The sequence below is a fragment of the Polyodon spathula genome, chromosome 6 (assembly GCF_017654505.1).
Source record: "Polyodon spathula isolate WHYD16114869_AA chromosome 6, ASM1765450v1, whole genome shotgun sequence".
Taxonomy (NCBI): Eukaryota; Metazoa; Chordata; class Actinopteri; order Acipenseriformes; family Polyodontidae; genus Polyodon; species Polyodon spathula.
The window spans coordinates 47,518,240-47,590,328 of record NC_054539.1 but is presented as its reverse complement, the minus strand read 5'-3'; the positions used below and the strand labels follow the sequence as shown (position 1 = coordinate 47,590,328).

General features: G+C 36.5%; 3 protein-coding genes across 9 annotated transcripts; 2 read left to right on the top strand and 1 right to left on the bottom strand.

The window, feature by feature from the left end:
• Positions 1 to 8,244: 8,244 nt before the first annotated feature.
• LOC121317257 (malate dehydrogenase, cytoplasmic-like) lies at positions 8,245 to 18,464 on the top strand. The gene is made up of 9 exons (XM_041252984.1): positions 8,245 to 8,403; positions 9,729 to 9,827; positions 10,322 to 10,418; positions 11,491 to 11,666; positions 12,139 to 12,261; positions 15,569 to 15,745; positions 16,589 to 16,702; positions 17,541 to 17,630; positions 18,141 to 18,464. The coding sequence occupies exons 1-9, from the start codon at positions 8,260 to 8,262 to the stop codon at positions 18,258 to 18,260; spliced, it is 1,140 nt and encodes a 379-aa protein (XP_041108918.1). The 5' UTR covers positions 8,245 to 8,259; the 3' UTR covers positions 18,261 to 18,464.
• An 8,291-nt stretch (positions 18,465 to 26,755) lies between these two features.
• LOC121317255 (UTP--glucose-1-phosphate uridylyltransferase) lies at positions 26,756 to 47,578 on the top strand. Of its 5 annotated transcripts, none has more exons than XM_041252979.1 (10): positions 26,756 to 26,956; positions 29,807 to 29,934; positions 31,304 to 31,412; positions 39,683 to 39,868; positions 42,085 to 42,218; positions 42,634 to 42,931; positions 43,239 to 43,436; positions 43,704 to 43,946; positions 45,548 to 45,652; positions 47,118 to 47,578. In XM_041252979.1, the coding sequence occupies exons 2-10, from the start codon at positions 29,924 to 29,926 to the stop codon at positions 47,223 to 47,225; spliced, it is 1,392 nt and encodes a 463-aa protein (XP_041108913.1). In that variant the 5' UTR covers positions 26,756 to 26,956; positions 29,807 to 29,923; the 3' UTR covers positions 47,226 to 47,578. The 5 variants fall into 5 exon arrangements, with proteins under 5 accessions (XP_041108913.1, XP_041108915.1, XP_041108916.1 ...); XM_041252981.1 differs by lacking the exon at positions 26,756 to 26,956 and adding an exon at positions 27,459 to 27,704; XM_041252982.1 differs by lacking the exon at positions 26,756 to 26,956 and adding an exon at positions 27,759 to 27,954 and having other exon boundaries at positions 29,807 to 29,951.
• An 836-nt stretch (positions 47,579 to 48,414) lies between these two features.
• On the bottom strand, positions 48,415 to 71,149 carry LOC121317254 (vacuolar protein sorting-associated protein 54-like). 3 transcript variants are annotated; one of them, XM_041252975.1, is made up of 25 exons: positions 71,058 to 71,149; positions 69,457 to 69,495; positions 67,167 to 67,256; positions 66,907 to 67,075; positions 65,339 to 65,580; positions 64,949 to 65,033; positions 64,523 to 64,557; positions 64,272 to 64,403; positions 63,054 to 63,439; positions 62,075 to 62,201; positions 61,316 to 61,423; positions 60,273 to 60,328; positions 59,767 to 59,863; positions 59,192 to 59,532; positions 57,772 to 57,901; positions 56,133 to 56,314; positions 55,609 to 55,721; positions 55,319 to 55,382; positions 54,591 to 54,696; positions 52,905 to 52,992; positions 51,273 to 51,394; positions 50,903 to 50,983; positions 50,581 to 50,688; positions 50,402 to 50,496; positions 48,415 to 49,643 (listed from the first exon to the last, which is right to left on the bottom strand). In XM_041252975.1, the coding sequence occupies exons 3-25, from the start codon at positions 67,191 to 67,193 to the stop codon at positions 49,538 to 49,540; spliced, it is 3,000 nt and encodes a 999-aa protein (XP_041108909.1). In that variant the 5' UTR covers positions 67,194 to 67,256; positions 69,457 to 69,495; positions 71,058 to 71,149; the 3' UTR covers positions 48,415 to 49,537. The 3 variants fall into 3 exon arrangements, with proteins under 3 accessions (XP_041108909.1, XP_041108910.1, XP_041108911.1); XM_041252976.1 differs by lacking the exon at positions 67,167 to 67,256; XM_041252977.1 differs by lacking the exons at positions 65,339 to 65,580; positions 66,907 to 67,075; positions 67,167 to 67,256; positions 69,457 to 69,495; positions 71,058 to 71,149 and having other exon boundaries at positions 64,272 to 64,329; positions 64,949 to 64,989.
• Positions 71,150 to 72,089: the final 940 nt, after the last annotated feature.

Genomic DNA, 72,089 nt, shown 5'->3' with positions numbered 1-72,089 from the left:
CACAGGTTCTGCCTCCCTTATGCATTTGCCACATGAATTTACTAATGTCATTTCCAGTTGGACCTTGGCGAATTTAAACTCCTCGGTTACAGCAGAGATTGGTAGCTGCAGTATTCCTTTACCATAAAGTCCCACTGCTGAGGCAGCGTGGAACTCCCAACCATTTCCTGAACTGAATAAAGCTTCCAGCTTTTCATCTGTTGTCAAAGAAACCACGTACACAGTCAGTGGCCACAGCAGCTTTGGCAGTAGACCGAGAGTTTCAGTTTGTGCGGAAAAGCGCTGCTGTCTATGCTCTTCAACCCTTCCACTGATTTAAAGAAAAAAAGTATTTTTTCACTGGCTTCTCAGACACTGTTGGTATTGCCTCACCACTAATGTAGAAACTTTACTTTTAATTATAGAGATGCTCCTTGATTTAGTGGGCTTGAATTGCATTCATGCCCATTCGATGTTATTGATTAGTTTGCCCAATAACTGATTAGGTTACTGTTGTAGCCATGATTGTCATGTCACCCATGAGTGTTCAAATTGGTGGTAGTCGCATTCCAGAAGCCAAGCGCTCTCCTCCCATTACCCATTTTGATGCCCTAATAATTACTTCCATTGCAATGGTAAAAGCCGGTGGAGAAATGGTACATCCTGTCATTATTCCAACTTCTAGGCATTGCCATGTAGTGCTGAATTCTGAAGTTTAAAAATTGCAAAGCCCCAAAATAGGCTTTCACTAAATTTGTTATTGTCATCAGTATGCTGAAAAAAATCAAATGCTGCCCAAAGCTCATGTGGCACAGAACCATATGCATTAGCCAAATCCAGGAATGTCACATGGAGCTGATTGAATTTGTTGCCAGATTACACTGATGTGTTCTAAGCATCCTGGGAAACCTGGAATGTCTGTTTTTTGTACTGAAGTGTCAATGAAGCAGTTTTTTAACAGGTAGGTTGACAATCTCTGAGCAATAATGCTGAAGAAAATTTTGCCTTCTACGTTTAATAGGGAAATAGGGCGAAACTGACTGATGCTTGTGGAATCTATTTCTTTTTATATAAAGACTGCACCTGCTTGGCGCTATGCTCTTGGTGCAACCTGTTTCCCATGCCACTTTCATCAATTTCCACAGGATTCGTAGAACTCCAGAAGCACTCTTGTATACTCTGTACAGAACTACATTAGGCCGCGGAGATAATGACGCCCTTGCTTTTTCACAGCTTGCTTTACTTCTTTCTACTTAGGTGCACTGTCCTCCATTTGGTATTCTGGTGGATTGATAGGTGGGATTTCTGAAGGACTTGACATAGGCTCCTGCCTTTTTTAATCTGTATGTGTTTCCTCCAAATATCTCTCCAGATCAATGATTTTAGTGTGCTATTTTTCTCACTGGTGAATAACTTCTTTACAAATTTGAATGGATCTTCATAAAAGATAGTTGTCACATGCTCCTTCTGTTTGTATCATTTCCGTAGGCACTCATCTGTGCAATGTTGCAAGCTTATCTTTTATTACCCTTTGTAACAGATTTAGTCCCTCCTTCTGATCTCCTGCTGCCATCTAGACTTTCTAGGAGTAGTTTGTACTTTTTCCTTTTTTCAACTCCAAACCTGTTGCTACCATATGCGTAGATGATGTTCCCAAATTTATCCAGCTTCTTTTCAACTGTTCCACTTAACCAATGCAAAACAGAGATCCATGCAGTTTTCTCACATGCTCTTGGCCATTTAACTCCAGGCTTGTGCCCGTTGAGGATCTTTTCTCTCTTATGCTGGTTTGTCTGACCGGGTTCGCAAGGATCATTAGGTTGATCACTAGTTGTATCCATGTACATGTATGACAGGGGTGCTGATATCCTGCGAACTGTGGTTTGCTTCCTGTCTCTGCATTTCATTCGACTGACTTCGTAAGAAGTACTGATCAATGTGAGGCCCTTGTCCCATCTCCCTCAAGAATTTCATTCTCCCTTGATGAGTCTTCAAAATCCTGACCATTGTCGCCTTGCTCCAGCTGCAGACACAAGTCTGGAGTTCCATGTCTTTGCTAACTGCAGATCTTGAACTAGTCTTTTGTGAAGTACTCTCCATTCTCATATCCACTTCCGTTCGTAAGTCGTTAACCGTGTTATCCAACGTTGAGTCATCTTCTGCCCCCACTCTAGCAGATTCTAGGGGTGTTTTTCTCTTTAATTTCTTAGAATCCTTGGGCGGATGTCTCCAGCATCCTGTTTACCTTTTGAAAACACAGCTGGATACTGCCAACAAGGGTAGCTAGATGCACTGATTTATTTCCACCCGCAGAGGGCACTGTTGTCTATGGCTAGTACCGGCAACGGTAAACAAGACCATGGTTATACCAGTCCAGGTACACAGTCCAATGTAGGTGCTTTGGAAGTAATAAATCACAAAGGACAAGGCGAAAAAAAAGGGAAAATAAAACAGTAATAAAACTACAAAATAAAGGCTCTGCACTCAGCAGCATCACCCCGACCATCGCTATCCGCATGGCCCGGGTCTCCATCCTACGCTACAGTGTTCCCTCCACCTATACTTGTTTCGGGGTCTGCCCAAGGATTCCCTGATTTCTGCAATCTTTCCTCTTCCAATGGGTTGTTTAGTTATTTAGTTTGTTTGTGTTTCGCCAGCCGTGCTCGGTCCGGCAATCCCAGCTTCCGCCAGCTGGCTCATTTCGCCTTAGAGGGCAGCCCGAGAGAACACAGAGCATAATCTTTATAGGACCAGCAATCCCCCAAGATCTGCCTCTCAGCTACTGGGAGAGAGGGAGAGTCACACACCCTCTCCGTGTCACTCCCATGACCGACAGCCGAATATTGTAAGGCTGCTGCCCTCTTCCTGCAGCACTATGAATGCGCTCGGAGAGTCAGCTCAGGTCTCCCCTGTTACAGTATATATGTTTTTTATGTATTTTTATCTTTACATTTTTAAAAAAAAAGTGCTTTTGGATTTATTTTAATGAAAGACGCTATACAAAATAAATAAATATATTAGGCTTCCCAGCCAAAGACTGGGAAGCCTATTAAGAGTGTGGTATTTTTATTTATTTATTTATTTATTTATTTTTCTTCCCAAAACTTTAAACTGCTGTTGCTTCGAAGCTGTGTGACTGATCAAGTTCTGACTTGGCAGGTAACAAGCTGGATACATTGGTTGTCTGATGCTGAAAAACTTTTGCTACTGCTTCCTTGCAATTGACGCTGTGACGCATTTTTTGATAAAACATTTCAAAATCTTCTTCTTGGGAACCGGTGAAGCAATTGATCTGAAACTTGGCATATATCAGCATCCAAACCCGCTTCAAGTTTGCGAAGCAGAAGTTGAAGTGATACATTTTAATGTAAAAATGGCTGCCACAAATCTTATCGAAACGCGCCCCTAAAAACAAACTGCTGCTGTTTGAAAACCGTTTGTCCAACAAACTCCAAACTTGATAGTTATCGTCCCAGTAACAATCGGATACAAATATGTGAAAACAGTGATGTTTTATAAAACAAGATAGCTGCCAGTTATACGTTTTACTTGAAATTTAAACCTGCGTCAGTTGACAATTTACTTGACTAACTCCAAACTTCACAAGCATCATTCTTGACAGTGTAGCAATTCAACTGACTTTTAAAAAAACGGTGTTGACCTGAAACCAAAATAGCTGTTTGATGCATTTCTAATTGCTTAAGTGTTTGGTACTGGTACTGGGGCTTGGAAGCCATAAAGTGTCTGGCAGTTCTAATTCTTATTATTTTAAAAGAAAACCCCTCGGCAATGTACGTGCACTGACGTAGAGTCCCGCACGGGTCCGACTTTTATGACTCGCTTCTGACCCAGACCCACTACTACAGGACCCGACTCGCTTTAAGACCTGCAACCCGACCCGAACCCACAAGTTTTAGTCCTTTACCTACTGCCTGCGTCAACTGACTCTCTCACGCTTTCACATTCACACAGATATCTCTACCATTCTACACAGACTGAGTTTGCACAATAGACTATACAGCGTGGTAGCTTTCTCTAGTGGTCTGGCTATATTTTAACATTGTAGCATATTTACTATCTCTACTTACTTTACTACACAATACATGTCTATTCCTTTCGTGCCACCAGTTGAAAGGGAGCTACAACTGTGCATTTGCAGAGATGAGGTACCAGTTTTGTGGCTGTCGTTCAAAAAACCATGATGAAAGGTTTTACAAGCAATGGATTCAGTCACATGTTTATTTTCATTCGCTATGATTCGAACATAATTCCACACTTTTGATATAACTCTCAAACTACATGATATAAACCCTGTGCTATCTTTTGTTTCACCACGTTCACAAACTTTAACATCACCAAGCAGACGTGATAAAAAGATCTTTGCGACGTATCAAACAAGCGAGAACAACCCTACTAGTCAGCTGACTCCTCCCTAATCGCCTCCTGCTTTAGTTCTGGAGATACCGGTACATTTACCTTCGAATACGTTATTTGGGAAAGGGTTTCAGGCGAGTATGCTGAAAGGACAGAACGTTTTTGGTGATTAAAAAATATATATATTTTTTTGACCAGCTCCCAAATCACCGGTCCGTCGCCGCAGGTACCCGACTCGATACAGGACTCTACCACCGACTTACGCACTGCCTGAATTTGTGTATTGTGGATGTATGTAGCAGCATAATATGGTATATATTTGTACATTCAGAAGTAACAAATGAAACATAAGATTAGGAAGTCCAACATTATTTGTTTATTTATTTTATGTATAGATATACATATATAGGACTATTTCTATAATAGATAATATAATAGTTAGGACCTATTATAGAAATAGTCCAGTAAGCACATGAGCGTGTACCAAGAGTGAGAGAAACAGGTTTAGAAATAACAGAAGCAGCGTTAGGGCCTTGGAAAGAGGAAAGCATGGCAGCTCTACCAGTTGACAAAGGAGAGCTGCAGTGTTTGGTGTGTGTGTGTAGAATAGAGACAGAAGCACCAGTGTCAATCAAAAATGTGCCCTGCTGGTCTCCAATGGCAGCACTGACAACCAGTTGGTTCCACTCATCCCGCCGAAGCACCACACTCGTAGTAGTTCGATCTGGGGCGGATTATAATCTCATTCCTGCTCTGGAATGCTCCAATCATCAGTTATACTCCTAAGGAATAGTCTGGACAAGAGTATCCGAGATATGATCAAGCATCAGATAAATAACCCAAACAAAGAATAATGACTAAGATTACATTTATTTTAATGAGTAGGTTGCAAGAATCATCGAAGTGTAAATGTTTCTGATCCCAGATTGAATGTATGATGATACTGTCTTTTAGAGTGTTTTTAGGGATGTGAAATTACTGCTGTCTGTTTCTGGTCATCTTGACAGGACAGTGGTTGTTTCCTGCTTACTGCCTGTTGTGTGTGCAGTGTATGTGTTAGCTCAGCTCTTTTTGCTTTGCACTGTGTGTGATACACTTGTTCTTTGTTATCAGCAGCCGGTGAGCTTTAAGCTCCCTGTGCTTCCTTTAGTTGTTCCTGCAGCTCTCTGATTTTCTTGTCATGCAGTGTAGTCTGTGCCAGGACTGAGCTATTATAATACACAATGTGCCCTGCGTCTCATACATTTGCCATTCTAACATTTGAACAAGCCTCTGCAACTTCTTGTCCTCACTCTCATTTTGTTTTTTGTTTAGCATTCTTCTACTCGCCTATCACTGTCTCGACCTTTCTGCTCCCTCCTATCTCTAGACCGTTATTTCTCCCTACACCCCCTCTCACCCCCCAGCAGATTAGCTGCACCCCCTCCGCTCCCCCGCTTCCAGAGCCCCCTCCTTCTCCACCCTTTCCCCTCATCTGTAAACCTCACCACTCTCAACTATACTGGACTATATAGCACCCAATTGTACCAGCACTTGCATCAGCTTGTACTTGCACTGAATTGCTCTATACACTGCCATATTCCACTACTGCTCTTAATTATAACTTAATTGTGTATTTGACTTTACTTTTATAGGTACCCATATTCATGTTTTTTGTAATTGCTCTTATTTGAAATCATTCTCATCCATTCATCGTACTTTTATACTCATATTGGACTGTACTTGTATAAGCAAATCATTTTAATATAAGTTAACTGCTCTTAACCTGCTCTTACATGTAATGTTCTACTTTACAATCTGATACTTTTTAAGTTGGTAGTTTGTACTGTGATATTTTGTAACAATTGTAAGTTACCCTGGTTAAGGGCTATGAAAAAAAAAAAGTCTGCTAAGAAATAAATAAATAATAAAATGCTGTTGACACAGGAGCAGGCAGCGACAATGGAGTTTGTGGTCCACATGCACAGGCAGGATACAGTAAACATTAATCCGGTGGCCTTGTAGCAAAACTACTTTGTCTCGTGTTTTTTTTTTTTTTTTATGCACACTACAGAGTTGAACTCATTTGGGTCTTCTTTCGGGTTTTCGGTAAACGTTGCCTACTATAATCTTCGTAGGTCACTTACTCCAATTACACAAGTCCTTAAAGCTGGATCTAACGTGTGTGTGTGTATGTAAGTATGTATGTATGTATGTATGCGTGTATACATACACACACACACACACACACACACACACACACACAATCACTGATATTAAATAGATTACTTTAAGCACGTATTTTACATCACGGATGGCATGCTTTATAAATGCAAAGTGTCTTTTGGGTGACCGTAGGGTCTACCGTGTTTCACTCTCCTGACTCCAAAAACATTCTCCCCTCTCCTGGGCGGGGCTTGCAAACTCAATGAGATCCCCTGAGGAGGGGGAATCCTCAATCCTGATTGGTACAGTCTCCTATTATTTTCGCGGCTCTTCTGCTGACTGCCACACTAGGGCAAAGTTCAACAGATGCTAAGGCGCCAAACATTGTATTTTTGGGTTTGTAGTCCTGCCAGCACAGTCAATAATAATAACACCGTGACCTCCAATTTTAACAGGGCCTACATAATAATCATCACCATTAAACATTAAAGAGCTGCTATGCAATCCTTTGCATTTCATAAAGAACCATGTGGATCCTTCAGGCTTCCTCTGCTATCCCTGTTTAATTTAGGTTCTATATATAGATTTCTTATGGATTTATAAACTTTAGTAAGCATTCCATTGAGAAAAAACATGAAGAAAATGTGGTCTTGTGGTATGTTGTGGATTGATGACTATAATGAAGATGAACTAAAGAATGTCCTTAACCAGTTTTCGTCCTCTAAATTTGCTACGTCATAGTTTATTATACGGCCACACCCTGTTTTTTTCCTCTCAAGAGCTTTTTTCCTTACAATAGAACTGTAGTGATTCAAAAGGGGTTATTTTTTAATGTTCCGATGCCATCTTTGAATGTAAACATCAATCTCTCTTTCCTACTTTCACCTGAAAGAGATACATTTGAGGTCTCGAAAGCTTGTGATTCATTATTGTTTAGTTAGTCCAATAAAAGGTATCACATCTTCGCTTCATCTATCATCTCTGGACTGGTACGGCTACCGTATTTTAAAATTGTATCTTTAAAATTACAGCTTACATATTAGGGTAAATCAACAGTCTGAAACCATGCATTTAGATTTAAACAGCAATCTGCTGAAAGCAGTTTTCTGAATTTATCAGTTTAAAACAAATACTGCTCAAGTTTTGAAAGATATCTGCATGTCTTACGTTGCTTTTTGATTTGTATCAGAACAAAATCATTACTGATACTGACAGACTCGACTTCATCAGGGGACTGCTGGAGTGGCACGCACGATTGGCTGTCCGTCACTTGGCAACCACAAAAGCTTCATTGGCTCCCCTCCTTCAAGAAAAACTGGCGTCACAGCAAGAACAGGCGTTTGTTATTTTCTTCCGGTTGGACGGTTGACTCCAACAGTAGTTGGCACAACATAACCTGATTTCTGTAATGTTAGTTTTGTCCTGGAATTCAAAACCCGATTTTACAACTTTGACTAAGATGCTGAACAAATGATTTGTTGCTATATGTCTTTGCATGTTTGCAGTTAATTGAATAGAAACAAAATGTTATGTATTTCTTGCACTTTTAAAAATAACATGCGCCACACTGTGGTTGTATTTTAAGATGCATACACAGAGGTCAACAGTATCGTTTTAAAGTTAAGTTTCACTGCGGTAGACGTGGCTGCAGGACATAGGTGCTTGACAGTGGTGCATCTTGGAAGGTGTATTCCGTTTTCTGCGTCTTCAATACAATGACTAGACTATATCTGAGATGCAAACTAATAATCCCAGGCTTCAATGCGAACGGGAGCAGCGCAGGCGCAGTTGTACACAACCGGTACTCGTGACCATAAATTTTCTTGCAGTAGAGGTGACATTCAGTTGTACGTCAAACGGGAGAGTCGTTATTGGAGATCGCCAGAACAAGGAACATATAAAATGGTAAACGACTCAAGCCATACTTCAATGCACATTTAAATGCTATAACTGAATATACAGGTGTCTTTTATATATGCATTAAAAAGTGTATCATTAATGTGCATTTGAATGCTATCATGGAATTCAAGACGACTGCTTGTTACTTTTAAGTGCAGAGCCTAGTTTAAATGATATAAGTCTTTTATATTAATAGATAATATATGTCTATTAAGATTTAAAGCCATTGTCCTGTGGCGTTACATTTGTAGATAAATTTAATTTACGTTAACTTGCGTAATTATATTTTGGAAACCGCATACTGTGCAAGCATTCATCTGATCATAATTTCAAGGTTGTAATTCTGGCTTTTACAAGTATGCTGTCTTCTAGCCTAATTTTAATTATACAAAGCCAGAACAAACAACAACGTGTTTAGCTGTTATTTTTTTAAAATGGCTACATACTTCACGTTGTTCCGGTTTAAATTTACGCCACACGCATTTAATATTGTTGCAGGTGGCGGTTAAAGTTGTAATTTATTTATTCTGTTTTAATCTATTTCTTTAGACAGGAATTTAGCAATTGCAAGCAAACGTGTTGATCCGTTCAAAAAATGACACACCATATGTTCTCTTGAATACACTATGTAACACAATTTTTGTTCCTGGCTAGTAAGTGTTATTTCCTAATTGCTTATGCCTCAAAAGTATAGACGTGGCTAATATTCCCCACAAACTTTGCTTTTGTGACCAGGACAGTGATATTTCAAAATATCACTATTTCCAATAGGAAAATGAGCAAATGTGTGTCTTTTCGTTCACATAAAGTCAGAAAAAAACAACATATGAATCCAAATTAACATGTATTTATACTAAAGTAATACAAAGATGACCACAAAATATTTAGAAGTGAGTAGTTTTTCGAGATTTACAATTATACTGTATTTGCATGCACCTTGGGGATATCTAGCATGTAGGCCTACCCTATTTTGATTCTACTGTACCACCTACAAGTAATGTTAACCATAGCACAGACAGCAAAGCCTGTCTTAAACTGTATTGATAAAATAGACATTTTGTAGGTGAAATTTTTGCGTTAGGCAGTACATTGCACTATTGTCGGGATGGTTAAAATAAAACCATTTTAGTTAAGCTGCAATTTGCTTTCAGCACCTCACCAAAATGACCACATGTGCATATAGAAACTTCAGTGGTGAAAAGCTGTTAATGTTCCTCTGACAAATTGTTTGCTGCTTCTAACGGACAACCGGAAAATCTATGCATTCACCTTGCTATTATTTTCCAGATGCTTTATTTGTTCAGGCACTAATATCTACTTCATTGTTGCAGTCTGACCCCATTCGTGTTCTTGTGACTGGAGCTGCGGGCCAGATTGCCTACTCCCTGCTTTACAACATCGCCAAGGGAGATGTGTTCGGCAAAGATCAGGTATAAATTGTGCTCCTCTAATACATACTCATGTTTGAACTTTTACTGCATTGCATGCTAGTGATGTATGTAAGCACGAATCTGGTAACTCACACAAGCTATGTTTTGTCGGAATGCTCTACAACTTTAAAGTAATGTGCTCTGTCATTTTCTTGTGATAGACCGCTGAAAACAAGCATGTGAAGGTTAAATGTCTCCCTTGCAGCAGTCTTTTCCATTGCAAACCGATGATGGCTTAGAGACATACAAACACAACTCCTCCTGAGGAAAACTAGCTCTGCTTTGTACTGGTATTTAAAATGGTTAAACTGAAGCACAGCTTCTGCTTGTAGGGTGTAAATTGATTCTCTCTGAATTAAGGGACATTTTGCTAGGCCTTTATACAACCCAGTGCAAATGTCTGGCTGACTGCAACCAGAAGTTAATTGCTAGCTGTTGCTAGGTATGTTATCGTGGAGTGGATTTGGATTTTTAATTTTAAAGTCTTTGTTTAGCCCCTTGTTCTTGTTCTGCTTGACATCACTCCAATGCTGCCAGTCCTGGATGGTGTGGTGATGGAACTGCAGGACTGCGCTCTCCCACTTCTCAGAGGTACAGAGAACAATACATTCTTTATTGCTGTTTAATAATAGCTTGTAACAATGTCCCTGTTCTGCCAAACTGCTTAAATGCCTCTTGAAAGAACAATGGCAGATGCAACAAAGGAAAAGTAGGTCATTGCCATAAGTTATAAGGATTAGGTCTACATTGGCACACTGGACTTCAGTGTGCAATATTAACTAAGCTAAGTTAAAATGTTTCTACTGGTGTTTTTGTGCAGTTTCATTTGTTAAAGTGCTGATGCTGTAATTGCAGGTCAGAATACACTGATAATTTGCTGTACTGACTGCACTGCGTTAGTGCTTCGAAGGGAGTTGTCAATGAGGCGTGTGTAAACAAAGCACTGTGATTGGTCACTGTCCTGACCTAGATGAGAACTGTTTTGAGGTTCCCCTGTGCAATTGAGAATAGCAAGTGCGCAAGGTATGACTTGGATCAATTCATTTATACAAAGGCATGGCACAAGTTCAAGGTGATAACAGTATTCATTACTGAGTTAAATGCTGAGCATGTACTATGCAGCCTAGTGAATTAAGCAATATTTCTGAACAACTTTGACAGCAAAGGTAGCTTTCTCTTATCACACTGGTATGTGGTTAGGAACACACATCCAGCCAACCCTCTATCATGCTGTCTTGGTGGAGAGTTGCGGCATATGTGTTGATTACAGTGGGTTTTATAATTCCTGAGTATTCAGTTGTGCCAGACAGCCCCTAGTACTGCATCTGCATAAGGGAATTCAGCAGAACGCTTGTTGCGTATAGAGAGGCATTGCAGTAGTCCTACTCCACAGCAATAAGCAAGGTTAACTTTACATTGTCAAAGGTCTGTCTATCCTCAGTACTATACTGTATGGTGTGTACTGTATGTAAGTATTTAGTTCATAAGACCGCATAGCATGTACTTTTACATTTAATTGCTGTCTTTTTAAGGAAAGAAACCCCCCCCATCTCCAAAGTAGTAAAGTGTATGGTGGTTTTATACTTGAACAATAAGGGTCTGCTTGTTCAGTAGAGGCTCTGCTTCCCCTCCTAGTCTAAAATGAAATTGTTTCCATTCACAGAGGTCATTCCAACCGACAAGGAGGAGGTAGCTTTCAAGGACCTTGATGCAGCAATTCTGGTTGGCTCCATGCCAAGGAAGGAAGGCATGGAGAGGAAGGACTTGCTGAAAGCCAATGTGAAGATTTTTAAGTCCCAGGGTGCTGCTCTGGACAAGTATGCAAAGAAGACTGTCAAGGTGATTTCAGATTAAGGAGGCTGCAATGAAAAGGGACTGATCTGTTCACTGCCATGGGAATGTTTGTGGCTGCTTGTTTTGCATTGAGTAGGGGGGACATTTTCCCAGGGTGGGAATGCATTTGACAAGGAACAATGATATACTGGAAGAGGTTCAAAGTCAGTGTCGCTCTTTTTGGTTTTACAGAACCACTGCTCCATTTGTGTTGCATATACCTAGAGAAGGGCTTATTCAGCTATGGTGAGCCTTCAGTTGAGTCCTTTTTGAGCAATGTTCCTTAAGTGGAACTTTCATCCACAGAAGAAAAAAAGGGTGTGTTTTCAAGCACTCTGCAGCTGAAGTGTTAATACAACCACCAGAACACCTCTTCAAATAGGTGCCCTTTGTGCCAAAGGCAAGTTCTAACCACTTCTTCCCCACTGGTTAAGTACTCTTGCATTTAAGATTTAACTCTCCCATCTTTCTTTTCCAGGTCCTGGTTGTAGGAAACCCAGCCAACACCAACTGCTTGATTGCTTCTAAGTCCGCACCCTCAATTCCTAAAGAGAACTTCTCCTGCCTGACCCGACTGGACCACAACAGGGCAAGATCACAGGTAGGGGAGCTCAGCCAACTGTGTTTGTGGTTGGCATTGAACTCTGGTTGAAGGTCCGATGTACACCAGCTACATTTACTCCTTATCTATTTTTTTCTCTTCAAAGCAAGTCTTGCAAGGATTGAATAACCCTTTGAAGTTTGCAGATGAGTTGCGTTATGGAAGCTGAACTCTTCCTGAAAAGTCTTAACTGGAGGTGCTTTTATGAGCTGCCTGTCAGTTTGGAAAAAGCCAGCCCTGTGGTCATTCTAATGCAGCCCAGATAACCACTGATACAGGGATAACTGTTTACCAAGGCTGTGTTGTAATTCAAACCCAATCCCCTGTTTATAATAATATACATTTAGAAGAGATATGAAAATTCCTGAATTACTATCATTTCACAGGTCTTTAGTTTTCCTACATACAAGATGCATGCATTATGGTAATCACTTAAACAGAACACTAACATAATTTCCAGACTTTTACAGTGCTGCCCTAATGTATTCTACTCATAGAAGGAATGTAGATGCATTGAAAATGTGTGTTTTTTTTTGTTTTTTGTTTTTTTTTATATATACAGAGATTCACACATTTGGAGGGAGCAGAGTTGCTTAAATGAGTTACAAGAGGGTTTCTCCCAGAAGCCTTTGGTGCTTTGGCTGTCCCCAGTAACCACTCTGGTTTTCCTATTGCTCGCATGTTTCTGTGCGTTCAGGGGAACCTTTGAAGTAGGATGCAGGAATGTGGTGGCATTGGATATCTGGAAGGTGCAAGGCCGTTGGTAGCTTTAAAATAAAAATGTTCAGGGCTCTAAATTGGCAACAAAAAGAACAAGGTCAAAATGGCTTTCAGTTGAATACATTTGTAGAGGGCACCAAAGCCACTAAACCTAAGTCAAGGCCAGAGTATAGATGTTGAGTAGTTTTGCTTCAGATTCATATATACAGGTAATTACTGGCCAAAGAGAGAAATATTAACTTAATGATAACCATTTATTTAGAAAATACATTTTTTTTTGTCAACCAGCAGCCTAGACAAGGCTCCAGACTAGGGTAGCAGAATGTCCAAAACCTTCGAGGCAAAGACTACAAACCCACCGGACACTGAGTTGGGAGGGAAAACACGTGTGAGCATTATTGTGGGTTGTAAAGAGGATACCTTAGACACAGCGCTGTTTTAAAACAATTTCTTTGTTTGTTTATTGGAAAAATTTAATTATACTGTGTTTTGAGATGGGCTTATTTTTTTTTGGGGGGGGGGGGGGTTCAGTAAATATTTTTACTAATTTGGGGAAGTGCTTTTTTAATTTATTTTTTAAATCTTAGTTCACATTAATAATGGAATTTACCAAAAAAAACATACAAGTGCAATCACATGTTCTTTTAACTTTTCACAGAAAAAAGTTAATTAAATCAGGTTTACTATTAACATGTTTCTCAGTTGTTGTGATCTGAGATACACAAAGGCTTTAAAGGTATCAATTAAATTCTTAAAGGAGAATATAAAAGTTGGAATAAGAGAAATCAGAAGCCTCAATTGTAGAATTGAAACATAATAGGATTATATAATAGAAAACTTTTTAAACAAGGTCATTAACTGTTATTCTGAGGTGGTAACAACTTTTTTTTTTTTTTTTGTATATATAAAAATGGTATCGGGGATAATCTAAAGTTAATATGACATTGAATAAAATTATAACATTTTCTAAGTCTAAGTCTAAATTGCTATTGCACAGCAAATAAACTAGCTGCTCGTGGGAATTATATATGTGAAATACTATAGTTAAGTTTTGATGGAAAGACTATATAAAGGTATAAAGCATTTAACCATTTCACCCTCTGACTTGGAGGTGGCATTAATAATAAAGCAAAAGTTTACCAAAGTATGAATGAAGAAATTTCACAGTAGAAAGCTTGTATTGCCACTGAAACTGTATTGCTGCGATCATGCATTTGCAAGTACACAGCATGCAGAGTAAAAAATGACATCATTCATTGTTTATGTAAGTACACCCAAACAGAGCAGAGCATAGTATTGACGAGAGCAATCTGAGCCTGATAACCACGGTGCAGGGGCGTGCCGGCCAAATCCTTTGCAGCAGTGTGATTTTTTTTATTTATTTATTTATTTTTTTAATTCACCAAATGTTTAGTTGTATTCTCAGCAGTGTATTTCCCAACTTAGTCCCAAAGATTTTGTTGTTCTTTCACTTTCTTAAAATGGTCAGTTTTCTCTGCAACAGCTGACCCTGCTTCAGTACAAAACTCGTGCTATATTTGCTGTTCAGTATGGTAATGTCTTAAAATACCGTGCTTGCTGCTTTGGCTGAAGTCAATATATATTATCAGCTTGTCATGTAACTGATTTAATTGTGCAGCAACTTCCACTCGGACTCCTGAAGGTAAACAATGTAACCAAATATGTCTGGGATATATGCAGTTGCTAAAGAAGATGCAGCAAATGATAAAAATCTGTTCGTTAACTCAAACTTTTATTGAGACACCCTACCATTTCAGTGGCAAGACAGCTTTGGTTTATTGGAGTTCACAAAGAGAGCGTTTTTCAGCTTGATTCAGTAACCTTTTCACTTTTTTTTTTTGGCCTTATGCTGCGTTTTCAGCCCTTCGTTATAATTCTATATTTTAATTTCAGGGCATTGTGTTAATGGCACGTCTGCAACACAGACCTTACATGTGTTTTATTTTTTGTTGAATGCAACGTTTCATTTGAAGCAGTTTTTACACCACAGTACATGTTAGGTCACCATCACAACTGCTGCATGAACCTGGGGTTACCGTATTCTGCAGGTGTTAATGCAGCACCTCTGGACTTTCAGGTATTTCTGTACGATCAGATTGTTACCGTCTCTCACACTTGAGTTTAGAACATGTGGCATGCTTTTTTTTTTTTTTTTTTTTTTTTTTTTTTTAATTAATTATCATAATGTCTGTGAATAGACATACATTATGAGGGGCTTTGTGGCAATTGATCAGGGCACCAATGGCAATTCTTGCATGGCTGGTGTTAATTTCAAGCCCTGCCATTGAAAAGTCAAATATACATAACTAGATTTATTTGGGTTTTTGTTGTATAGGAAAAATATACTTACACAAGTCTTGTATTTCATAATAGGTAAGATTTAATGGAATTGTTTAGCCGTTTACTTTCAGAGCCTGAAAGGAAACTTGGCAGGACAAGCTGTGCTTGAATAAATGCTCTCCAATTATGTTCTAGAATTTTTTTTTTTTTTTTTTAAAGTCCACATACTTTGACAGTTAAACAAGCTGCATGGTGCCAAACGATTCACTGTGGCTGTCTTGTACAGGTGGCGATACGAGTGGGGGTTCCAGCAGACAATGTTAAGGATGTGATTATCTGGGGCAACCATTCCTCCACCCAGTACCCTGATGTCCACCATGCCAAGGTCAAAGTGCAGGACAAGGAGGTTGGCGCCTATGAAGCTGTGAAGGATGACAGTTGGCTCAAGGGAGACTTCATCAGTGTGAGTAGAATTCTCTGCCAGTCCCCCCCCCACACACACACACACACACTTAACCCTAGTAAAACATGTTAAGATTGGCTTAAGCCTTATAATGTTGGGCAAAAGTAGGAAAGATTTATCTAGCAAGGATTAATTCCGCTTGTTTTTTTTGCAAGCAGGTAAGTCCAAAAAATGCTGTTGCTGCAACTGTTTAACGTACCTGTAATTTCTTTTCATTATCATCCTGACAATGTTTACACTTTAAAGTCTGTTTTTGAAGCTCTTTTCAAAATGGCCGCTCTAGTGCACTGATAGTGTAAGGATTATTGCCCACATTGTCATACGGGTAACACAGCAATAACGATCCATGATGTGGTATGGAACAGAAAAGCCAGAGCACTTACGTTGTGTGTTTTTTTTAAATCTTTTCCTGCAGTGCACTAGAGAGGTCATTTTGAAAAAAAGCTCTGAAACCGGCTAAAGTTTTTGTGTAAAATATTGTCAGGATGTCCATGAAGAGAAATTATCTTATTTAAACAGTTGTAGCAACACGTGGGGACGTGAGACGCTATTTTTTTGGAACCCCGCTTCTTAGTTGGAGCACATATATTGATACTCCTGGTCAATGCTTGTGTGTTACACTGCCAACTATTGGAGTATTTTAATAGGTTATGTGTCGCTCAGTAAGGTTAGTGTATTCTAACTGAAGTGTAGCTTTGATTCCAGTTCAGATTTTCTCCTTGGGTTTTGATTAACTTTCAATCTGTAGCCTTTTTGTTGCTGCTGCTCTGCCTGATATTTGGCCTTGGCACAGGCAGGTTTCAAACCCTGCTGTAAATCCTGTGGTTTTGCTTTCATTCCCAGACTGTGCAGCAGCGCGGAGCTGCAGTCATCAAGGCTCGTAAGCTGTCCAGCGCAATGTCTGCTGCCAAGGCTATCTCTGACCACATGAGAGACATCTGGTTCGGTACTCCTGAGGTGAACACTTTTTTTCATTCTTTAGGAAGAACAATTTATTTACAAATTACTTGCACCATTGCACTTCCTCCATGCTCCATGAAACCACATATCTCAAATGTTTTATATCCAAAGAACCCCCCCCCCCCAGTAAGATTCATTTACCCCTATTATCTCAATTATTTTCAGACTTGTCATTTTTAACTGGAGTACATTTAGATGAAAAAGTCTTTTTATAGGGCCCCCTCCAATACTTCCTGTTTTTCCAGTGAATGCTTCCTGACTGATGTCCTGAAGCTGAATATGCACTTTTGTGACACCAGTGCTAAAATGTACTTAATGTTTGAATATTGCTGTGACACTGGTAAAACTATATCCCAAAGTAAACTTGGCCTTTTAAAAGTGTGCATTTTTTTTGTATTTGAGTTAAGAATGTTTGTAATGTTGTTGAAGCTGACACCCTGGGATCCTTCAAGAAGCTGCTTGATGAGATTTTGGGATCAATAAGCTACTAACAACCAAACGAGCAAGATGGGCCGAATGGCCTCCTCTCGTTTGTAAACTTTCTTATGTTCTTAAATACGTGGAGTCTAATAAAATCCTCTTCTGTTTTAAAGAATTTAAACTTGTCTTTGGTATCCTTGTGTAAACTGTCATCAAATATATAAATGTAAGACTGAACCTTGTTTGACTATTGAACCAAGTGCACTATACTGCAGTAAACTTAACTGTACCGTTTACTTTTGGTGGTAAGACATTCACAACGAAGCACTAGCTAGGGATATAATAAGTGAAACTAACATACAGTTGTGTAATTAGGCTGTACATTGCTATATCTTGTGTGTTCTTCTATTCCCAGGGTGAATTCATCTCTATGGGCGTTATCTCTGATGGAAACTCCTATGAGATTCCCAGTGATCTGATCTACTCATTCCCTGTTGTAATCAAGGTAAGCCTTCAGAAATGCTTTCATTTGAGATATTGACACTCTTCTATATTGTCCCCGGTCGTGTGTGTCTCTCCCCCCCCCCCCCCCCCCCATCAGATGGTTGCACTACTGTATCCTTCACTGTCTTTTAATGTTTGGATTGTCTTTTTTTTTTTTTTATTTCAATAGAATATTATGCATTATTTCTACCACCATTTCATAGGGAGGGGGGAGGGGGAGAACAGTTTTTTGGTTTGTGGCAAAACCAACCAGAACATTTTAATTAACCAGCCTGAATGTAATCTAGATAAAGCACAGTCAGAGTGCTTGGCAAGCTGTTGGTTTCATGCATTATTTAAGTAGTACAGCTAGAGTACTAGATCCCATGGTAAATTAGATCAATAGTAATTATGACTGGCAAAATTGCATTGCAACAGAGTATCTCCATTTGACATTCTATTGAATAAATTGTATTTGGAGAAGACCACTTTATTCTTTCACTGTTCTAATTATTGCTATTTCGTGTTCTAGAATAAAACCTGGAAGATTGTTGATGGCCTAGAGATCAATGACTTTTCTCGTGGGAAAATGGATGCCACTGCCAAGGAGCTTGTTGAGGAGAGAGATGCTGCACTGGAGTTCATTGCTTGACTAGACCATGATGACCAAGAAACAGTACAGCGCTTAAAAGCAGAGAAACTTCCATGCCGTCTCTAAATCCAGATGTGTTTTATATATGTCATATGCGACACCTCAAAGGTTTTGTTCGGAACCACATGGAATGTAATTTATGAAGCACCTTTTTGATTCTTGTTGTAACGGTTATATAAAGTACAATAAAACCACAAACCATAACAATACTCTATTCATTTCTCTTGTACAGTAAGTGCATTTCTGGAAAAATCTCTTAATTTAATTGCTTGTCTACAGAACATGCGTCTGAAATTTAATTTGTCCTTTTTGAAGAATATATTATACAGTTAGGAACTGGGATTGGAAGGATTTGATTTTTATTGGTAAACATCTACTTCACTGAACGCACAGAACCCGATATATAATACAATATATATATTTTGTTGTTATTCTTTAAATAGAAATTTACAAATAGGCAAAGTAAGAAATGTTTCTTGAACCTTATTGTGTATGAAGCATGTTTTAATGAGTGATGCATAAAGCACATATTTACAGCGCTACTAAAAGTTCTGTCTCCAGCGTCGGCAGACTGGAGCTGCAGGTAATTTACGCAGCATTAATTACGTTGGGGTTAAAGTTGAGGCAGAGCATAGCAATTAAGTTTGTGATGGGTGGCTCAACGGCACTGTACAGTAAGAGAGGCAAAGTTTGTTTTATTTCAGTAATGACTCAGAACATTGCCGTGAATACCCTGACCTCGAATTTAAAAAGGTGGAAAGGGAGACTAGGAAATTTTGCGCTGTAAAGTTTGTGTAAGGCCAATCAATCGTGCTAAACATTTGACAGGAAATGGAAAAGTCAAGCAACGGTAACCCAACCTTTGGATGCTTGTTCTGGAAGAATGAGACAAAGAAAGAAAGCTGTGGTGCCCTCATAGTGCTTTGAGCCCATTCTTATTACTACAGTGTGTTTTTATTAAGTATCCTCGTCGGGGGAGCCTGTATCTGTTTTTCAGCCCACCTATTGCAGCTAACCTCTGAAATCATTTAGGCTGGCAACTCCAGATATTCAGTGATGTAAAAACCTTGGCCTGATGGTGAATTACTGTAAAGACGGCTGTCATATTGAGGTCCCTTTGCTTTCTGTAATTCTCTAGGTCAAGTACAATTGTTGGTGTCAACAAGAGAATTTAAATGTCCTTGCCATTTTTTTGCACAGTTGTGTCAAAGCTATGCATCTCAGAACAAATGTGTTGCTGTAGATGAAATTGAACCTACTATTGCTACCAAACTGAGGTCTTTTGACTTTTCATGTTGCAACTGCATAGAGAACGCAGTTATTGAAAATTAACCCTTTCACTGCCGGATTGCTTTTAACTCTGACCATATTAGTGATATAGACCACATGATTTGACATAGGGTCTTTCTGTAGTTTCGGTGCCACATAGATTGTACCAGAGGTTAAAAACAGTTTCACGTTTCCATTTGACTTCATGTTTAAACCAGTTGATCTGATATACCCCCTACATTTTTTCAACCTGGGAGGCTTTTGTTTTTATTGTATTGTAAAACAACCACATGATTGTTTATAAGATGAATGAAAATTTGAGTTTTCTGGTTTAAACCTGTATCCAGGTTGCTAGTCAGACAATACAAACGTGTCTTAGTTTCTCACATAAAGGAATTCAAGAACTATTACAGGTATTGTTGGGTTTTGTTTTAGGTAAAAACAGCAAACCCAAAAGAAGGGGGAAAAGTACAGGACAGAACAGTAAGACATAAACAGTTTTTCTTTTTAATTTTTTTTTTTTTTAATTGCTAATGTTTGTTGTTTAATTATAAGGTCTGTTGAATTGTCTGCGCTGGAAACTGAAGTTTTACTCAGAAGCAAATGACAGTACAAGCTTTCCCACACTGCCCAGACAATGTGTCTCAACCCTGCCCTGGAGGGATACCCCTGCTTGGTGGTGGAAGGCTAATCCAGTTTCCAAGCCCATTTTATCCTTAAATGTATTTCAAGAAGATACAGATTACATACTGGTCAACAGAAACTTTTTTTTTTTTTTTTGGCAAAGAAAAATCTGGACCATTTTTATTTTTGCTTTTGACCAAATAAATTGGACATACTGATAAAACTTAAGGTGTTTTTTTATGTTTTTTTTTTTATGAAAAGAAGTGCAAGGTTTCCCCAGATGCCTCGACAATGTGCCCCAGCCTGCTTGTGGGCAAGCAATACTAGTTAAGTTTCCACACCCCTCTTATCCTTAACCATAGATGGTGACTTGCAGATATATTTCATATATGACCCCTTTATAACAATTACAACATAAAAACATTTACAAAATACATATGTATACACCTTAAATTCCTATAATTTCTGTATACAACATAATGCCTAGACACCCTCTATCAAAGCCTGGCATGATGCAAACTAACTTGCAACAGGGAAATGCAGCTTCTTTATATTAAAGGGTATAGAACAACATTAAATAAGAAAGTAATCCATTATGAAGAACAACCCATTTACAAATGTGTGCTGCATCTGGCCAGTGTTTCACCTCAGTAATTAAAACTGGTGAATATTTTGTGTACTGTATTAAATAAAGAAATTAAAAAGTTGTAAAACAGGTTTTCCGACCATCAACCACACTGGCTTAGAAAACAGTAAAACTACTGTTTGGTCTTCAGCAGTCATTCATTTGCAATAAAGAGGATTGGCCACATGGGGACAGTCTTTTACCTGGGACACTTGTATTAGAGTAGAAAATGCAGTTAAACAGCAAGCCCTACAAGAAACACATTAAAGAAGGCATTGCCCTTGTCTGTGATATACGGACATAACTAACTGTGAGGACACAGGTCGTGTTCTTGTTGTTTTTTGCATCATCAATGTCGATGCTCGTGTAAAAATTCTGGTAAAGTACAAAAGACTCCTTAATTTTCTCTGTTGATTTGCTGTGTAACATAGATTTGGGGGTTGAGTAGTCATGTAAATACTGCCAGCTAGAGCTTGAAACCCAAGTTTGACCTTGGTAGAATGTCAGCTCTGGTTACGACGCTGTCTGTGATAACTAATGTTAGCTGGGGAAATTGAAGGAAATGCAGAGATAAATGTGGCAAAAGGAAGATGTGTGAGGAATAATGAGAGATCAAGTACAGGAAGATGAAGCTGTACCTTCAAATGAAATGCTGGAAATCTACACTTCTGGGTGTAATAAATGAAACGGACACACTTTCTTAAAAGTTGCAGTTCATACCTCATTAAAATTAAGATGCAGTTTTACAGTACTGGTAGTTCCTTCTGATAAAATACTGAAAATTGATTCTTCATATTTCATTTACTCATGTATTTTGCCTTTTTTTAAATTAATCTATTTATTGGTTTCAGTGATTCACTGTGGCAATAACTCCAAAAGCGTGAGTCTGTCCCAGGGAGGCAATATGAATACTGGTTGGCATGAAGGTTATTCTTACGAAAAAGTGTGAAGAAGAAGACATTTGTCAGCAAGACATTATTTCTTCATCGGAATTTCAATAGCCAACCTCAACCACTGTTCAAAGTCAAGGTTGACAATCTCCCCAATATATTGCATTGGGGTTGCAGTATGCTAATTACTAACCATTATAAACATTTAGTGTAGTGTACCGCTGTAAAAGAAAGCATTGTAAAGTATGGTAAACTGTGCTATCAGCCAAGTCCATAGTTTGACTGTAAGCACTAAAAATAGGGCCCTTTAAGAGAAAAACAGCACTACTGAACTGCACTGTTTTCATCAATGTTTTAAATAAATAAAAACATTGTTTCAAGAAAGCTGTTGTAAACAACGATTAAAACAGTGTTATAATCTGTTGCTGCTGTGAGACAAATAACATACATTGAAAAAACACAGCCTGTTGCCATCATGTTGGATGTTGTAGACTCATAGGATTGAGATTTATACATATTAGCACATGGCCACATTACAAATGTTACCATTATGTATGTTATAAAATCTTGCTTGTAAAAGTGATCCTACATTACCTGCTTAGTCACTTTGGAAGTTTAGTTTAAACATTCACCCTTACAACCTTCACGCATGGGCACCTTTGCAGCTAACCCTTAAACCATTTGGTCAGTATGTACAGAATGTGCTGGAAGCTTGCCTTCAGTTCAGCATTTATTTCCTTTCTCTGATTTTACACAGGCACAGCAGATGGGAGGGAGCAGAGACAGTTCTGGAATGTTTCTGAGACCAACTTATATTTCCAGAAAGGAGCTTCAGATTTTAACACATGCAGTACAGTTTAATTATTAACTTTAATTGGTCCAATTAGTGAAACCTGTGCAACACCTTGGCTGGAGTTTATACACAAAATAATATATAATATAATGTGTTTTGTTGATATCGTGCAATAAAATATATTAGGATCTCGACATAACACTTTTTTTTTTTCTATGTTCTCATTACCTACATTACCTGAAGACTTGTCCAGAATTTTCTGAAACACTGGTCAGTTGTGCCAATAAGTTTACACACACAGAGCCTTGGCCTCCCCAATAGATAATATTTTATAAGACAGTCATCTTTTATTTAACTGTGCTTCAGAAGAACAGGTCATAGATTTCCTTCTGTGGTCAAATGTTGAGTGGTAACAGATTTTGGAATGCACATAAGAAAATAAGGAAACATTGGCTCTTTAACAACCATATGGTGTTGAGAATCACTACAGTGCAAGCTAAACATTACTTGTGGATATATAATGTATTATAGATGAAAGGAAAGTAAGGGACAGCCAATTTCACTGTACTTTTCCTATTGTCTTTACATAAGCTAAGGGTTTATGGAGTGGCTACATCCAAATTTGTCACTTAAGCCAAGTTGATAAATAAAAAACAAAACAGAAACTGTTATATTAAACAGAGAACAATGCAATACACTTGAGATCACTAAGAGATAGAGATTTATATTGAAATGTGTCTAAGCCAGTAAACATAGCAAATGATTCAGGCTAAGGCACTGTACAACGTTGTTTATAAAGTAAAAATTACAGGGGGTGGTTTAGAACAACATGGGTATGTAGGAATGTGGCATCCAAACCTCCATCAATTCCAACTGTGTAACTTCAGTCAATCCTACTTTCCCATTCAAACATGACAGTCAGATACGCCCTTTCACACCAACTGAATCCCCATCTACTCAAAGTGGCGTGGTATTTAGTCATGGGTTACATCAGTCTACACCACGTTTTCCACTTGTCAGCTTCTAAATATACACCTCACAAAATTTAACACAGCCAAGTTCTGTCCTTACCAGTCCTTCCTGCACGCCCAGTTAGGTAACTGTTAGAGATTAGCTGAGTAACAGGTTGATCGGAGGAAGAAAGGCATTGTACCCGTATATAAAATCAAGTTTTTAACATCCACAAAATCACTGAAATCACCATTCATACTTTTTCCATCTGCTATACGTTGACCACTTGACTTGTACAGCTATACTTTCTGACTGCGAGTGTGGCAACTATAAGTTGCCTCTAAATAGAAAATCTTAGTTTTAGGGGTACATGAGGTGACTTAAATGGCCTATGTATATTTTTCTTATAATTTTCCATATATCATGTTTCTTCAATACCATATTTCTTTGGAAAGATAACAAATAAAGTCCAACCGCTAATAATGATATCACTTAATGTTATTTTTTATTGTTATTGTTGTTGTTGGTTTTTTTTTGTAATACCACTGTCCTTTAAACCACTAAATATGACCCTCTGTAATTTTACATATATTTACAGTGCATTGTTAGAGGTCTGATTTTCATAGGCTTGGGCCACCAATTGTAATTATCTCAATGGTGGTTTTTTGATCAGACACTGTATAGATTATGTGAACAGAGACTCTCTATGTAGAGTACAGCTCTGATTTCTTAAATAAATGAAAACTGTGTTTAAGAAGTGTATTCACTTTCAGCACTGGGTCTTTAACCCTTATAAAAGTATTGTGTTGTTGCACACATGCAAGTCCCATGAGGGTCACTTGTGCACAAGGGATCTGTGTTTATTTTTATTTTTTTTTAATGAATCTTCCCTTTAGGCCTATTGAAACCAGATGGTGCACAAGTGTGGATGTGAATGAAAGGTCTGTTTAAATTTTGGTGGCTTGCCAAAACTGACAATAAACTAAAGCCATGCATTCAGCAGAGTAGTACAGCATATCACACTTTTTTTAAAACCAAAAAACTACATGTTTAAAGACAGTGATTGTGATAACAGGTTTTTGCTGTAACCAGGTACCATAAGTACAGCTTGAAGGGGTGTGATACCTTATCTCATGCCTGTCAGCAAACCTCTGTGTTTTTCTCTTCTAATATGGTCCTTCATTTCACACTGTTGTGCCCTTGAAACTAAGACAGTTATTCATCCTATGTTATATCCAACTAAATAACAAACTGCTTAGGCTTATGAGTGGTTCTTTTAGCAAAAAACCTTTGTTTAAGCTGACTGAGCCTGAATTCAGAAGGTGTTCTTTAGATCTAGTTATCAGCCATAAATATAGGCTAAATAATACAATGCCAGCATCGTATAAGTTTCCAATTGTATAGCTGGCAACACAGTAGGTGTTCAGTAGGTATCTCTAGCTAATATAAAAAACACTTCAATTTAGCATGTCTACGGTTGGCAATGAAAACTGAACTTCTGGAACCCAGGTGTGGTGCAGTGTACATTCTCAACTGGAAGGCTTCTGTTTAGGCAGGGCTCATTGGAGCTAGTTTTTTTCTTTTCTGTTTTTTTGGGATTCTGAATAAAATCAGCCTATCAGAACGCTTTACTGTTTTGTGCCTGATCCATGTCTTTTGAGTGTGTCCTAACACCGGGACAGCCTGTTGCCATCCAGACACTATTCCATAGACTTGCTCACACCAGATCAAAGCACCTTAAACACAAACTAACCAACATATTAAAAAAAGTACAGTATTCAAGTAATTCAAATGATTGACAAAATAAACTGAAAATGTAAAGATACTCTAAAAAAACAACACGCTTAATTAAGAAATATTTTCAAACATCCACCAGGTGGCATTGCCTAGCAGTTAATTAGACTGCCTTTTGCATCCTAGAGACCACAAAAGATAAAACTGAGTGCGATTGTCAGTTATATAACAAATAATAATAATAATAATAATAATAATAATAATAATAATAATAATAATAATAATAAACCCTATGGCATCAGTGAGCAATTGTATACTCAGTGAGGGGTGTATTTTCCATTCTACAGCTCTGGCCAGAAGTTTTGCATCACTCTATAGAACTAATTTTGCTTCATAAAGTCGAATGAAACCTGTTGAATAATATTGTGTTAACATATTGAATAGCATACCGCGTTGTAGTTTCCCATACACTTAACAAAAAACTGACAGAAGATTTAAAAAAAAGTAAAGTTTTGAAATCTAACATGAAATACCATCTATTCCGATAGACTTTTGCTATATCATTTTGTAGTTTCTTTGATTTCTTTTGGATTAACCCAATCGCCAAAATTGCTTTTCGGCAACATTTATTTATAACTCTCATTTGAAACAGCGTAACTGTTTGGGGCCATGTTACTGTATTTTACAAGATGCGCATATTAATTACATTTATAATGATTCAGAAGTTTCCACAGCCGGTTGTGATCATAAGTCAGGGGTGCGGCTACATTTTCCCAGGAATTCGTTACCTACATTTGTTTTGATATCAGTCTGTTTTCATTCCAGTTTAACAGACTCATGTTTTCAAGTTGCTCAAGTACCCCTCCCCACCATGTCAAGCAGGCTCCTGAATTTAATAGCCGTCGGGAACAAAAGCCTGACGCTAAGCTACAGGGGAAGAATTTACTTACAATTTAAATTTGAAATAAAGTTTATTATTATTATTATTATTATGACTACATTTTAAATATGGTTAGTAAGGTTATGAAAAATATAAAGAAGAGGGTGGTTTCGTACAGCACTACGTTGCTAAACATCACAAGACTAGTAACCTCAGATCAAGTTACTCCAAACCAGGACCTAAGCCAAATAGCATAATCATGCCGTTACCTTGGAAACAGCTCTATTTGTCTAACAATTTACAGTTTTCTCAAACTCAATAGGTTTTACAGTTTCATTGTACACGAAACAGTAGCAAAATTTGTACACAGATAAAACCACACTGATAACCAGCACAGCTTTATTGGTGACATTGGAGATGTTTCAAGGAATCCATTTGACCCGGTCACTTAAAGATTTAGTACAGCTGAAACGACGGGGACGTGTGAACTATCTTATTGGCTGCTTTTTCTGTCTGTCAATAGAGGTCTGCCTGTCTACAGCGGCAAAAACTGTTTTTTTTTTTTTTGTTTAGCTGATTGGGCGTGTTCTACGTGTAACAGAGCAGGACCACAAAACAGCAGCTGATTGGGTTATATTTGTATTTTCTTTGTTTGCATTGGTCAGAAATGCTGGCAACTCAGTTTAGTATCTGAAGTATCGGTAGTAGAGGACTCGCTAGTAAAACCTAGCACGACACTTCCGTCTCGTGAGTGAGGCGTCTCTATAATCCGCGGTTTTTTTATTGAATAATACCATCGAGACAAAGTGGGATGCGCAGTTTTAAAACTTAATTCTTAAATGCACTAGTTTTTTTTTTTTTTTTTTTTTTAAAGAGGTAAATAAGGTATTTTGAGAGGTCCTTGTTGGTGAAAATATATTTATTATAAAGGTGGGTGTTACTGTTGTAGGACTAATGATTATTTAAATTTTAATATATATTATATATTATATATATATATATATATATATGATATATTATAACTTGTGAACATATAATATCGGGGCGAAACCGTTCGTTTGCGACAAAAGTGCATTATTCGGAAGTGCACAAAAATTCTAACGTACGGTCGTCCCGCTTCTGGTCGTAAAAATAAGACCACATGTTGCCTGTAATATTTATCAAAATATTTATGTAAATGTATTATTACAACCTTTATTTTGCAAACTTCTGAAAGTGGTCATTGTTGTTCGCACGAACTGCAGAAGCTGACCCCCACAAAATTAAAATCTAAAAAAAGGGGCGCGGCAGGTTTTCCCCTTCGTTTCTCAGGAGGGTTCACTGTGGACCAACCCAGGAAATGTGACGTGGATTATTTATCTGCAAAAGGGGCCGAATGTATAAAACATTTAGCCCCCCTGTTCAAATATGAATGCAAAATAGTCCAAAGGGCTTTTAGGGGTTGGCCTAGACTTTTCTACGTATGATCTGGGTTTGTGTAAATTTCAATTGGTTGTTTTGTTAATGTGAATGGGAGGAGGGAAGATGAGTCTCTATTAAAACGATTTGTATGTTACGAAAATTAGTCAAATACTTTAGTTTCGTTGATCAGTGGTGTTTGTTTAGGGGGCTTCAGCTTCCGGATGTCACCAGGGGCTGGCTGATTGCGACATTTTATTCAAGTTAGGGGTATTTGTGGGTAGGCAAAGTTGGATACATTTTCTATTTTTGTGTACCTTTTTATTATTATTATTATTATTATTATTATTATTATTTTTTAAATCAGTAACTGTCAATCTGAAAAAAAGGCGACTGGTCGCAAACGACTGTCGCAGGTGTTGAATTTAAATTTTTTGCGATTTTTAATTTTTTTTTTTTATTTAACAAAATACAATAAACATATAACTACTGGCATCAAATTTATATCAAGATGTCCATTTACGTTGAAGGTAAGTCACATTGTTAATATTAGCATCACAGATAACCAACATACTACTAGTACCGAGAACAGCATTTAGAAAACCTGTGAATCCACGTTTGCAATTACGATTTGTGTAACCGGAGTGATTACTGGTGAGAGTCTAATTTATAATCGTTTAGTTAACATCTCCAGTTTGATTTTTGAGCAGTATACTATAACAAGATACAAAAGAACAGCATTTTAAAAATTATGTAACGGGAATAATTACCGAATGGGCTGATTTAATAAATAGTTCAGACATCTCCACTTGGATTTTTCTTCACTACTTACAGCTTCTAAATTAGGTCTGTACTGGAATACCAATGTATTATTGTGCTTTTGAGCATTATTGATCATTCATATATTCAGTTGGATTGGCATTATTATTTTTTGTGGTTGATTTTAATATGAAATACTGGGCCACACTGTAAAGGAAGAGACAGTATAGGAACAGAATGTAAATGCTTTACGCAAAGCTGACGTTACGTGAATCTGGTTAACGGCTATCTTTTCGATTGAAAATTGGCAATCTGCCCTTGGAACGTGTCCAGCTGCGCAGTTAAAGCTGGGAAGAAGCCGAACTGAACATGTTATTTCACAAATGGCGATGGTTTTACTGCAGTGCCGTTTTTTGACTTGTAGAATCTGCATTTCCTTGGGCGATGTAAGACGAATTTTCATTATCTCGCCTGCTTCCATATTAATATAAGCAGTTGTGCTTTCCTGTTGTTGTGCTGCTGTTATAGCCGCTGCCGTTTTTCAGCTTTCATTGCAATACCAAATGTTGCAACTCTACCAAGGACGAGCGTGACAACCTACAGTATCTTCTTGCTATTTTGTTTGCAAATGTATTTAAAATCTACGAAGTTTTGAGACCAAGTACACTTATTTTTTAATGTCAGAAGTGGGCTGTGGTTTGATCAGGGGAACATAATGTAGCCCCGTTTACTTAAATGTTATACCACAGGTTTTAATAAATTGATCTGAAATTAGTTTACATACCAACAGTCTCTTTATTTAAGTGAAACAGTAAATCTTTAGAGGTCATGATGCAGCAGCAGTAATTCTTCATTAATGGCAGACATTGGATCTTTTCTCAAGTTTCTAAAGTCTTTTTGATGTAATAGACTGTAAGGTTCAGCCTGTTTTTCAGTGTCTTGAGGATATATTTAAAAATTGAAGTAACATTTTGTTTGCCAACGTTTCAAACACAGTAAAATAGTTTTAAAGAAGTTCATGTGATGTTAAATTGAATAGCCCAGTTCAGGTTTATACTGTACAATCCTTGAAGCAACTGTTGAAATGAACAGTAACAAAATACATTTAATTATATATCTGGGTTACATTGTATCAAGTGTGCAATGAAAGTAAAAACAGTTCAGGAAACTGAGTAATATAAACCAGGATGTGTAGATGAGTGATTTTTGTCAAGGATATATATAATGCTATTAATATCTTTACAGTAACTAATCTGCTGTGGCTCTTCTGACAGTTAGTGTAATACTGTGACATTCTGTCAACCTTTTCACAACTGGGTCTAAAATGCCACTTGCGTCTCCTGAATTCAGCCACGCACGACTGATGGCTTTCATGTCAGTGTTGCCCTGTTTTGAATTTTTCTAACAATCAGTGATCTTGCATTAAGCTGGGATCCAAGTCCAGAAGTTCATACACCTGTAGTTTGAAACCTTTTTTTTTTTTTTTTTATCTCTTCATTTTTTTAAAAAATGTGAAGAAAAAAAAAAGTGGTTGTACATTTATTCAGTCTTACTCCATACAGTAGTTTTTAACTGTAGCTAACATTTTTAACCCCAAATCACCAGGCATTTGTTGTTCCACAGATTTTAGAAAGGCAGTGACCAACGGTGGGATGGCACAGTTTCAAGAAGTAATCCGGCAGGAGCTCGAGAACTCGATGAAGCAGGACCTGGAAAGGTTACAGGCAACTGCGAGTAAGGATGAGGCCGAGGTAGGTTCTGCATATAGGTGCTGTTCTTGTGAATTGCTTGCAGGAAGCTACCCATGTGTGGGGACCAGGAGAGCATCCCCTCAGAGCTCAGCGGTCACCCCTCAATCCTGAACTGAACCCCCCTGACCATCAGTCACATGACTGCTAATTCTGGGAGGTCAGATGGTAGTTTTGTTATGTGGACTTTTTAGATTTTCTGTGAAGTTATAACAGACCGCACAAGCCAGGAAGAGTAAGTTATGATTTTAATTTAAAAGGCACATGAGGAATATTTCCAACTCCTTTACCACTGTCATTTAATTAACTCCTGTTTTTTGATAGGAGAAAAAAAAATTGAACTAAACAAGAAAGTAACATTGTTTAGGGGGTCTGAAGCTCTCTTAGATGGGTTAGTTTTTTTATTTTATAGCCATAGGTGGAATTTTCTCCATTTAAATAAAATAAATAAAAATAGGAGTTAAAGTATTTGCTGTGTAAAAAATGTCACCCTGCTTCAGGATTAATAGTATTACAAAGTACAGAGAATGGACTCGCCTTCCCTTTCCACACTACACTGTACATATCAAACTACCACAGAGTTTCTAAACTCACTTTGATCTCTGTCCAGTAAAACTTGTCGTCCAACTCGATGTTTAGAGTTGACACAGATGTGCAGTGAGGTGCCAGCTCTGGTACAGATTTCATGATGTTGGTGAGATCCAATTATTTCTTTGAGACTCTGTGACCTTATTTCCCCTTGAACTCTCTCCCCTCCACCCGGTCTTGCGGTAAGTGCATGTCCCAGGTGTGAATGTCACAGAGTCTCTTCTAAGTTAAATCCTTTGTCCAGTCAAATTTCTTTCTTTTTCTTTGGCTTTACAAAGGGCCTTTAATTGTGTTTATTGACTTAACACACTTGAGGATTTTTTTTTTTTTTTTAAATACAATGTACAGTATCATTCTCTTGCTGCACTATTCTATGTAAGAGCATGTTCATACATGTGTTATTAGCATTATACAATAGTTATCAAAAGTTAAATTTAAATTAATTTAATATATATATATATATATATATATATATATATATATATATATATATATATATTATATATATATATATATATATATATTATAACTAAACAAAAATTTTACCTACCTAGATAAATAATGACGAATTAAGGATTAATTCCTAATTCCAATAAAAAAAATATGCCACGTGTGTGTGATTAAGGTATGGTCGTGTATATGTATATATATATATATATATATATATATATATATATATATATATATATATATATATATATATATATATATATATATATATATATATATATATATATATATATATATATATATATATATAAACCATAATCTCTGTTTAAAATAGATCTACCAGAAAGGATTTTGAGGGGTTTATGAAGCTATTCCATAGATTTCTACAAGAGAAGGGTCCTTCAGTGGACTGGGGGAAGATTCAGAGACCACCAGAGGATTCTGTGAGTAACACATGTTTCTGTAGCGTTTATGTCAATCAAAATAAAGTTGCCGTTTAGACAATTCCAGAGGACACCTTCATTCTTTGTTTTCATGGAATATGATCTTTAAGCGTTCTCTAAGATGTTAATTAACCTTCTTGTATATGGTACTCATGAAATGTGTTGCTTTGAGTAATTTGGTTATTTAATAAAGTTGTCTTTTTATTTGTTTCATTTTTACAAAAATGAAATGTGATAAGAAGCACTCCAGCCACAAAGTCATAAATGCCATTGTTTGACAATGCATGCAGTCCCACCCAGATTCCAGGAACCAAGTTAATTACCAAGTGTACAGTGAGTCATTGCTAATGCAGATGCTGCCATTTTTATTAAAGAATCAGCATTTTGTTTTGTACATTTCAAAAATACTAAATGTGTTTAGACAAGGTAAAGCCACTGAGGCCCCTCTCTATTTAATATGTATATATTTTTTTATGAAGAATGGAGTGCTTTGTTAAATTGCATCTCTAACTGCTCCATGTTTGGATTGACTCCTCTGTCTTGCAACACAGTGCTTACTCAACATTGTAGTCCATTATATGACCTCCTCTGCTCTATAAACCTTTGATTTGTGAAATAATAGTACAGATGTTTTTTATATCAGACCACTATAGAGGAGCTAGCCACTGGTTTTATTTTTATTTATTTTATTTTATTCAGAATATTGTTTATAGATCACAAATCCACTTGGGATGATGATTTTTTTTTTCATATAGGGAAGTCTCATGCATTTTGCGCATTACCTGGTAATCTCTCTTCGGATTGGTGCAATATTTCTATGCCCACAGACTCTGAAAGTTGATTTATTTTATAAAACAAACACAGTGGGTCTGGCTCGGGACAGATGGACAGTGTCTGGAATTGTGCAGGCTTCTTAATTAAAGAAAGTTAGAGTGCTGCTTTGGGGGGAGTTAGGAAAGCATGCATGTTACAGTTAGTCTTTCAATAATAGCGTTCTGTAGTATTCAGACAGAAGGGCTAGTGTTTGTTTTTTTCGGCTAGCAGCCAGAATGCTATCCTTAGACTTCCAAGACCAGAAGTGCCTCAGTGTTCAGTGCTTGTTGGTTAGTGGGAGATATATTTGCTAGATAGTAATTGACACACTGGAGGCTACTGGTCTGTAAACGGTGACTCAAGCACAGGGACATTTTGAAATGTGACACCTAGTGACTCCCCTTACGTTTATATTTTAGGACTATAAATATTGTGTCCTCAAGTCGGCTGGCGTTTGAGTTTATAAAGCCAGTTAATAAAGCTGGAGCAGTGCACTTTGATCCTGAGTTCCTGGAAAAGATTTCCAGTCCCCTGTCCTATTTACACCAACATTACCGACTATATTACTTTTAGTACTCCTTACTTTATTCTATTGTCTTTTAATGCAGTGAGGTAAACCCAAATCATACATTGTTTGAAAATGTCACTTTTCAATTGATATAACACCAGTTTGTGAAACACAGAAAAGCCACATCAAATCAAATAAAATATGAATTTTACAGCCGTCTGCATTACACACCTACAATTACTGGAGGTAAATGTGCAGTTTAATTGCTACCATCTCAGTCGTTCTGGATTAACTGAACAGCAGCAGATTTTTTTTGTTTCGATAGCTTTGTTGCTCAGTACAGTTCCCAGAGAAGCATTGCAGTTATTCCTGTATTTTTTTTTTTAATCCAGTTGGTATGTAAACACACCTGTACTTGCAGCAATATTCATTTTTGTTATCAGGCTTCAAACAGTCTGTCCTGTTACTGGTTGTTTGTAAATACAAATCTATACAACTATAAGAAATACAAAATGGCTTGAGATGGCTAACCAAAGTGTAAAAACAAGCTTTGTATTTGATATGAAAAGGGCTCTGTTGAGACTAGGTATCTTCTTGACCCCTTCTTTCACTTGTGTGTGTGTGTGTGTGTGTGTGTGTGTGTATATATATATATATATATATATATATATATATATATATATATATATATATATATATATATATATATATATATATATATATATATATATATATTATTATATATTTTTAAAATATTTTCATTGATTGAACCCCTTTGACATTTGCTTGAATTGTGGAGAAATTAGAAACACCAGTAGGAAAAGGGAACATTTTACAGAGACTGGTCAAATAATATCAGCTGTATTTTGAATGGTCTATTTTGACATATAAATTATGTAATATAATCAGAATAATACCGTGTGTATGAGATACCATGATATGAAAGTGCTTGTCTCTCCCCAGGTTAGCTGAGAGAAAGCTGTATTCTTACGGCTTTGAATTGTGATGTTGTCATGTCTAGGATTTTAAAACGATAATACACCACCCTGCTCTTGCAAAGTAAACATTGGAGGACTGGCTGGGACCAACACAAATTACCCCTGACTTATTACCCCCACTAGAAGTAAGGTAATTTCAACGTTACCTCTGGCAAAACAATCAAGAACCAGTGCAAAAAAAAAATCATTGATTTTGTTATTGTTCGGTCTGTGCTTTAAAAAAAAAAAAAAAAAAATGCACATAGTTTTAATTTAACGTCATGTTTAAAATGAATGCCAATGTCAGAGTTGAAAGACATGACTGCAATTGCCGTACAGAATTACAAGCAGGGAACCAACGAAGTACAAGAAGCTTGATAATATGCGAACTCAAGCTGTACAGTATCATTGCTATGTGTTTTAGTTCCGCATTCAATTTAAATGATACATAATTCATATTTCTCCAATGTGTAAAACACTCTTTACACAGCTTATCTGGAGTGCTGAAAGAAATTGTGTATTTCTATAAGGCACAAAGTGGAACAAGGTGCACACGAAACTGACAACCAGCTATAGTCAGTACTACGTTTGCTCTTTGAGCTGGAGTCAGGGAAGACTGACACAAGAGATGCACAGGATAGAGGACAGTCAGAATAATACAGAGCGCAGCATTATAGGGTTACAGTGCACAATGTATTACACATCCAGTTTGCCAGTGTTTATACAGGCTGCAGTACAGACTGGAAGTCAGAAATAACATTGATCTTTCTTCAGAGCAGCATCTTCTCCTCATTCCTGAGTTTTGATTTTGCATTTCTATCAGTGTTCATTGGTATAAAGTGCAGGGATTTACATTTCATTAACCCTTCATTGGCGGTAAGGGGTGAAAATGCACCACAGAGAGTTTAAAATTAACATATCTCGTGACTTTTTGAAGATCGAGGGATATCTTTACATGTGATTAAACTTTAATTGCTTAACTTTATTTTGATACCAAGAACATCCTTCTCCGACTTGGGAAATGGGAGAAATCCGTCATCAAAATGCACATGGTCATTTGCATCACATTCTGCCATCTGAGGGTGGCAAAAATTATATGTACGTATGTGATAGGAGACTGAGATAGATACTTGGGGCAGGGGAGGCGAGGTGGTTTGCCTACTAAAAGTCTGGTGGGGTCCTTGTGAGAGAGGAGTGCTATCCCCCTTTTTTTTTTTTTTTTTGTACTCAACCTCATTTTTAGACATTGTTTTTTGTCCGCTGCACAGTATCTGTGTTTTATACCGAGTCCAGGTAAAGCTTTCGTATTTAGGCAGGCATTACTGATAATTGTTGATTCTAAGTTTGTTTGTTCTTTCTTGTTTTATTTATTTGCTGATAACCATGTGCAGTAATACTGAGTATACTGAGCAAGTGGCACTTGTTGCAAAATATGCGTAAGTGTTTATTAACAAAATGTTAATTTAAAAATCATTCTAGAAGTTCAACTCTTGCAGGTCGGCAAGGGTGTCCTCGGCTCACGGTGCACCATCAACCACTGTAGTCTGCCCAGGAGCTGTGTTGTCCTCCGACGCTGCAACTCCTGGGTGGCTGGATGGTGAACTTGCAGTGTGTAAAGAAGCGGTCGGCTGACAGCACACGCTTTGGAGGACAGCGTACGTTCATCTTCGCCCTCCCGAGTCAGTGCAGGGGTGGTAGCAGTGAGCTGAGTCAATAACAATAAAAAATAACAAAATAACAAAAATAATTGGCAACGACTACTTTTAAAAAACAAAACAAAAAAAACCAGCTTGCTATTGCACACTACTAAAGCTTTAAAAGTGACAGGTTTGTTTTTTTACAAATCTGAAGTTAATCTACATATGCAAAATACCTTTAATTCCTTATAATTGACCATGAAGGGTGGAAATCTGTGTTGCCTATAAATAGAAAACCAGAACAGTGACTGTATGCATAGATTTTGTAGTATGCCACAATATAAGCCATTCTCCTCATATAAATGGGTTGGCCTACATTTGTTTAGGCCGTTCTGTGTGGCAATATCTCATTTGGTTTTGAAATGTTACATTGCAAAATGGAAAGTTTGCTTGTTGTTGAGACACAAACAGTCTCTCTTAAAGGGTACATAAGAACCTTTTTATTTGATTGTGTTACATGTTCCCATGTCATGCTACAACTCTTTACTGATTTTTTTATTTACATTTTAACCACTTTTTTAAAAACTTTTAAATTGCATTCCCTGCCTCAAGATGGCTTCACATGTATCTGCATGGACCACTCAGAACTACATTTACCATCATCCTTCTGCTCACATATATAACTGAAATGGATTTACCAGTGAGCAGGAGGATGATAGGAAATGTAGTTCTGAGCGGTCCTTGCAGGTACATGTGAAGCCATGCTGCTGTGTCAATGCCTAACCCTTGCCCCTAAGTTTTTAAATTTAATGAGGTTATCAGTGCAGCTCAGCAAAACGTGATCTTAATTTAGGAGAGTGTTGAACAAGTATTGGTTCCTAAGCTGTAATATATTATGTGCATGCAGTGAAACTTTCAGACGTCACATATGCTTAGGTTCCCAATACCATGATGGTGTCATTGTTTTAACTAATACAAAATACACCTTCATCTGAGTAGTTTTAATTAGCAGCTGGTAATTAGGGAGAAAGGGTTGTTTGGAGAAGGAGAGACTGAGAAACAAACAATTGCTACACGTACTGGAGTGGCACCAGGACTGTACTTGTTTTAGTTGTGTATATTTATTTGCTCATTGTGCCCTCTTGTTTTGTACAAGTCTTCTGTTTGATTTGATTTCTTTTTTTTTAATAAAGAGCGAGCTGTACTTGTGTTACCGATATATCCCAGAGGCATTGGCTCCTAAGCCAAAAAAAATATCTGGTGGTAGTTTTATAAATGCACACTTTCTGTTTTGTGACTCGAACTCCAGAGTTTCCACAGTAAGTATAATTCATTTCTGCTGTGTTCTTGCTTTGAAGCCAGTTGACTCTCCTGCATTTGATTTAGGTTCGGATCTCTGATATTAACATTGTTCTTAAGAAATATAATATGATATTAATTACTTGGAAATGTTTATTTTTTGCTGCACCTTTTGTTTTTACAAGAGGTTTTTGTAATAAACAAAGTGCAAACCCAGTTGATTGACCAGTCTTGCACTGAATGTTAGCATTTCTGGTAGAGCGCTGAGGTGGGTGGATTGCTGGAAGATTTTTTAACTGGGTAAAGCAAGTATTTACGTAACTGGGTATGAAAGTTAAACCTGTTAACAATGATTGAATTTCAACAGTTTTGGGAGGATCCACTTCTAGTAGTGATTGGAATTTGGAAAGACATTTCCATTAGGTCATTCAAGCTGAAGTAGAACAAATTCTAATAAAAAAGAAATGGAAGGGCAAGGCCATTTGCATGCATAAAAAGAGTGACAAAGTATCAGTGTGGGGCAATGACCTTGCCAAATTATGCGATTACCATTAAGGATGCATAGGGCTGGCCTATGGTGATTCACCATTGGATTTCAGTGTTTAGAAATGAACAAAAAAGGAGGCGTGTAAGATAATACATAATTGATGACCTAACCCGCCCACACATCAAAAACATTCAGGTGCTAAGCATTGCCAGCAAAAAGATGTTACAATTCTGTTTTTTTTTTTTTTTTGTGTCCATTAATAAAGTCTAATCATATTTTATTTGGTCAGGTCAGGATCATTACCATACAGCATTTTAGCATCATATGTTTGCAAAAACAATCACTGTTTAAGCTACAGGCAAATTAGTGCACAGTTAAAATATTGTATTGCATGAATATGACCTGGCTGGTAATCCGCGTTTATTTGAACATGGTAACACTACTGTATAAAGCTTTTTTTTTTTCTTCAGATTACAACACTGTATATGACACCTTTTTTATATTCAATCTTTCTTACTGCAAAACCAGTGAAACCTTGTCTCAGATAAATTGCATGAATGCACAATATACACTTTATGAAGACTACCATGTAGGACAATGTATGCCTGATATTCCAGATGAATAATTTAAACTAAGGCTTTATTTGTCGTTTATGTACAGTTATTGTTTCTGTTGCAATTGTGACAGTATGGACCCAAAACTAGTTTGGAATGTGGTAAGGCAGACTGTCTATAGTCCATATGGTCCTGTTGGTCTTGTTGAATTAAGATAAGTAGTATTGTTTTGCTGTGATTCATACAATTGTATACATCCTCCTTGCTATTAAACTCTTGTCTTTCTAATGCTACAGTAGCAGTGTTGAGTGCAGTTATCGTTCTTAGACCTTTATACAGAAGTTTTGCAGGTGCAGGAAACTCGCAGCAGACTAGATTTATATTATTTAATTGCACAGAATACAATATTCTGACCTAACATGTTGAAATGGAATAATATAGTTATTTTGATATATAGTTACTTGTATATAAGAACAACCTATATACATTTTATTTTCACATTACAAATGCAAACGAAAAAGGTTTACACACTACTTTTTCTCTCAACCATACAGGTCTCTCCACACTGACAGCCTTTTCTTCACACAGACTGCAGTCTGGCCTGAGCAAACATGTTACCCTGTTTATATACCTGCCTGTTAATCCCAGGCAGGTGACACTAATTACGTTATAAAACAGGTAAACAAATAAATTAAATAAACTAATTATACTTGTGGCAGCCCAAACACAGCCACATGCACATTTATCTTGCAGGGATGGAAATAATCCCAACCCTGCCAACCACTAACACTAATTGTTTTCCAGGCAGGGATCTGCCCTGCCACACTATATATATATATATATATATATATATATATATATATATATATATATACATATACATATACACACACATACATTCAGATACACACTATCCACCACATGCACCGTAGAGGGTTATTTTGGGCAACCGTTTGTCTGACAAATAGCTTTTGTCATTTGCATAAGAAAGGCATTGTTTATATAGTGTTAAGCATGCCGGCAAACTCAGCTGTTTGGATACCGTTTGCTTGCTAAAGCATGCTTGGAACTCTGTCAGTCAAACAGTGCAATGTTGCTTCAAAAAAGCTGGGGTTTCTGTAATTGAGAAAGAGAATGCTAATGAAAATGGAAACTCTCACAACACCAAAGGGGCTGTCCAAGGAAGAATTCTCAGCTGTGTCACCTTAGAAATCAGGAGGCTCTGTTTGAAACGGACACCGGTGACGCAAATATGCTGCTGCACTTGTACACTGCTAATATGGAGCAGCATCTGGATAGAGAGTCGAATTGGGATTTGTTAGAAAACGCTAACAAGGTTTGCTGTCCATACTTGCAAAAAAAAAGATCATCCAGATGTGTTTCGCAGAGTTCTACGCTGGAAACAATTTGCAGTAATGTAGCCTGCCTGTGCTGTACATTTCACTAGCATTACTTTTTTGCACTTTTTACTTTTTTTCAGGTTTTAATATTTTTTTTTATTAGTGTAATGAGTGTCTTAATAAAGATTTTTAACCACATGCACAAGTGTTTGTTTTGATCACTGTACTGGTGATTGGGGGACATTTTGAACGTCAGGTTATTGTGTGAGAGTTTATACCGTCCATCGCTTACTGCAGATGAACCACATTAACACAAACACGCCCATTCTAAGCAGTGGCGACTGTATTTAAAAAAAACACCAAACATTTATATTGTTATATAGTGTTGAGTGTTTGTTACAAACAGGTCCACCTACATGTATTTATATTATATGCTTCTTTATTTTAATTGGTTTAGTGGATTGCAGGATAAGCCAGGATTAGGGATTCAAATAGGATTTCATACAGTATGCATTGTCCAGATATACATCAGAAGAAATACATGGAGACAATTTAATGTAATTATCAAGGGTGGTTCTGATTTTCAGATCAATTTTACAGTTTCATAGGTTTATCCAGTTAAACTAACGTCTGTCTTTTATTTCCATTCCCCCAGATCCAGCCTTACGAAAAGATCAAGTCCAAAGGTTTGCCAGACAACGTGGCGTCAGTCTTGAACAAGCTGGTCGTGGTGAAGCTGAATGGTGGCCTTGGCACAAGCATGGGCTGCAAGGGCCCGAAGAGTCTCATCAGCGTCCGCAATGAAAACACTTTCCTGGATCTGACAGTTCAGCAGATTGAGGTAAGAGTGGTGCCATCACTCGGGTGTTAGTTTACCAGTCCATTAAAAGGGACCAAAATGAATACCCAAACAAAGCAGTTCATTGTAATAGGGCTGTGTTCAAAGGTTTGTTCACTAGCCAGGAATTCTAAGGTAGTTTTAAACTTTCGAAGTTTCGGCAGGTGGCGTTCGCGCACTGTATGTGTGTGTTTTTTTTGTGTTGTTTTTTTCACTCTGTTAACAGAAACCGTGAATACTACAAATCACACATTAAATGTGACTTGCGTGCAAAATTCAGTCTTTTGGTTTATATAATGCATATTACTTAAACAAAAGTTGTTGTATTAAAATCCACTACCAAATCATTATACATGGCAACTCTACATGGCGCTGCTGCAGTCTATGGAGCAGGGTATAGTATCCAAAGAACTGGGGTGGGGGTACCTATAGCGGTTGTAGTGCTTCAGTAAATATGTACTGAATACTGTGTACAGGACAGCGTAAGATAAGTGCTATGGTAGAATATGTTTGAAACATGCAAAATACACGTTAATATAAATCATTTTAATTTTGAAAACTGAGCACTGTCCGCCCTCCCTCCTCCACCTCGTGTTATCCAGAGGCAGAACTGAATTTTTTCATTCGCCATCTCGACAGCAAAGCGTTGTATATCGTACGCTGTATTGAAAGAAATGTCTCGTAACCTCTCTGCTGTTTGGGATTATTTTTTTGTTAAATGTCCAGACGACCAAAAAAATAAGTTGAGTGCAAACTGTGCAAGCGACTGTTTATTTGTCATGGAGGCAGAACCAATGTCCAGGGGTCAGTTGACCAGAGTAAGTTGTTCTTCATCATAATAAAATGTGACTGTGACTGATAACCTGCTTGGAACAGTGACTGTTAAATAAAGCTTTGTTTTACTTAAGTCCGCTGCAGTTGGTGCTGCTGCAATGCAAGCTTACTGTATATAGTATATCGCAAGCAGCATCAATTGTGTACATAAACAATGTGTATTTTTATTGCAATTATAAAAACATGATTACTGTTCTATATAATGCATTTTTAAACTACACGTGAATGTTTTATTCCATTTTTATATGGCTTACCTGTAAAATAGAATTTTCAGTCAAATATAAAGTAGTAGCTATGGTGACGTCACCAGTGAATTGTGAAAATAAGTACCATCGAAGGTTCAAACCTTCCTTCGGTAATGTGTTCCAAACCTTCGATGGTCAAAATGTACCCTTTGTTGTAGCCCTAATTAAAAATAAAAAAGCTCTTTATTTTTATTCTTATAACACTGACCCATTAAAGGTCTTAACATGTTTTGCCAGGAAAATATCTGTGTGAATCTCTTTCATGCAAGTACTGGGCATGTAGCAAACAAATAGTACCATTACAGTTACAGCCTTCAATTCAACTGGACGTCTTCTAAAGTTACAACCACACACAGAATACCTCAGTGACAGTTGGTGTGAGTACAGACATCAGCCCGTGGCTAGAAGGTTTCACAGGTTTGAATACTGCTTTCTCAAAACCTGACTATACAGCAGTTTTCAAGGCATAGTTGAGGTGTGTGGAATGGCTGCAAGCAGCACGCCAGGAAAGGTTTTGGGTCATTGAGTAATTTACTTTTCAATTTAGACACTATGAGTAAAGCGTATTTTGGGTGAGTAAAATCCAGCATTACCTTGAAGTCATGAGAACTTTCAATAAATACATTTTTTGCAGTCATTTAGTCCTGCCTTAATAATAATAACATTGTTGTGCAGGAAATATCTACTCTAGATGTAGTTAGCTACTGTGTTCAGAGCATCACCTCCTACTCGTACTTGTTATAGTTGTGTTGTTTTCTGTGAATCTCCCTTTCCAACAAACATGCTCCCCAAATTGTTTATAGTTCTGTAGTTCCTCGGTGTAAAATAGGAAGCTGGCTTGGTCGTGGGATCGGAGGACACCCACTGAACCTTCAGGACATTTAAAAAAACAAATTAGTAAAGTTACGCCTCAGCAAAGTTTTATGATCTTCAGGAAAAACCCCAATAATAAAAATCTGAACAACCCTGAGCATTGAGTTTGGTGTAAATCAGAGATGGTTAGCTGTGCAGTAATTTATCACGGAATGACCCTACAGTGACTCTGGAACATGTTATGAAGGATGCCATCAGTCAAGCAATAAATATTCTAAAACACTAATTTGTTTTTCTGGTATTTTTTTCTTTTTTCTTTTTCTGCAGCACTTAAACAAAACCTACAACACAGATGTTCCCCTTGTCTTAATGAACTCTTTCAATACTGACGAGGACACTAACAAGATCTTGCAGAAATACACACACTGTCGTGTGAAAATCCACACCTTCAACCAAAGCAGGTAAAAATCTCTTGAACAAGATAAAATTTAATCAATTTTTTAAACCAGAGGTAGATTTAATTAAATGGAAAGTTGTTTAATTTGCTGTGCTAATATCAAAGGATTTAGAAGTTCATAAGTTAAATTATTAGGCAATGGTATATTTAAATGTGAGTGAACGGTCATATTTGTAAACTTGTCTCTTTAAACTTCACATAATGATGACTCTGTACACCATTCTGGATAACAGACTTTCAGATTTCCATCCCAACATCTCTAAATGATCAGTATCAATGAGCAGTAATCATTGTGGAATAAACAGCACAATTTAAACACCTTACGAACATTTGCTATACATGGGTAATATAGCATTATATATTGTATGTCAGTTTGAAGGTATTGGAAACCATTCCTGTTAAAACGTTTATTTTTGCAGATATCCAAGGATTAACAAGGAATCTTTGCTCCCAATAGCCAAGGATATGTCGAAAATGGGGGACAATGCAGAGACATGGTACCCACCTGGCCACGGGGATATCTATGGAAGCTTCTATAACTCTGGCCTGTTGGATAAACTCATAGCTGAGGGGAAGGAGTATATATTCGTCTCAAACATTGATAATCTTGGGGCGACCGTTGATCTCTATATCCTCAATCACCTCATGAGCCAGCCCAATGGAAAACGCTGTGAGTTTGTCATGGAGGTCACTGACAAGACAAGAGCAGACGTGAAGGTAACCGTTCTGAAGAGTTTTCAAGAGTTCCGATGTCGAAAATGCCAACTTGACAAATAAAACTAATGAGAATTCATAACTTATCACTCAATTGTTACATATATTGAAGGAATTAAAGGTTTATTACTTAATTTCTTAAGCAAACTGCAAAACTGATTAGCATTTGGCATGGAAATAACATAAAATAATTAGGAGCATGACTAAAATGGTGTCGGCTTCATAAACCCAACATTTACTTCTAGCTACGTGACTGTGTGCAGGCCAGTGGAGTGTTGGAGGTGATGTCAGTGATGCATTGTCTCTGTAGGGTGGTACTCTCACACAGTACGGAGGCAAGCTGAGGTTGCTGGAGATCGCTCAGGTTCCAAAGGCTCATGTGGACGAGTTCAAGTCAGTGAGCAAATTCAAGATCTTCAACACCAACAACTTGTGGATTTCACTGGCTGCAATCAAGAGGCTGCAGGAGCAGAACGCCATGGACATGGAGATCATTGTCAACCCGAAGGTTTGGAACTTGGGCATATTTGAAGTTGAAACTGAAAATCAAGTTCAGATTTGTATAGGTTATATATGTTGTATACATGGACAATTTTCCATGACCGGTCTTCCACAACATTAAAAACAATTAAAGGCAGAAAACTCAGTTTTGATTTAAACAGCTTGTTTAAAATGTGTTTGAAAATGAACTAGTTGCTAAAGTGTATTGCTGAATATTGTTTGTGTTTTCATGACATTTTTACTTTTTTTTTTTTTTTTTTAAATAATTCTACAGACTCTGAATGGTGGATTGAATGTAATCCAGCTGGAAACTGCTGTGGGTGCTGCAATTAAAAGCTTTGACAATGCGTTGGGCATCAATGTCCCACGAAGCCGTTTCCTGCCTGTGAAAACCACCTCTGACCTGCTGCTGGTGATGTCCAACCTATACAGCCTAAACGCAGGCTCCCTCACCATGAGCGAGAAGAGAGAGTTCCCCACTGTACCCCTCACGAAACTGGGCAGCTCTTTTACAAAGGTTGGTGTTCTGTCTTGTGCAATTATTACAAACCTTTTTTAAACTGATGTATTACTGATATCTCTAATATTTTGTTTACAGCGGTGGCAGGTGTATTTCACCTGTTATCAGGTGCTTTAAATGAATACAGTTTGCTTTCCATGCATTGTGGTATACAACATGCAAAACCTTTGGAAGGAGTGGGTTCCTGGATCTGCAGACCTTTCATGGTGACTACTTTGATAAACCTACCAGACATTGATTTACTTTGGGAATTAGGCTTGGCTTTTAAATGGCTGGTTTTACATGCCTTGATTATAACTAATTTTGAACGTTCGGTTTTATTTTAGGTCAGTTGTGCTAGTCAGGGTGTGAAACCAGATGCTAAGTTTGTTTTTAGCAGTCTTTACAGATCAGAGTAAGTTGTGGTCATCCGTGATTGCAGACACTCAATAATAATACGTAAAACTATAAGATTCAATATCACTGATAAAGACATTCTTTATAGACCTTTACAGTGTTTGCTGTTGGCAGCACTAGGTTATAGGCTGTGAAGGCCCATAGATTTATCTTTTTTTATGTGAAAACTAGAAGCTGTGGGGGCAGCTACATGAACAACATAAAAAAGCTGCTTAAAAAACAAAGTGAAGGGGCTCCCAAGTGGTGCATCCAGTAAAGGTGCTCTGCATGAGTGCAGGATGCACCCTATAGCCTGGACGTCGCCGGTTCGAGTCTGGACTATTCAACAGCCAACCGTGGACAGGAGTTCCCAGGAGGCAACGCTCAGTTGGCTGACCGTCGTCAGGGGGAGGGGAGTTCTAGGTCGGCCAGGGTGTCCTCGGCTCATCGCGCACCAGCGACCCCTGTAGTCTGGCCAGGCGCCTGCGGACTTGCCTGTTAGCTGCCCAGGAGCTGCGTTGTCCTCCGATGCTGTAGCTCCTGGGTGGCTGCATGGTGAATCTGCAGTGTGTAAAGAAGCAGTTGGCTGACGGCACACGCTTTGGAGGACAGCCTTGTGTGTTCATCTTCGCTCTCCCGAGTCAGCACAGGTGGTTAGCGGTGAGCTGAGCCTAAATAATAATTGGGCATTTCAAATTGGGAGAAAATAACGAAAAATAATTGGCAACGACTAAATATTATTAAAAAAAAAAAAAACTAAATTAAAACTAAAAACTAATTGAAAATCTGAACAAACAACAATATCTAAAGCCTAATCTGCCTTAAAATACCAGAGTATGGTATTTATCTTTATTTGTCTGTGTCTTCTAGTTCCTGTTTACCCAGTTCAGGAATTTTTTTATGTTCAAAGTAGCTTGAGGACAGAGAACACAGCAAACTATGAGGAGCTTGCCTTGGCTGTTTCTGAATTGTAGCAGCTCTTGTAAAGAGGGCTTTATCAAGTCTGCTGAGCTAAATTGGATGAATCTTTGCATTGGTATTTGCTGCAAGAATATACTCCACACACTGGTACTGTAGCTGTAGGTCATAGTATAACCTTTTTTTCCACAGTACTGTGGCTGAGCAATTGAAGAATCTGTTTTGGAAATGATTTGCGGTGTGTGTTTTTTTTTATGAAATGTAACCGACATGCCTAGTTCATTTAAATTTTTTTGTATTTTAAGGTTCAGGACTTTTTGATGAGATTCGAAAGCATACCGGACATGCTTGAACTGGACCACCTTACGGTTTCAGGAGACGTTACCTTTGGAAAGAATGTTTGTTTAAAGGTCAGTGCAGTACTATAGATGTTTGAGATTTCAGCAAAATATAGATCTAGTTTATTAGTCTGCTGATATCCTTAACACAGGAAAGGATAGAGATCAAGTGACAAGACTAGCGTCAATCCATTGCTATCCTGTCATGAGAAGCCACACTTTTTTTTTTTTTTTTTTAAATTGCGTAATTTAAAATTAAAAAGCACAAATGCTGAGCAACCAAAAACTCATAACAAATAAAGTGAAAACAATACAGAACTTTTAAAGTTCTTATTATGTTTAGTCCCTATATGATCAATTGTATTGCTCTAAAATGTATTTTATATGGACTTTGTTATGGTTCTATAGCAGTAATCTGGACAGATGACAATTTTTAAGGCTGTTGAGAAAGCCTGGAGCAAACCTTCCAGACACCAGCATGTTCACTTTTCTGTATTTTTCATGCATGATGTATACATCTAATGGTGCTTGTTATCGGATTCTCTTAGCAACACATATGGCGTACCCTGGGGTGTCTCCAAGCTGCATTAAAAATATCCATCAAGCACAGTTTTAATTTAAAACAATAGTTGTTCTCTAATATCGAACAATGCTTTAAAAAAATTACAATAACCTCATAACCATTTTTAAAAATGTGTAAACTTCATGAACTGCAAATATGATGTAATTCATCAAAATGGGCTTTCAAAAACGAGAAAAAAAGAGATAGTATCAATGTCAACTGCTGGATCTGTACGACCTGAAATGTCCTTGTGGCGCCATAATCTGGGGCACGCTTAGGGAGGGAAGTTTTGATACAGCAAGTAAAGAATCTCTGTGCATTGGGACTAGGAGGAAAGTAAAAGGGTGCAACAAACTAGTATTACAAGCTGTTTTATTTAATTATATTTACTGCAATAGGTAAAATAGGGCAGCTGCTTTAAATATGTAATGTACTAATAAATCTTCCCAGCATATTTCAAACAGCTTCTTAGTTTCTGTAATCGCCAAAGTGATTTTGGACAGAAGAGATTTCTGAAATGCTTTGAAGCATAGTGATCACTGTGCATTCTCAAAGGGCACATCATCTAACTGTTAGCAAACAAAGTGTAATACATGAACGTTTGCAATTACTTTAATCAAGTAACTTTATTCATATTTGGTAATTTACAAGAAATGCATATCATCTGAGTTCTTGTAACATTCCTAGGTCTGTGTTGATAGAATATGATTCTTTACCAGTTTTAGGGTGACATAACCTACTAGATGTTTATACATTTCTCTTTTTGCTGCCAGTCAAGTTACAAATCTTCAAAAGGAAATAAATGGTGTTCAATGCAACCCAAAAGAATTGCACATTTTCCAACAGAGCCGTTCTGTAGGTGAAGCTTTTTCCCTCCATAGATAATTAGAAATGTAGGTTGAAACACTTTTATACTGGAATATTAAAACAATACTGTGAGTTGTTTATGCTCTTTTTTTTTTTTTTTTTTTTAAGGGAACTGTTATTATTATTGCAAATCATGGTGACAGAATCGACATACCTGCCGGAGCAGTGCTGGAGAACAAGATTGTATCGGGCAATCTTCGCATCCTCGACCACTGAAAGAACATGCTTGTACCTAATTATAGAATACTTTATTTTTAAGAATTTATCATTGGCTGTTACAGGATAATGTAGACACATTTATTTCACTCACTAAATGTAATAAATGTTCACCTATATTTGCATTATGTGCATTTCATGCACAGTCATGTAGAACTCAGTATTTTCCATTGTTGCTATCCAGTATTGCTTTAAGATTTATTAGGTTGTAAATAACTTAAGTAATGTGTAGTTGTCTGCAACTAAATGTTGTAAAGCAATAATTCTGTTTTGACATGGTTCCAGCTGAAAAGTCTGAGCCAAAGCTGTATCGAGCTCATTTCTGAACTGTAATAAACAATGCAGTATAAACATTTGCAGTGTTTTGTAAATTTAATTGGAGTAAAAATAGATTAATATTGACTGTTTGTTTTCTAACAGTATTTGTTTCATGTTTGATTTACAGGATAAGCATACTTTTAGCTTGCAATTCTGCCACTTAAGAGTATGGCAGTTCACTTGTAATTTGTAACTTGCAGACTATTAATTCACGTAAATAGGTGCTCTCACAGTCCATTTCACTTTTATAGTCTTTCTCCCAGTTGATTTTTTTTTTGTTCATCCAGGTTGCTTTTTTAAATTTTTATTCTAAAGTCCTTGGTCACAGAGATATGGTCAAACAGTGCCATATTGGGTTTCCCTAACCTCAGTAATAGGAAGATAATTAGTTATCCTGCTATAAACAATTTCATTTATGAACTGGAAAAATATTGATAATTGCAATGAATGAAAAATTCATCATTAGTTTCAGAATCTGTTGGACTATGACATATGCTCTAAAAAGTTAAAACAGTTGATGTGAAGTGACAATGCAATTAGAACACACATGCAGGTTATTTTCACAAGGTTATTTTATGACTACTGGTAATGGAATGCCTTTGCATTTGAAAACAATTACAGTGCTATAATTTATGAAGTTTGGATCAAATATTTTCTACTGTATGTCCAAAGGAATAAGTCATTCTAATTATACCAAAAAAAATTATATACCCCCCCCCCCCCCCCCCCCCCCCCCAAAAAAAATCAGAGTCCTTAAGACACCCGCAGTTGTGGTAAACTGTTTTCCAAAGATGTTATTCTTATCTGTGGTCAAGTTAGAAAGAATAAATATATAAAAAACTAAGGTTTTAATGAAAAAACACACAATGCTGTTCACATTTAAATGAGTTTTTATTTAAAAATGTATTGGTCTTCAAGAAACTTATCAGTTAAACATCTCAGGCATGCTGTTAAGTTACCTGCAGTTGCAGCAAAGAGGGACCATTCCATACTACAGGGCAAATCGGCGTTAGGCACTGAAACAGGAAATCTACTGTTGGAAGAAGTCAATGTATTCCTTGATACTTATTTTTAAAAGTAGGCACTTTGAGTTAGCAATGAATATACAACACTGTTACTCAATGGTGCAATTTAATACAAAAAAAACCTTTTTGAAAGAGTAAGAAAATGTAGTGTTATACACTATCCACACCTAATGCAGAGTTCTGTGTTGGGACCATTAGCATTACAGTGAAAAACTGAATGACAGTCTTCATGCTTATTTCCTACAAGAAGTTTTGTGGAAAAGGGTAGGTAAAGGCCAACAGTTTTGCACACACAACCCAGAATGTAAAATGTACACTAAAAAAAAGCATATACTGCAAATAAAAGGTTCTGCCAATCCAGAAGTTGCAAAAACCAAATTTATCACAAAAAAACCTCTAGGATTTATACAAACAGATTTAACAGTTTTTATATTTACATCTGCCTATATACATATGCTTGTATTTATGAAATCAAAAAGATTTTATTTAAGATCTGTAAAAAAATTAAGTTGCCAGATAGTTGAAGTAATTTTTTTTCTGTGTTTTAGGTTTTGCACAATTTAAAAGCTGTAGAAATTGTACCATAATTAAACAATATAAATGTTTACACAATTGCACATGACATGAAGTAACTGCAGTACAGATGCAAAGCATCTTGTTTTTCTTTTTTAAAAACCTCTTTAGTATATAAGCACAGCTTTGTTACAGTCATATCCACATTTGGATTTGGTCCTAAGAAACCTGAGTCTTTCTAGAGTTTTAAACAAGTCATGGGGACAGCTGGGTACTCGTGCGTGACCAGCAGACGTTATGAAGGGCATTCTCCACAGGTCACATCAGATTCAGCCTCTATACATAGGTTCAGCTGCAGTGGTGTGTGGGGAATCCAGTTCCAGGGCACAAAAGGTCTTAGAAATGCCAGTACATCCTGACATGCAAAGAGCACAGTTTCATGTTTGCAATGTATCATCACCTCTTCTGTTCCCAGATCTCTGCCATGTTTAAATCTAGGTTTTCAAGTGTCTTCAGTGCTTGAATATTCCCAGTGTAGAAAGCTACATCTGCCATAACAAGTCTGCAGGGTGGAAAATATGACAAATCTGCAGGGTGGAAAATATGAACAAATTCCATTATTTCTTGGGGGGGGGGGAGTCTGTTTCAACTGCAATGGAACAAAATCATCTTGATTTTGAATAAGAGCTTAAGAACTACAAAAATAGATGACCCTGCACTGCCAACATTTAAATCCTAAAGCCTAGCTGTATTAAATAAAATTTTTAAAAATTACATTTCACCCAGGGAACTTATTTTATTGAGCAACTTGCGATCATCCCTATACATTGTCAATGGAAGAAAGCACTGATAATGCATTGTATGTGTACATATCAATAACTCATTTTTAGCACCCTTTACAGTGGGAAGTACTATCTCAAAAGATTCTCTGATTGGCCAAAGCAGAAATTTTTTGAAACATGTTTCTCACAGCAGAAGCCATGGCTACTTGCTTGTTTCTCAGATGTGTACCACAAATACCAATATTATTCTTGTAAAAAAAACAATTGAATAGTAATTGCTTTAAAAAATATACTGCATACAAGAAGTCTGTAAAAAAGATGTTAGCACCACCTATGGAGGAAAAATCACTTCCAATCAGCTTTAAAAATTCCGTGTGGAAGTTAATTGACATTGACTCAATTGTAAAAGGTGAGGGAAGGACAACTCATCTTGTAATCGCATTCATGAGTGGATTGAAAGGCAATTACAAGCATGAATACGAGTATTAGCAACCCCCTAAAACTACAATTTCCCCCCAAAAAACAAACACAAACATACCCGTGTTGAGGTCCACCATCATTCACTACATTCAGCCGGGCTAGCTGCCTCTTCAGATGAAGTTTAAAGCTTGCATTTATCCTCAAGAACAACATCTATGGATACAAACCATACAACTTGAATATATTTAACATCAACATAGAAAAAGCTGTTCTTGCACCATAAGAAGAAAAGTTCACCTGTGTTTGTTCTTCTGGTAGAAGATCAAATATAGCTTCATGCATCTTAGTCATCTGTTTGCAGACGTTCCGGAAGCAGGTTGAAGGCATTGGGGCCTTCACTTCATACTATGAAAAAATAAACTGGAAATTTAGAATCCTGCTTGGAGATAAATGTTCAAAACATGAATTTTGAGGTTTATACCACAGATGCAGATATTATATTATATATATATATATATATATATATATATATATATATATATAAAATAATAATATTATATATATATATATATATATTATTATTTTTTTTTTATTATAAAGAATATAAAAAAAAACATACCTTAGACAGAACTTTCTCAAACAGACTATCCATGATTGCTACAAGTTTTGCAGAGATTTCAGCTATGTGGTCATTATAGTCCTGTTGGGGACAAAATTCAAAGCTATAAGTCACAATTAGCCATAACATCCACAGAAAGTTCAGAGGACATGTTTTGCAGCCAGCAATATGCTTTGAGCCCTGAAGACTCGTAGTAAATCAGTACCAGATTTCCTGTTTTAAATGCAAATACACATTTCCTATAACATGTTTCTTTCAAAACTGCACATTTCAAACCTATACCAGGAATAAAAAATGTGCATGACATGCAAGAATTATGAAATTATTTTGTTAACTAGAACCACTTTAACTGTTGCGTAATTAACCTTACCTTAGTTATGTGGTCAAAATGCCTGAGAATGCTGTACTGCTTTGGCTGAAGCCGAGCCTCAAAGTGAGCCCTGATAATGGGAATGTAGTGTACGATCAGCTGCAAACAGCGGGAGGCAAGGGCTACAGAAAATTATAAAAAAACAACAAAAAAAAAGTTGTCCTCATTGATATACACTATGTAACACAATTTTTGTTCCTGGGTAGTAAGTGTTATTTCCTAATTGCTTATGCCTCAAAAGTATAGAAAATGGCTATTGTTCCCCACAAACTTTGTTTTTGTGACCAGGACAGTGATATTTAAAAATATCACTATTTCCAATGGGAAAATGGGAAAATGTGTGTCTTTTCGTTCACAAAGTCAGAAAAAAACAACATATGAATCCAAATGAACATGTATTTATACTAAAGTAATACAAAGATGACTACAAAAGATTTAGAAGCGAGTAGTTTTTCGAGATTTACAATTACTGTATTTACAGTATAATTGTAAATCTCAAAAAACTACTCACTTCTAAATCTTTTGTAGTCATCTTTGTTCTATACTTTTGAGGCATAAGCAATTAGGAAATAACACTTACTACCCAGGAACAAAAAAAAAAAAAAAATTTTTTGTTACAGTGTATATCAATTAAATATTCTGTTCCATGTATTTATTCATTAAACAACACAGACCTCTTAAATGCTTTTTTTTTTTTTAACCAAACAATTACAACGGGATGTAAAAGACTCATCAAGTGGCATTAACTTCAAGACACACTGTGCAATTTTATGAGTTTCTAATTTCCTGGAGTATGCAGGCCATCATCACACATCCATTTAGGAATTTTAAATTTAACCTTGACGCAGTATAGGATGATGCATTGTTAAGTCAATAAGGCAATACACCTGTTACTATAAATGAAAGAAATAATTTGCATGTGTAGCAGGGCAGCAGGAGAGAGCCCTGCACATTATTAAAAGGTGCAGGGAAAAGTTGGTTTTGGTTTTGGTTGTGGTTGTTGTTGAGGGGTAAATATGACGGTTGAAAGCCGTGATATTCTTTATTTGTATTTATGTTTCGTTTTTGTACTGTTTGGTAGTGTGGATGGGAAAACCCATCCACTATTAAAAAAACTCGAGCAGAAGGTGGCCATCTCCCGAATTAATTAGGTGATTCATTTGTTGCTAAATCGGGAGATGGTCACCTGCACAAAGGTAGCAGCTCTCTGCACTCCGGTGGGTGTTTGAAAGGAGGAACAAGAGTGAGCCAGGGGATTAAAAACAAAACTAAAATATACATATAGGAACAGTGAAGGCGATTTCCCAGCCTGACCTATTGTTTGTGTTTGAGATTTGTTTTTCTTCACCCTTTTTATTTGGCTCTGTGAGCAGTATTTTTTTGTTAAAATATTTTATTTCTTTAAACTGAGCACGCCACACCTTTGCCCAACAGTTACTTCTCTTTGTTTCTTCCTTACCCAGTCACAAAGGTCATTATTGACATTCTGAAATCCTGTGACCTTTTATGCACCATTGTAAGTCGAATGTGACTTTCTAACCACCCTTTACTTCTGCATAGTTTTTGCTATATTTTATGTTCTACTAATTGGCCTACAAACCAACCTCTATAATAAATGTAATCTACCCATACCTAAGTTTTTTGTAGTTATTGTTTTCAGACCAACAACTTGTAATGCACCAGCTCCCAGGACCAGCTGGCAGCTTCGAGAGTTGAATTGCTGAGAGAAAAAAATAAAATAAAAAGGATTATGAAAAAACGCTTAAAATGATATACTTTTTTGGTTTCTAAAATTACCTCCTTCCATTTTTAATTCTTGACCCCACCCCCAACAACGTTGCATGTTTACATATATATTTTTTTAATTTATTGGTTACATTTCTACTGAAATTTGACAAGGACAGCACCACAGGATGTCAATATCCGATGACAAGAACTCTACAGATCTGTCAATTATTTTATTTAAAAATTGGAGGCTCATGTTCTGAATCAGTTTATTAAACTGTTTTAATTCAAGCTTGTTACATGTCTCACTAAGAGGTTGATTTAATCACAGGTGTAAGCCACACCTCGATTTTATTAGAAGCATTAAACAGCACTGAGAAATCCCCTTGGATTTTATTAACCACCTATTTTTAGGGGGTGACCTTGGGATAACCACCTACAGTACCAGTCAAAAGTTTGAGTACACCTGCTTGAAACCAGGTTTTTCAAGATTACCAGAATCAGAGAACAAGTTCATTCGTCACAAGTCTGCGAAACCCGCGATTAACTGCCCCTGAAATACAAGCTCAGCTAAATGCTACTAGAAGTACAGATATTTCAACATCAACTGTTCAAATGAGATTTTGCGTGAAGCTGGCCTAACTGGAAGAACTGCTGCAAAGAAACCATTGTTAAAGAGTGCAGAATAAGAGGAAGAGACTTGCCTGGGCCAAAAAACACAGAAACTGGATGTTTGAGGAGTGGAAGTCGGTCTTATGGACCAAAATTTGAAATATTTAGGTCCAACCGCAGAGTATTTGTAAGACACAGAGAGGGTGAGCACATGAGTTCTGCATGTGTGGTTCCCACTATCAAGCATTGAGGAGGCAGTGTCATGGTCTGGGGTTGCTTTGCTGGTGACAGAGATGGTGATCTTTACCAAATCCAGGGCAAGCTCAACCAGCATGGCTATCGTAGCATAATTCAGAGGCATGCCATTCCATCAGGAGTAGGGCTAGTTGGGCAGTCCTCATTCTTCAGCAAGATAATGACCCGAAACATACTTCAAAGTTGTGCAAGAACTATCTGTCGAAGAAGGAAAGTGAAGGACAACTCAATCTAATGACCTGGCCTGCCCAGTCTCCAGACCTCAATCCCATAGAACTTGTATGGGATGAACTGGACAGAAGAGTCAAAGCAAAGCTACCCACAAGTGCCCTACATCTCTGGAAATTGTTGCAGAAGAGCTGGGAAGACATGTCGGTTGATTTGTTGAAACTTTGTTGAAACATGTTAACCGACTGCTTCGTGTTTGTGATGCTGTTATTAAGGCAAAGGGTGACTATTTTGAGGAATCCAAGATTTAGAGAACATTTTCAATTTTCTTGAACATTGCTTTGATAATCCTTATGTTTTGTTTTGTATATTGTAACACGTGTTTTCATTTTCAAGTATTTACAGAAACGTATGCGACGTAAAACATTGTCAATTATGCAAAAAAAAACTAGTTTCCAGCAAGTGTACTCAAACTTTCGACTGGGCACTGTATATGCGATTCACAAAATCCAGTGCTGCAAAAACAGAACTTAAACCACAAGGCATCTTTTGACAAACCTTTATTAAGTCTGATAGGCGAATGAGCATGTCAGTGGTTATCGATGGGATGTCATCCACACACTGACAGTATTCAAGAAAAATTCTTATTAACAGCAACACCGTCCTGAGAATGAATATAACAAATCAATTTCAATTTAAAATCCTTTCTAAGCCAAGAATCACAGAAGCTATGTAGAGGGAAAAAATACTAAGATAAAAACCATTTTATGATCAGGTACTGTAATTACTGACTTTATATTGTTTAGATGGATGTTTGACTCCATGAAAGCTTGTGAGGACTAGAGCTTCTGCATGCCTTTTTGGAGTGATCTGAAATGTTTAACAAGTTTTGTTTTACCCCCCTTTCCATACCGAAAGCTGTGTTTTATGACAATTAAAAGTTTAGAAATATGTGCATGTATAGTGCTTACAGTACTTAAAAATATTACTATATTTAGGCTGTTGAATTTGCAATTGTCTTTTATAACTAACACCCCTTATGGCAGTATAACTCTCACAAGGTCAAGGAATGCTGTAATATTCAGTAGCCTTACTTTAAAACACTCAAATAGAAACATCTTTTAGTAATGTTTTAGATATGTAAAATATAAAATTTTGAAAGCAAAGATTAATAGGAACTTTAGCAATAAGATTTTTAAAGCACATATACAATTTTATATTTAACATGAAAACTTGGTGCAGCGTACTACTTCACCAGCAACAATCCCAAAACCTTTAAACCTTACCCCACTACAGCATACTTCTGTCCATCTACAATCAAGTAATCAGTTGGCTTCCTCTCTTCTGTACCTAGCATTAAAGGAAGAATAAACATTAAATGTACCCATGGCTTCACACATTTGTATGTTATATGGACAACTGGACCATATGTCATACTTCAGCTCAGCCAAATGTAATACACAATTTTCATCAAAAAAAGGACAAAATTATCATTAAGGTGCCAAAGATTTAGATTTCTTAATTTTATGGACCACAAGCAAAATAAACTAAGGGGTGACTTATGAAACTTGCAAACCTGTTGGTTTTTTTTCAGGTAAACTTATTCTACCATCAGCTATTGAATTAACAAGGTCCTGGAATTCAGCTGGAACCTCTGCTTGTTTCCATCGTTCATTATCCAACAGAAGACTGAAAAAAACAACAAGTCTAGCTTAGCAATGTCTTCAGCATAATTAGGAGCTGTTCATAATACATCAGTAGAAGATAGTTCATAAATCAGTATGGTATAAGTTTAGGTTTTTAATTAGTTTCTTCTGTAACTGCAAAACTCTTTTCCTAACTATATGACAGAAATCAACCAAGTTTTAATTTAAGCTTTAGACATAAGAACTAAATAACTAATAATAAATGCATTATTAAGATGTATTTCTGAAGTATTCCTGAAGTGAACCGAACAAATGTTCTTCTTTTTTTCAGGAACTGTTTATGAACTCTTTTTATTACTTTTTATTGTACTACATATTCGTAAGATATTTTAAAATGGATGGGACTGCACTTTACAACTGTTACAATAGGAAATACAATTAGTCTTGCAGGCACCTAAGCTTGGTCTTTCTCTCCTCGTGAAACCTGTTGACAAATCTGTTGGCCTGGCTCTGCAGCGCCCCCCGCAGTGACATGCTTCTCCTGCCGCAGAGCTCCTCTGTATCCTTGACAAAGATTTCCACAGAACGGGACAAGGCGACAAACTCAGAGGAATTCAGCTTCTCCAGGAAGCCATCCTTCAAAACAGAACATTTCAATCCTTCCGTAAGAAAACAAATTATATTGGCACTGAAGAAACGTAATAATACATCTACACTCTGTTTTAACAAGACATTCACAGATTTTTAATTGAAATTTTAGAATGTATTTCTTAGCTTCTTTTAGGTGGCAGCTCATGGATGCAACATTGCTTTAGTTTTTAGTTATGCCAACAGGGACACCATTGTATTGCAAAAGTTTCTTCATAGAAAACGGTTAAACAGCTGGCTCAAGTAGAAAAACCAGCCTCCAAGCTTGAATCTCTGCGTCCAAATGTAGTTTTCCCTGGCACTGACTCTAAAACATCTTAAAAGGATCTCTAACATTTCAAATATTGTAAAGCACTCGGCTATTTCAATTCCTGTGCAACAAACTTGTAAAACAGTCTAGCTCCTTCAGAATTGTTTTTTTCAGTTTAAAGAATATTCAATTGATGCAAATCCCCAGAGCCAGGGTGCATCCCACACATTGTTAGTGCAAAGTATCTTGTTACAATTACAAAAAACATTACTCATTTGGATACTTTTCTTTGAACCCCAGTGCCTCTGTAAACCCCGAGCAGTTGCTGATTGCTGAGTTAGCATATTTCTTTTGGATCTTGCGAATATATATATATACTATATATATCTATATATTATATATAATAATAGTATTATATATAAAATATATATATATATATATATATATATATATGGATATTATATATGAGATAGTAAACAGCATTATCAAAAACTAACTTTTCTTCAGAAAAGTGATCACTAAAGAACAGTAATCTTGTCAATGACCTTTCTGCAATGCTGGATACGATTTTCCCACTAAACTGGTGAGGTGGCTTGTCATCTGTTACAATCAACCTGACATGTAGTTATTGTTTTTAAATACAATTGTACGTTTTATATATGAACACCAGGGAATAATCATTTATGTAAAATACAAATGTTCAGTTTCAGAAGACATTCTTTCCTGCTCTTTAAGCACTAAAAAAAAAAAAAAAAAAAAAAAAAAAAACGCCTTACAGCCTTTTAGGACTTTTCTAATCTTAACAAATGAGAACAAAAATTTGCCATTTATACATCCAAAGCACTAATCTCAATTGTGGAAAAAACAATAAGTTAGCAAAGCATGGGTAAATAGCATTTTATTAAGGTCAATACAACTGTATTCCAGTGATATGTTCTATAAAAGGAAAATGTATCCAACATTGCAGAAAGGTAATTTAAGATTAACTGATTTTAAGTGATCACTTCATCCTGGAGAAAAGGCTAGTTTTGGTAATGCTTTTTATTATCACATAACATCGAATATCAGAGTCAGATGACACATACTGTAACTGTTAGCCAAAATACGATTAACTGACCAACCAGTTTTTTTTGTTTAAAGCCCTATCTTGCTCAAAGATAAAGGTATCATGAGGCTAGAGGTTGTTCAAATATACCTTTGCTCTGGACATGAGGAACTTGACACAGCGATCATGACACACATCAGAAGCGTTGTACAGAAGCTCCTGAATGTTATTTGCAATTCTACCTAGTTCAAGGTCTGTCAGCTTCATGTCTTCATTAATCCTGAAAATAAATTGAAATGCATGCACAAAGCAGATGTACAAATCAAATTTCAATACACAGTGTGGAATAACACAATTCAATGACAAAAGTGTACAATCACAACTGTAAATATATTTAAAAAAAAACAGACTAGACCAGACATTTTCAGTACTGTAGAGATTACAAAACAGTACACAGAACACATCAATAACACTATGTAACACAATTTTTGTTCCTGGGTAGTAAGTGTTATTTTCTAATTGCTTATGCCTCAAAAGTATAGAAAATGGCTATTATTCCCCACAAACTTTGCTTTTGTGACCAGGACAGGTAAATTTCAAAATATCACTATTTCCAATGAGAAAACGGGCAAATGTGTCTTTTCGTTCACATAAAGTCAGAAAAAAACAACATATGAATCCAAATTAACACGTATTTATACTGTAAATGTACAGTATAATCGTAAATCTCGAAAAACTACTCACTTCTAAATCTTTTGTAGTCATTTTTGTATTACTTTAGTATAAATACGTGTTAATTTGGATTCATATGTTGTTTTTTTCTGACTTTGTGAACGAAGACACAAATTCGCCCGTTTTCTCATTGGAAATAGTGATATTTTGAAATTTACCTGTCCTGGTCACAAAAGCAAAGTTTGTGGGGAATAATTGCCATTTTCTATACTTTTGAGGCATAAGCAATTAGGAAATAACACTTACTACCCAGGAACAAAAAAAAAATAAAAAAATTGTTACATGGTGTAATTTAACAGGGTACACACCCAACTGGTTTAAGTCTACTGTAGTTAAGTTTTTCATGGTTACAGTTGTCACAGTTCACAGTGAATATTTTAAGTATAACACTTTAAACTAATTGTCTAGGGGTAACAGCATTTGGACAAAACCGGTCAGCCATTGTGATGAACTGTATGTTACTACTGAAATTTAGTACAAGCATCATTGCACTAACGATTGCTGAATGTACAAGATAATGGCTGTACTTTTGTAACGTAATTTTAGGTTTGCCTGATTGTGTGCGAATTGTGCAGTTGTATGCATTTACATTTTAGTTTCTCGTCTTGCATCTTTGTAGCCAAGACAATGAATTAGCCTTAAGAAGCCATTTCGTGGCTGGATAAACTTTTAATTAAAACTTGTTGATAAGGGTGAAAGGGTTATAAAATGAAAACTGCAGTACCATATTCAAGCATTACTAGTCTGGAAATGTTTTACAGTCAGTAAGTAAACACTGGGCTAACTGACTATCTTAAATGTGGCTTTTAATAAGCAAGGGCAGTGGTCTGATACTTACGTTATCTCCACTCCTCCAGGAGTTACCGAAGAGGATGTCTGCTCTTTGCTGGATGACGACTCGGTGGTGCACTCTTGTTCTGATGTAGAATCGCTGCCACATGGTTCACTGCTTTGATATGAAGTCCTTTGGTTCCTAGGCTCAGGTCCAACAGAAGGCTGTTCTCCCTCGTTGAAAGCATCACTAATAAACATGCCTTCGTGCGTTAAATAACCAACTTCAGTTACCGTATTAAAACTTTTTCCAGGACTTCCCTCTGCTAACGTGCCCTCTAGGACCTTGGTCTTCTGATTCCTGTCCAAAACCAGCAGGACAACACTTCTAACGACACTTAACGTTGCCTAGTACAAATAAAAGAAGAATGGGGTCCTTAAGTTATAGGAATATATATTTTTAATTTGATTATTAAGTAAAGGAAACTAAATCAAGTAGACAAAATGTATGGTTATTTCCCCATATATAATATATATATATATATATATATAATAATATATATATATATATATTATATAATCTCCTTGGATGTTACTATATAATGTTTAAAGTTAAGAATGTATAAATTAGTAAAATCTAACCTTAACTCTTTTTAGAAAAAAGAGAAAGTTGGCAAATATGCACTTCAGAAGTTCAAACCACTGGTGAAAATTCATCAGTCTCATCTGATCTGCAAGCCTTTAAAATGCAAAGCAAAAAGGAAACATAATACATATTTATGTGGTTTAAATAAGGAAATGGCACACAAACACAAAATCTAAAGCTAACTGGACCTAGAGATTTAGCCAGATTTGTCCTACTATGGATCTAATTGTTAGCATGTAAACACAGCTCTCAAATTGGCTTCACTATGTCTAATGTCAAAAGCCTGGATGTCAAAAGCCTAGCTGCCTCTGGATATCCCCTTATGGTTGAAAATCTAAACTGCTTGTTAAAACAGTAATTGTATGTGTTATATGCATTTATTTATTCGTTATTGCAAAGAATTACGTTAACAATCACATTATTTATATAATATTTCTACAGTATTACATTGATGCAAAAATAAAAGCAGTAAGAAAAAACATTGAATTTCAAAAATACTTACTTCACAACTATTTCTGTGTCTATTTCTTCTATTTGTGAGATGGTGCTAATAACACACTGTTAAAAGAAGTTTGAAACGTTCAGAACAGAAATAAACTTGGAATAGATTTTCCATCAAGTAAACTACAGTTATGTTTTAATGTAGGTTCGATTTGATTATAAAGCTTAAAGTTATTTAAGTTAAGATTTGAAGTTGGATATTAACAATTATTATAGACTACTGTTTGAATTTTATCAAAAGTCTAGAAAACATTCTATCATCACAAAAACACTTAGAAAAAATAATCTTCAACTTTTTAAATAGGGCCCATATTTCTTTCAAACGGATCATTTTCTAACTACCGGTATTAATAATAAATCACCTAGTCCCTTCCACACACTATTCTGCCAATAAAGTGTGGGAATCCAGTGGCCCCACAGTAAAAACTCTCACAGTTCAAAAAGCCTTTGTGTTTTCAGACTCGCTGACCTGTGGATACGATTAGCACTCCACAAGCTCCTCTCCTTTCTGGAACCATAGGATTTAAACAATAACTCTTACAATCACTCCTGGGCAAGTCTGTAAGAAGTGGAACCCACTGGTTTTATTTTTGCTATGTATGAGTATAATTCAATTAACTTTATAATAACCACCATTATCATTACTATGAGAATTTGTTGTTTTGTACATGTGTAGGGTACACACTGTCTTGGTATGACAAACTATTACAGTTCTGGTTATTACCTCACTCCCATCCTGTAGCCAACTATGGCCACGCTCCTAACCGCAGTGGATAATACCCCTCTTGAGTAACATGCAGTGCCAGACTATTAAGAATAAGCCATTGTAATAAATTTAGATCTCAAATTGAATATCAGCACACCACCTGAATGTAGAGGACAGATAGGTGCATTTCTAATTATTTTCTCACACAGGCTTAAATAAGTTTTGGCTCATGAACCCCTGGAATACAAAGAGTGTTTATGTATAATATCAATATTTATCTGAAACAATTAAAACTATTCTGACAATGAATTATGAAAGAAATGCCATTTTATGCTAACCTGTTTAATGATGTGCTTTGCAGCAGATATCATTTCTTCACTGTAGATCTCCAAAAAGTCAAGTTTCCGCTGCTTTAGCAACCCAAATACCAAGGACACTAACCTTTCCTTTGAAGAAAAAAAGTAGTTTTTTTTTTTTTTTTTTGTTTTTTTTTTTTAAATGCTATCATTATAGTACAAAGTTACAACCTGTCAGTAATGTAAAAATCTAAAGGGATAACATTTCAAATCAAATAAATTACTTCTTTATGATATTTCTGTAGTTAGTTATGTAACCTTTTAAATGTTACCTTTATGATAATTCTTCCCAATTACCCGTACACTTATGTTCAAGTTCATTAATTCTAGTCAAACATGATATATATATATATATTATATATATATATAGTATATAGATATTATATATATATATATATATATATATATATAAAACCCCAGGATTATTATTATTAAACAGCAACAGTACTTATAACCACCACTGTTAAAATAAATCATTAAAATACTTCCCTCTTATTTTCTATCTAAAATGTTCATAACTATTTGCAAGCAGACAAACTTATAATTCTTCAGTAAGTACAACAATTATATTCACTGGCTTGTGGATCTATACTACAAGAAGTAAGCTGTAGTATGAAATTAGAACTCCAATTCCACACCACACAAAAATGTTATCTTCGATCTCTAGTAAGCGAGACACACAGTCTGGATAAATGCAGAACTGTGAAGGTCACCCTGTATACTGAAACATCCCTCTCATACCTCCTCCAACACCTCATTTTCATCTTCAAAAGGTCTGTTTAGGTCACTTCTGGCATAGGTGCTAAAATCAGCTATCATCATTTTATCTATCAGCTTTTCCAGCTCACAAAGCTGAGATCCCAGGTGCCTGTAAAGATGAAAATATATTTAAACAAAAAATAAATAAAAATACAAAATTGCTCCACTGTTATTATTTGTATAAATACAGTGGTGGAAGTTTCTAAGTGTGGTCTCTATTTGGGTAAAATGTGAGTAGCTTTTTAATTGCCAAATATGCAACTGAAGTGATTATGTTGACTCTTTTTAAGGAACAGTATCATAGTGTATTCCTGGTTGGAATTTTGCCAGTTTAAAAACATGCAATCAGTCATCTCTTCTTGTGGTGTAGCAAATTAAATTCCAAAGTGATATAAATGCTCACAGTTACAAACAAGCACTTTCTGGTCAACAAAATGTGGTGTTACTTTTATTTTATCCGCCTCCCCCATACAGTCCTTCAGTCCACTACTTAATGTCTCCAAGTGAATGGTTGCTTTAGTAACAGTACTGTGCAAAAGAATGACTCTACTGCCACCTTCTGGACTTAACCTGTATTTAATATTAAGTCAAAAAGTCTTTCAAAAATAAGGTAGACAGAAAGATTCAGCTATTTCCAAACTGTTTAATTTCAATAATAAAAAGCATATTCTCACATTAGTTTTCCTTCAACGACAAGATTATTTAAATAATATTTGTCTACTTAACCATGTAACCATAATGAGCTAGCAAGCTGTGTTTTATGTGAGTATTTTAGGTGCCAACAAAACAATTTATCAACGCCAAATTTATTAGGAAACAAAAGTCTGAAATCAGCTATAATGCTAAACACATCCATCCACCAATATTTAAACAACGAAACATGATTTCTGCAGCCTATTCACCACCTCACTTGTCAAGAACGGCTTTGCCTAATATCAGATGCATTCAGTTTCCCACTCACCTGAAACTGTGTATTCCTTGAAGCTCCTGCTGAAGCACCTCTTGTGTTGTTGCTATCAGATCCAGTGCACCAACAAACTCCGAAGTAGACAACAATAACTGGACAGTGGGCTGGGTTTGGTGCACTGTTGCCATCAGTTTCATTTTATTGTACAGTTTGACACAGTTGTTTCTAGTCAATGCTTGTCTCAAGATATTCAGAGATCCTTCGCACATGACTTTGTTTATCTGAGCAATTTTGTCCCGGAGCACTTTCACAGCCTGGGAGGTGTTCTTGAGGTAGTCCTGCAACTCATGCTGGGAGGTCATGGCGTGAAAGAAGGCATCAGAGCGTAACGAGATCTGGTGTGCAATATTTACTTCCACAACATCTAGATAATGGCTTAGCTAAAAAAGAAACAGGTTCTTGTTACATACACTTTCCTTGTTAGATGCTGCATTTTTTCAACCTCTAAACTGTCCACTGCAGAATATTTTTGACATCATCTTCTGCGGGTTATTAGCCAACATTGATGAACTTTTACAAGTCTGCCTTAATTTAAAATACAAAGGATTAGCACTAAAGTACTGGTTACAAATATTTTCAGCAGTGATGAAGCACACAGACAAGCTGGACTCTAAAATGTGCTAGCTGCACCAAAAGCAACAAGTTTTTTTTGTTTGTTTGTTTTTGAAACACCACCATCAAGATTAGAATGATACAGTACCACTTCTTCAGATGCTAAAGAACACTCATCCTTCACCGGTGACCAGTCTTTCTAAACTGGACTATAATGAGATACCTCTGCAACAGGTGCAGCAGAGGGACATTTATGGGGATCCCTTTAACCAGGTCAAGTGGACCAACAGGGATTCCTCAACCATTTGCATCAATTCCTTATTTGTTGGAAAGCACTTAAATGTTTTACAGAGTACACAATTATTTGATCACCCCTCTCCATAAAATAAATGAGGTCAAAGGTCATTAAAACAGGCTTTTTTTTTTTTCTTTTAACCAAGTTTAGAAACTTTGTCATCTCATGGCTCGTTATTTTTAATGTACGTGACACCCACCTTGACACCATTTTCTTAGTCACACATAGTGTATGTATCATCAACCACAAATGTAGAAAATACCTCCCCAGAGTTTGGTCAACTTGAGCTGGAATGACCCTTATAGAAATTGTCAGAATTTACTATGTCATTTATTTATTCCATAGAAATGTCAGACTTTACGCACCTTTTCTTGAAGTAACCGTGAGGAGGCTACATCACGGCTACCTTTTCCACCAGCACCACTGAAATGAGACCATGGTAAAACTGCATTAAAAGTCAAGGGGTCATCCAGGGCGAAATCGGGCTTCATGAAAATCTGTAGTAGAATTTAATAAAAAATAAATAAATAAATAAATAAAAGAAGAATTAATACATAGTCCTTTAACATATCATATATGGTAGTAAAGCTGTCCAAAGATTAGATTCAAATCATACCTTAGGTACTTGCTCCAGATCTGTCCTGGATTTATCTGTGAAAAATTCATGATATTTCAAAAACATTGCTTTTCTCAACCAAAATATTCTGGAACACGTCCAATAGATGGAAAACTATGGTTATGTAAATCATAACAAAGAATTGACAAATTATAAAATTTCACATAATTTACTCCAAGGATTAACTTTTATAGGTTACAACTAGAAAGATGACCAGATGCAATCATATCAGAGCGCAAACCAAACAAAAAAATTCTGCAAAGAAATACGTTTTACCACGCTTTATTTAACCCTAATAAAACACAAGTTTCATGTTATCTCCTTAAAACACAAAGCTTAACTTAAATGTATTACCAATCATTATATAACTTACTTATATAAAATGACAAAAATAGTAATAAAAACTAAATAAACACAACATCATACCATTATTATTTGAAAGAATAGGGATTGTATCAGGGTCATCCTTGGCTGGACAAATATTCTTGCACTTTTCATGGATCTTTTCTCTCTTGGAAAGATAAAAAAGTAAAAAAAAAAAACAGTGACTTCTTACATACAGCACAACTTTGCTCTAATGCCCTTCATAGTAACAAACCTTGCACACAGCAGGTCTGCAATTAGCATGGATGCCACCTCCAGTGGAGTCACTTTTTTCAGTGTGATAAAAATGCACGTGGTGTAACTATGACTCCAAAACATACATCAATTTATGTTGCAACAAAGGTAGAAATTACTGATAAAATAAGCAACGCAGACAGATCTCTGTCGTGAATATGGGTTGTCAAAAAGCACCAAAAACCTACCAGAACCTACCTGAGTGGTTATTTGAAGGTAGGGTGCAAAGTGTTCCTTGGTGATATGCGGGAGGTAGAAGGAAGGCATGACTTCGGTTTCTATAAAGTCCAGACCCCATGTCTTTGTGAAGAAGTCAGATTCCCTTTTAGCCAGTCTAGGATCATTTAATGCTGCTGGAAGATTCACTTTTGAGTTATAAACAGTCCACCTGTGCTGATCTGCTACTACAGATGGGCCGTCACATAGGCGGTGAGAATCCACTATAAGAAAAGAGTTTGTAAAGTAAATACCAGAACTGGATTACATGACTTAAATCTGACACAGCACATCTAGGAACACCTTGACTGGAAGCTTACAGAGAAAGAAAAAAACTACCAGTGCAGTGATTGGTATTTTTAGAACTGTGTAAAATCTCAGAGGAATTAGTCAAAATCTAGTACTTGAAAAACAGTAAAGGACAACCTGCAAAATATTCAATTTTATACATCTTACCTGGTGTACATTTTCCTTTGCTATATAGGTCTAAGTGCGATTTTTAAATAAATTTGAATCTGAAAGCAAGGCTTAAGTTAACCTAGTGCAAGTATTATGTTTTATTTATTTTTATTTTTATTTTTTTTAAATGTGAAATATATGTTTGCTACATTCTTTGAATACTACACAATGACACTCGTATAGTAAATGTAAGTGTGTATGCAGAATTTATGGTACGAATAACATCCATATGGTAATTAGTTTGCTACAGTAGATTGCACTGCTTTTGTTGAAAAACTATTAAGCCCCTGAAAAATTATACTCGTGTTCCAGCATTTATTCAAAAACATGAAAAACTACTATCAAATTTCATAAAGGGCTCTGTATTTGACAGCCTGGAATACAATTGTATCGGTACCTTGTGTCTCTATCGTCGAGATAACATTAAAAACATTAGAGAGCAACAATGACAAATATCAAATTGTTTTGTTTCTTCAACAAAAGCATTGACAATATTTTGTAATTCACAGATCCACTTTATGTTAGTAATCTCATTCCACTTAATCATCTTCTAGGTAGCAACTTCTATGTGACATCAGTTAAGAACAAGGCAGCTATCTCTTTACAGTTACAATTAAAGTAGTTTGAACAAAATCGCTTTGATCGATTTACAATGACACCATATCGGACAACAAATCAAAGTTCAGATTTCACTCTTTCAATTTAGATTAAGTGCATCTTTCTGATTGTATCTCAGTGTATATCCCCGGGATCCCTACTTCCATTGGAAAACACCTTCCCACTGTTGCATGAGCTAGTCCCTTGTAGTATGTGCACATTTATACAGATAAAAATGTTATATATTTATTTTCACCATCAGTGATGTGTTAAAGCCATCTGTACTTCTCGTACAAAAGGAAAATATCTGAATTTCTTGAATCTGACAAAGGTACTTAAGTCTTAAAATGTGGTTAGTTTGTTAAATAAAAGTATGTGGCTATTGAGTAAAAATGTTCTTTTAGATTAAGATTAGCTTAGAATATAGTTTAATTAGAAACTGACAATATAATGTTCTTGTTCACTATATAACTTTGAAGTACGGCACATTTTACCTGTAGGCTCCTTTGGACAGACATCGGGAAGAGACCGAACATGCTTATAGTGTTTTGCAGATGAGTCCACCTCTTTCTTAAGGATACCATCACTGCCACTGGGGCGAGGCACTGGTGGGGAACTGTGGCTCGAAGCCATTGTATAAGGACACCTCTGAAAGGAGGCTAGCTGCAAAAAAAAGCAAAACGTCAGAACCAACAATTACAATCTACACCTGGAGTTGAAATGTATTTTAGAAGCAAATGAATACATAACTTACTGTTGTTTCTGCACTCAGATGCTTCATAAAGTCACCAGTTATTTAACCAAATGAGTGCTGTCTTTGAGCAAACCTGAGCAAGGTCAATTCCTGTAATGAAGCCAGCATAAAGCCCCTGAATTTGTCTTAATAACAAACTTTAATAAAGATGGTAGAAATTATAGATGCGTAGTACTGTGTACCAAGGCACAGTGGTAAAATTGATGCTGTCCTTGTTTAAGAAGGTCCACCTTGCTTGCGCAGAGACTGCCGGTATTATGTTTGTGACTTTATATGACAAATATGCTTGATAGCATGTAATTCAGGACAGGCAAATAATCCAAACATGGCACTGCAAAGTAGATAAACTGCTGCATCCTGGTACTTTTGCTGTCAGTCACATGATATAATTGCAGTCAGACCATTGGCGAGTTTGAACTAAAACACATTAAGTAATTACAGTATGTACCAGGAAACAGCAGCATCTTTTCATCCACAGAATTGTTATTGAGATCTATGCACATATTTCAATCTGAAATGCGTCGCTGATAGGTGAAACGGCAGCTGTATCAGTCCAGAGATGAGACAAAGAGAAGGAGAGGTAATACCTTTTATTGGACTAACTAAAAAAAACCAGAAGCTTTCAAGATCTCAGAGGTCTCTTCATCAATCTATGTCTACACTTAACAGGAACTGGGAATGAGAAATGAAATTACTTTAATCTTACAAATCATACGATATTATTTGTTTACATAACGGAATATACCAACCAGGATTTCCTGTTTACACACAACTTTGGTGCATGCTCACTATTAGAGCAAATGGAAGACGACTGATTATATGTGGTACATTCTGTTTATGGGGGATTTCATATTTTATATCAGTAAGCTATGTAGGCTATGAAGTGTATTTTAAAATGCATGTAAATGTGCTGAATGGAAGTTTCACTTCTAGCTTTATTGAGAAGTTTGCTTTCAATGGGTATAAAGCAACTTTATACATAAAACAACATTGACATGTTAATTGTAGTCTAGAATGAAGTGCTTCATACAACTTTTACAATGATTTATGTATTAGGAGGCTACTTTGTGCAACAACATTTAGATAACAATCAAACATTTCAAAATCTCACCCCCAAAAAATCAAAAAAACTCTTGCCATGGCTGCATATTCAAAATTATAACTAAGTATGATGAAAAAGTTGATGGCCATGATGTGTGTGTAATAACATGTATATAACTATATATATATATATAATATATATATATATATTATATATATATATATATATAGACACACACACACACACACACACACCGTTTTGGATATTCATTCGCTTTTCAAAAAGTAACAAAAGACATTATATTGCTCTGAATACAGGCAGAGCCAGCATAGCAGCAGTTGGTGTGGCAGTGGCACCTGTGTGTGCCTATTTATAGCAAGACCTTACAATAAGGAACATGTTAAAAGAGAAAAATATCCCAGGAGTAAAGAATAACTTCTGTAGGGCTTTGAAGACATACCGAATGAATTAACTACAAAACAAAGGATGCCAAAAATAGCAGTTCAAGTTAAACGTTGTTTTTTTTATTCCTGAAATAAATAGTACATAAAGTAATAACATGAGGTTTACTTGTGCCTTTCTGCAGCTGAACAAGCAAACAAAAACTGAAAAGTAACTTTAAATACTTCAAATAAAACAAATGTGGAAATGGCGTTGTAAAATGTAGGGGGAAAAAACTCAGTTTTGGTTCTCATGTATTACATTCCACAAAACAGAAAGTCCCAACAAAAAATATATAATATCCCATGAGATTCTGGCTCACTCTAAACCAGCACAACACGTTTTTGTCCCAGATGGCTTTCCATAGATATATGCGTGTGCTCCCATAATCTGGTTTGTTTATTTTTTGCTGTCTAAAACTTTTAAATAGAGGCTCAAGAGCTGCTGTGTTGATCCTGTGATTTTTTTGAAAATATATTAAATATATTAAATCTCACATATCACACTCTTTTTCATTTGCCATTTTGTGAAACTACCACGCAATAAACAGTAAATAAGTGCAAGGTATTTTCATCATTTGCGAATACGAACATCTGACTTTTATATCCGAATACACGTCAAAAAATATTTGTTTGTGTGTGTGTGTATGTATGTATATGTTAGTTAGAAGTCATTAATTGGGTAAACAAATTAGATTTACAGTTTGTGGAATACATTCTGGTGTACAGACAGAGAGAGACTTCAATATTGGCTCGCCCAAAATCCAATACTCTCAATAAGTTATATTAGAAAAATGGAGTGACTTACAGACAGACTGGTGTACAGACAGACACCTCCATATATTCCCTGCAGAGGATGAGAAACAGAATTTGTGCAAAGCCAAGTTAGTACATGGAACAGACCAATTTAAATGACATAATTAAACTATAAACTCAGCAGCTGACACAACACAACTTGAGGTTGAAAGAATAGAATGTGGATTACATGTAAATATTTCTTGTTTTGGCACAAGGGTCAACTGTGTTTTTGCATGACAAATGTCTGACCGTCATTTTTTAAAGTAGATAAAAATATTGACCTTTGAGATTGAGAAGTGTTTCTGCTATCAAGCTGATGTACAAACACAGTACCAAGGGTTAAAGGGAACATGAAATAATGAGTTTAACATAAAAGTCAATACAGGCTATTTTTTCTGTTATTAAGTAAAGTTAACAAAATATCTAACTATAAAGTCCTTAAACATGGCATTTTAAATAAGTTGTTCAAATTTACAAATCCAGGGTGGACTTTCCCTTTATTCTTTGGTTTGTTGTTTGCAACAAATTGGGAATATTGGTAATCCAGAACAGGGATTATTACCTTAATTTTTCTTTCAAAATTTCTATATAATTCTAAAGGCAACAAATGTCTGGCTGTATGTTACAAGATTTGAACATGTACTGTAGTCTGACTTAGTACAGTCACAAAAATGTTACAACTTCAAGGAAAAATCTAAATGAAATCTGTCCCAATGTGTTATCTAAAACTAATAACTAACTAACTAACTACACTACTCTGTTGCATGGCACTGTACATTAGGTTGGAGCTAATTAGTAATTATCTGAGACATCAGCTGAGAATCAAAGGCTCTTTTCACATACAGTAACACATTCTAGTTGTTTATTTGTTCGTGTTCAAGGATATTATTACTGTGTAAAAATTGTAATACACGGTCTGGTTCTCAACATCTGAATGGATTAGTGCTGGGTGCACAATGTGTACTAAAGCTGTTGTCAAAACCGCAGTACTATAAAACAACATTTAAGAAGTGCACTAAACGAAGCGAGGAAACGTTACACATGCAAAATATGCGGTAACACAATCTTACTCACTGTAGCTACCAATCAGAATGGATTCATATAAAAATAAAACAGTTCGGCAAGTAACAGTATAAATACTGTACTGAAAATTCTCAGAGCTCTTGTTCAGTTCGATAAATGCAATGTCAGCTGACTGGTACCAGAAAAAATACAAAATGCACAAGCGATCTCAAAAATATGCGGTTACAACGCATACTACCACTGTATGCTACTAGTAGTACTGCAGAGCACAAACAATTAATTTTTAAATGAACTGTAACAATCTACATGTGTCACATTGTCTCACGCTTTTTTACGTCATTACAGGTTGTACTTCATTCATACTTTTTCGCTGTAGAGAAAGTCTCTAGACTCAGCGTACCTGACTGCGGCCTAGCGTCGCTCAGCTGGAAATCCCTCTATGTACTTAGTAAAACCTCGGCAGCTGCGAAACCTTTGGAAGACTATTACAGTACTTGGACAGTCTCCCAGTGACTAACTCTCTCCCGACACTGCCTTAGAGACCGGTGCAATAGTGCTTTTATCGGTTAACAGTTTTGAAATATGTACCTGGTATATAAAACACAGCAGCTCCTATCTCTGTAACCTTCCTTTGCCACCATCACCGTCATAAGACAACAACAACCGAAAGAGGAGACCGGCACACAGACCACAATGCACCGCAACTGCAATGGGACGGGCCAACCACCAGCAGCCACATCCAGTTAGCTGGAAAATAGTTTTTCAAGAACAAGAATGAGAGCAGCGATACCTGGAGTCCTATGGGGGAAATAATCTATAAATAATGTCTTAAAAATGTAACCAGTCAATCAAACAAAAGTGACAGTCTTATGTCTGATGTGAAATATACTTAGCTTGCTAAAAGGTCTACAGCCCTTACAGAAATAAACTGCAGCACTAATGGAGTTATACAGCTGTTAACTGTAGTACAATGCAGTTGTACTCCAGTTATTTATTTATACTGCAGTACAAGTGCAGTATAACTGCAGTATACATGGAGTACATCTGTAGTAGTACTACAGATATGTATTTTCTACTACAGTACAACTGCAGTATACATGGAGTACATGCGCTGTTCAACAATTTATTATTGCAGTGTTATTGCAGTAATGTTATTTTGTGTTCTGTGAATCTGAAATATATGCTGTAATGGAAATGTTTACATTATTTGTTCTGTATTATTACAATACAATACACCGGAGTGCAGTGTAGTACAATGGCAGACAATAATAATAATAATAATAATAATAATAATAATAATAATAAACATGGGTTAGTTAATTACCTCAGTATGTGTCCTTGGGCGGGAAACAACGAACAGTGTATTTCTGCGCTCGCGAGGCGAGCTAACATCTTGTGCTAAATGGTAACGGCGGTTTTAATTTGAGACTGATCTGGATAAGTGGACAATGGAATGGACAAAACGAAGACGAATCGCGCGTTTTGTTATTTTGGATTTCTATTTTGAGAAATCGTCCCACGTATGTCACATATCCAATTTAAAAGATGTTGAACTGATGAAGCTGATTAATCAGAACTTAACGAGTGGAAGAGAGATGAAGAAGTTGCGGTCAACTGGCG

What these genes read in the sequence shown, in the direction of transcription:
- LOC121317257 (XM_041252984.1), top strand. Translation starts at nt 8,260, where the DNA reads ATGCGAACGGGAGCAGCGCAGGCGCAGTTGTACACAACCGGTACTCGT. An exon ending in ACAACAGGGCAAGATCACAG is followed by an intron (nt 12,262 to 15,568) that starts GTAGGGGAGCTC and finishes TGTCTTGTACAG; the next exon opens with GTGGCGATACGAGTGGGGGT. An exon ending in CATTCCCTGTTGTAATCAAG is followed by an intron (nt 17,631 to 18,140) that starts GTAAGCCTTCAG and finishes TTCGTGTTCTAG; the next exon opens with AATAAAACCTGGAAGATTGT.
- LOC121317255 (XM_041252982.1), top strand. An exon ending in GAGGTAGGTTCTGCATATAG is followed by an intron (nt 29,952 to 31,303) that starts GTGCTGTTCTTG and finishes TGTTTAAAATAG; the next exon opens with ATCTACCAGAAAGGATTTTG. An exon ending in TGGGCAGCTCTTTTACAAAG is followed by an intron (nt 43,947 to 45,547) that starts GTTGGTGTTCTG and finishes TTGTATTTTAAG; the next exon opens with GTTCAGGACTTTTTGATGAG.
- LOC121317254 (XM_041252975.1), bottom strand. Translation starts at nt 67,193, where the DNA reads ATGAAGCATCTGAGTGCAGAAACAACA. An exon ending in ATCTGGAGCAAGTACCTAAG is followed by an intron (nt 64,404 to 64,522) that starts GTATGATTTGAA and finishes ATTCTACTACAG; the next exon opens with ATTTTCATGAAGCCCGATTT. An exon ending in CAAGGAATACACAGTTTCAG is followed by an intron (nt 62,202 to 63,053) that starts GTGAGTGGGAAA and finishes TCATCTTTACAG; the next exon opens with GCACCTGGGATCTCAGCTTT.